This window comes from Indicator indicator, chromosome 12 (genome assembly GCF_027791375.1).
Source record: "Indicator indicator isolate 239-I01 chromosome 12, UM_Iind_1.1, whole genome shotgun sequence".
Classification (NCBI taxonomy): Eukaryota; Metazoa; Chordata; class Aves; order Piciformes; family Indicatoridae; genus Indicator; species Indicator indicator.
In genome coordinates, this window is record NC_072021.1 from 22,491,293 (window position 1) to 22,563,381 (window position 72,089).

Here is a 72,089-nt window from a genome sequence, read left to right on the forward strand (position 1 = left end):
CAGCTATTGGTGACTGCACCCCAATGTGGGGCACAAGATTTAGCAGTGACCTAGATCTCCATGGGAACAAGTCTGAGCTAGAGCCTTTCTGCAGCCCAGCCTTTGGCAGGAACTCTCTTCAGCAGTGTTCTCAATTTTAGAAGCAGCCACTGACTGTGCAAGCATGCCCTGAACTTCAGAATGTGCTGGCACTGAACAGAGACTGAGCTGAGAAGTCAGATCCCTGAAGAGAATCAGTTCTGGTCTAGCTCAAACCAAGGCATTTAGCTCAGTCTTTTCCAATCCTGGCTAATCTCAGCAGATACAAATACATGCCTTTGACAGCATGCAAACTCAACTCTTCTGCTGGATGCTGAGGTGTCTGTAACAGCTCATAGAAAGTAACATCCTTTGACCATCTTGTTTTTTACTACTTAATGTTTTCCAGACAATTTTCAGGAAGCCAGGTATATAAAAGATCCCATAAACAAGCAGTGTTACATTCAGAAAACATAAGAATGGTCTTAGTCTTGAAGTTTTTCTTATCTAGAGCAGCTGGACAGACTATGGGGAGCTAGCTCAATCAAGAAGATCAAGGTAGCAGTGACTTGGCAATGAGAATGATTGAAGTAGTTAAGTGGTGCTCATATATAATGAAGCTAAAGTTAAGCAAAAATTAAAATTGTGATTTCCAAGCCATCTGCATTAGATGTCATAGTCTCCCTTTTTTTCTTCTCCAAGATGTGGTGTTGTCCCCTAGAGTGAACATCATCTTCTGCTTCCTCCTTCCCTAGCTTCTCCCACTTTCCCCTTCTCAAATTCTGACTTGCTGTTTCTGAGAGTGTTTTCTGTGCTGGTTTGTTTGTTTTCATAACAATGAAATAAAAGCCTCTGAAATCCCATTTTTTTTCTCCAGTTGTCATAACTGCCTTCATTAATGATACTTCCCTTTGTTAGGAGAAGCTGATTTATTTTATTGTATTTGCCAGAAAAGTATCTGGAAATAAAATAAACTGTGAGAAATTGATATTATCATGCCATGCATGCCTGACTTTCAAACTGATTTTACTGGAAGCTACATTATGGGGACAAAGCTGGTGCATGGGCTGCTCTCTGAACTTCAAAGACACAGTGGATTCTGACAATCCTCCAGGAGAAACTCTTGAGCTAGCAGTATGTCCATTGACATTCAAGGAAATGCCTTCTCCTCCTTTTCTGGCTTCAAACTATTGACTTCATAGAAACATTAGGCCAGTCTTTTGCTTTGAAACCATCTCATGAAGGTGAGAGTCACCTTGGGTGCTCAAACTCAGGCATTCAACTTTGTCATATAGCTACAGGATATTGGTGTTTCAGCTAAAAGAGTGGAACAGACCAAAGGTATGAACAATGGGCTCATCAGCTGTCCATTTCTACTCATCAGAAACTGCAAATCCTAATGGAAAACATCTCTCTGTGCTTCAACTTTAAAATAAAATAAAATAAAATAAAATAAAATAAAATAAAATAAAATAAAATAAAATAAAATAAAATGAAATATAGTGATGTAAAGCAGCTCTGAAAAATCCCAGCCAGGGCTGGCCCAATATAAGACTGAAAGCTTTCCCTTCAAGGACACAGTACATCAGGATGGGATCTAAGGAGAGTGGAATAGAGGGGCAGAATTACCTTTCTCAGCCTGCTGGTCATACTTCTCTTGATGCAGCCTAAGATGCAACATTCAAAATCCCCAAAAGGAGAGAGTTGAGTCTGAAGTTGTGATTTGAACTTTTTTTAGGAATAATTTTCTGTAATTCAATTAAGGTTTCTTAATTATTTCCCACAAACTTCCTGTTATTGAAATCAACACTAATTAACACTGCTTTACCATGTTCTTAGCATTACCATGACTTTCAGCCATGACTTTTATCACTGTCTTTATTAACTCTGATATATTTTAAAGTTATCATTCTAAACCAGTAAATATCAAAATTAGTCAGTGAGAAGCTGTACCAGAGCCAGGAAAAAGTGATTCACCTGTTCCATATTGACTCATAGACGAATAATTTGGAATTTTTTTCATGGATAAATCATTTCCAATAGCATTGCTACACTCTAGACTAATTGTAGTTGTTCTGGTGGGTTGGTGATGAAGCAGTGATCAGCTTCAGGTAGTATTTAACCCCAGTTGCAGATTAGGGATTCAATATTTGCTCCATTTTCTTTCCAACCCACCATCGTGCAGTCATCATATGGGCTTTAAGTTTCTTGCTGAATGAGGTCTACAGCCAGTATAAGAACTAAAGAAGGTCTGCATCAGTACTGGTGAGTTAAATATCCCCATGACCACACTAAGGACCTCCCTGTCAGTGAGCTGCTGAGCAGACTTGTCAGTTCCATTGTCTTCTAATTTACTTATTTATTTTACTTGAAATTAACCTGGAACTTTGATCAAGATTCGTAAAGCTTTTCACTAAAACCTGGAACTCCTTAGGCTGGAGGAGAGCAGACTGAGAAGGGATCTTATCAATGCCGATCAATATCGAAAGGGTGGGGGTCAAGAGGATGGGGTCAGTCTCTTTTCAGTGATGCCCAGAGACAGGACAAGGAGCAATGGCCAAATCGGAACACAAGAAGTTCCATCTAAACACAAGGAAATATTTCCATTCAGTATGCCAGAGCACTCGAACATGCTCCCTGAAGAGGTTATGGAATTTCCTTCTCTGTAGGGATTCAAAATCCACCTGGACAGTCCTGTGTAATTTGCTCTGATAACCTTTCTTTAGCAGGGTGGTTGGATTAGGTGACTTCCAGAGGAACCTTCCAACCCCTACGATTCTGTGATTCTTTGATCAAAATTGCTATGGGTTTTGTGTAGGGAGCATCAAGAATAAGCAAAAAGTCAATCAGTGAGTTAAAAAACGCTAAAAATAAAATAAATTAAAAGACAAATTGGCTAGCCCCCATGTAGAGTGTCGGCAGTGTCCTGCACACCAACATCTCTGTCTAGGTTTGAACCTCCAGAGATATTAATATTGTGCTAATAATAGCCAGCTCTGAATCTCCACAGCTCAGTGTACATGTGCATGAGATATTCATTACTAATTTATCTGCAGGAAGGTCTGAAATCCTCTCTGAAGATTTAAATGTCTTACAGGTTTTATTTTTATGTCGGAGTTGCCGAAGGTGAGCCCAGTTTCACCACCCACACATGTGCTGAGAAAAAAAAAAAAGCTTCTAATTTGCTAGGAGAAGGTCCTCAAATTCCCACCCACAGGAAGATGATATTTTAAATTTTCCCAGAAGAGTTGAATATGGCAAGACCCTTAAATTACCACCTACAGCCACACACCCATGTGGTTGCTGTAAATTGGAGCCCTAGAAATTTGACTTTTGAAGAGATCTGGATGTAGATTTCTGTGTGTTTGTTGACAGAGCAGAGGTGAGAACAAGAAATCTGTTTGCAAGCTCCACACTGCAGCTATAGAATTTTCACCCCTAGAAAGCTAAGTCTAGGCTAGAGCTCATCTTCAGACTTGCAGGCATGTAACTGTTTCTTTCTTTGGATTCAGCCTGGAATTCAAGTTGATTTTCTATGCTGCTGGCTGCCTTAGATCATGATGATGTTTCAGTCTGAGTAGATATCCTTTAACAACAACAACAAAAACCAGGAAAAAAAAATATCAACCACATAGTCCTCACATCAGCTGGAATGGTGTAGCTGCAAATATGCACACCAGAGATTTCAAGGTAGCAGATCCAGCATGGTGTGAGAACTGTTAGGGCTGAGAATAATATTGAGCTGGTTGTAGACCTGTTCATTAGGGGGAATATGAGCAGCTGAAGGCCCTTCTGGAACTCAAAAATAAACAGAGGGATAGAACACGTCTCCCATGAGGACAGGCTGAAAGAGTTAGGGTTCTTCAGCCTGGAGAAGAGGGGGATCCAGGGACACCCTCCTCGGGACTTTCAGTACTTACAGGGGTCCTATAAGAAAGATGGGGAGAGAATTTTCAGCAGGACCTGTGGGGACAGGATAAAGGGTGACAGTTTTAAACTAAAAGAGAGGAGATTTAGACTAGATAGAAGGAAGAATTTTTTACACTCAGGATGGTGAGACAGTAGCCCAGGTTGCCCAGAGAGGTGGTAGATACGTTTTCCCTGGAAACATTCCAGGTCAGGTTGGACAGGGCTCTGAGCAGCCTGCTCTAATTGGACATATCCCTGCTTAGTGCAGGAGGATTGGACTGGATGACCTTTAAAGGTCCCTTCCAACCCAAAGCATTCAATGATTCCCTGATTCTGTGAACTGGTGCCATCCCTCTTAGCCAGGCAAGAGGAGCAGAGGCACAAGGGGGCTGAATGCCCTGGCTGATTAATGCTCACTAGCTCTTGCCATGACAGATTTAGGAGGAGGTGCTAAATCTCCTGATTAGCAGCTTCCTGTCTGAAGTGCTCAACAGTACTTCTGCATGTTTTATCCTCTCCTGTCTCTCTGGGACACTCATGCCACTCTTTACTGAGCTCTGATCTGCTCCCAGAATATAATCCTGCAATGTTTCTGCACTGTTTCTCAGCCAAGGAGGTCTAGAGGTTGTGGTTTTGTTTTGGCCCTGGGTCACCTCTCAGGCTTCTTGCTGTTACCATATGACTTTCTGTTCCTAAGCAATACAAGCTATTTCCCTAGACTTCTCTATATCCCTGCATAGTGTCAGGGATCCTGGCTAAAAAGTCCTTTTGTTGTAAAAGCCAACGAGGTCTTTAAGGTCCCAGTTCAGATTTTTGATATCCAAAGAAGCCAAGGTGTTGACTGATGTTCAGCATCCTCGTAACTGCAGTGTTTTGTGTGTTGGCATTTCAAACCTCATGCCTGGATAGCATACTCATAGCATGCTCAGAAAATGTGGGTGCAGTTGAGCAAAAGAGAATTTGGCATTACCAGGACTTGCTGCTTTATTATATGAACACACAGAGATATGTCCATGAGCCAGCAACGTGCCCTCATGGCCAGCACACCATTGGTATCCTGGCATGTGTCCACCAAGCTGAGAGAGGTTCTCCTTCCCCACTCTAGTCTGCCTGAATGAGGCCACATATGAAGTATTGTGTCTAGTTCTGGGCTCCCCAATTTAAGAGACAGGGAGCTACTGGAGAGAGCTCAGTGGAGAGGTACAGAGATGATGAGGAGGCTGGAGAGACAGCTCCGGAGCTGGACACAGGTAAAGTCTAACCAGAATGGAGTAGAGGGGCAGAATCCCCTCCCTCAACTTGCTGGTCAAAGGGCCAAGTACTACCTGTATATCTACCCTTTCATCAGCATGAAAGCCTGACCCACATTATAAAGTAAGAAGTTCCACTTGGGGTGTGATACCTTTTTGGGTGAGGACCCAAGATGTTTGATGACTCAGAACATTATGCATGAATCCTCTGAGCCTGAGCTAACACCAAGTAACAGCCAGGAAGGAAATGAAAATCCAATAACTGCATAGACAATGATCTGATCTAAATTAGCACTGACCTCTCAGGAAAGATCATGGAATCATTTTGGGACAATGCTTTCATATACCTTGTCAGTTCTCAGCACAAGCAGAAATGGGAATAAAATCCCAGAATTTACTGGGAAATGGATAAAAAATAGAGCTTCACTTTAAAAGTGTGTGTGGAAATCCCTAATGCACCTAAATCTGGGACACTCTGTGTACTTCCATTCATGAGACATAAAAAAAGGATGTAGTAAACTTAGAAAAGGTAAAAAGAAGGATGGTCAGATGTGGAATAGTTTTAATATGAGGAGTGGTTAAGGAGGTATTCTCATTGCTGCAGAGAGCCATTCTGTGTAAGAATAGACATCTACAACATGATGATGAGTATGACAGGGGTGAGTAAGCAATAGTTATCCATTATTTCTCATTGCATGGGATCCCAGAGGCAGTAATGAAATTATCAGATAGCAGGTTTAAAACAAACATAAAGAACTTCCTTTACACAAAGCATGGAACTTGTTACATGGTAGTTAAAAATATCACTTTTCTTTTTTTTTTTTTTTTTTTTTTTTTTTTTTTCAGAAAGAGTTTAGACAAATCAATATAGAAGAGGCTCAGGGCTAGCAACTAAATATCCAATCCAGGATAATCTAGCAAGACAAGCAACAAGAAAAAGGTGAACACCCTCAAGTTGTGCTAGGGGAGGGTTAGGTTGGATATTAGAAAAATTTTCTTCTACAAAAGGATTATCAGGTTCTTGATGGAGTCATCATCCCTGGATGGATTTACAAACCACCTAGATGTGGCCCTGAGGGACATGGTTTAGTGGTGGACTTGGCATTGCTGAGTCAATGGTTTGACTTGGTGATCTTAAAGGTCTCTGCCAATGAAAAAGATTCTATGAAAACCAATGAGCACCAGAGCACAGGAGAGCAACAGAGATGAAATTCACTTCATTTTCTCTTTCTTAAACCTTCCCCTAAGGCCTCATTGTCAGTCAGTCTGAGACTGAGGAAGGTGCACTCAGGTCTTGGCCATGATGACAATACATAGCAAAGCATTAAATGTTCCTACTCACCTTATAGCCTGATTTCCTTCCAGCATGGCCATACCCAGAGTACCTTAAAGAAGTTTAACTTCAGTGACTTACTAATTAATATCACTAATACATACCCAGGGCCGGTAACAACTGATCAGACATCAGTTATCAGGAAAAAAAAAAAAAAAAAAAGGAAGGATGAATGCTGCACCACACTCTGTAACCTGTCAGTGCTGCTCTCCTCACCCCTGGGAAAGCCTCAGTCACAGGAGAGGATGCAAAATGGGGCACTGAATTTCCTGAAGGATTTGTCCTGCTTCAGGAGTATATAATGGGAGCCACAAGAGCAGCCAACAGGGAAAAACTACCTGTGAGAAAACAATGGAATCTCCTTCAGAGGGAAGATGACCAAGCAGGGTATGGTAGTGCTACTGAAATCCATAACAAACTGTTTTGTCAGAGGAGAATTATGTTCCTCATGTTCAATGTGGGTAGGAAAGCAGTGGGTTTAAACATCTATGGGCATGATGTCACAGTGGTGACAAATGGTGTACCTTAACAGCCAGTGCTGGGACCATTGCTGTTCAGTGTCTTCATGAGTGACATAGCCAATGGGATTGAAAAAGATCTTTGAAATTGTTGTGCCCACCACTAACCCAGCACTGCCAAGTCCTAAACCATGTCCCTCAGCAATACATCTACATGTGTTTTAAATCCCTCCAGAGATGCCCATCACCTCTCTGGGCAGCCTGTTCCAGGCTCAAGAATGCTTTTGGTAAAGAAATTTTTTCTAATGTCCAGCTTAAACCTTCCCTGGTACAACTTGAGGCCATTTCCTCTTGTCCTGTCACTAGTTACTTGGGAAGAAGGACCAACCCCCACCTCACTACAACCTCCTTTCAGGTAGTTGTAGAAAGCAGACACCTTTTCTTCAGGTTTAACAATCCCAGTTCCCTCAGCCACTCCTCATAAGACTTGTTCTCTAGACCCTTTACCACATTCATTGTTCTTCTTTGGATGTAATTCAGTGCTTTTGGATGTACTTCAGCATCTCTCCTTCCTGGAGTGAGGGGCCCAAAACTAAACCAAATATTCGATGTGGGGCCTCACCAGTGCTGTATACATAGGGGCAATCACTTCCACAGCTGGCAGGAGAACACTGTATGGTTTCCCTGACCTGGCCTCTGGGTTTTTTCAGTTTGACTTGTCTAAACTGACCCTGAGTGGGGAAAGATTTCACTGTTATCCACAAGGAAATGTTGTGGATGATTTGAGAGAAAGCTTTGCCACACAGGTGGTGGCAAAGGTTGCTCAGGGCAACACAGCATGGGAAGCAGCAGGAATGGATGTGTGGATGAATTTAGCCTTTGAAGAGCAGAGCTGGGCACTTCCATGCTTTGCAGCAGAGCAGAGTGAGTTCAGCCCTGTGCTGCACCAGCAGAGCCAAAAAGCAAAAGCTGCTCTTACTTTACTCTGCACCATTCCAAATGTCTTTGGATTCCTCTTTGCTGTGGATGACCTGGAGGCAAAAAATATTTGTGGTGCAGGGCTCAGGTGAGCTGCTCTCTGTCATGTACTTGTGACTTGTGGAAACCATACACAGAGGCCACCGTGGAGCTTTTGGCTCACAGTGTTGTCTGTTCAGCTTGCAGGTACTAGAAGGGGGGTCTGTGTCCAAGTGGAGGCCAGTGACAAGTGGAGTCCCTCAGGGATCAGTACTGGGACCAGTCTTGTTTAACATCTTTGTTGGGGACATGGACAGTGGCATTGAGTGCACCCTCAACAAGTTTGCTGATGACACCAAGCTGCGTGGTGCAGCAGACACACTGGAGGGAAGGGATGCCATCCAGAGGGACCTGGACAGGCTGGAGAGGTGGGCACAAGCCAGCCTCAGGAGGTTCAACAAGACCAAGTGCAAGGTCCTGCATCTGGGTCGGGGCAATCCCAAGTACCAATATAGGCTGGGCAGGGACTGGCTGGAGAGCAGCCCTGAAGAAAAGGACTTGGGGGTGCTGGGGGAGGAGAATCAACATGAGCTGTCAGTGTGCACTTGCAGCCTGGAAAGCCAATCACATCCTGGGATGCATTGAGAGAAGCATAGCCAGCAGGTCGAGGGAGATGATTCTCCCCCTCTACTCTACTCTACTCTACTCTACTCTACTCTACTCTACTCTACTCTACTCTACTCTGGTGAGACCCCACCTGGAGTACTGTGTCCAGTTCTGGAGTCCTTATTACAAGAAAGATCTAGAGGTGCTGAAACATGACCAGAGAAGGGCCATGAGGATGATCAGAGGGCTGGAGCTCCTCTCCTGTGGAGACAGACTGAGACAGTTGGGGCTGTTCAGTCTGGAGAAGAGAAGGCTCTGAGGAGACCTTCTTGTGGCCTTCCAGTATCTGAAGGGGGCTACAAGAAAGCTGGGGAGGGACTTTTCAGGATATCAGGTAGTGATAGGACTGGGGGGAATGGAGCAAAATAGAAATGGGTAGATTCCAATTGGATGTTAGGAAGAAATTCTTCCCCATGAGGGTGGTGAGACACTGGAACAGGTTGCCCAGGGAGGTGGTAGGAGGTTTTTAAGGCCAGGCTGGATGTGGCTGTGAGCAATCTGATGTAGTGTGAGGTATCCCTGTCCATGGTAGGGGGGTTGCAAATAGAGGATCCTTGAGGTCCCTTCCAACTCTAACAATTCAATGATTCTAAGAAGGAGGCAGGAGCAACACCTTCACATCTGTCTTATCACAGAAATGAACATCTCCCAGATGTCTGCTCTGGATATGAGATGTAAATGTCAGCCCTGTTCATGACTGAAATCAACATGAAACTCGGAGACTGCTGGCATTGGCTGGGAAATCTGTGTACTTTGCGTAACCAATAGCTCAGGGCTTAGCCACTAAAACAAAGTGAAAAATGTTGGAAAGTAGGCATGGTCTTGTTTATTTATTGGATTATCACAGCCTGCCAGTGAAGTCAGCAAACATTTCCTACAGCTTGCAAGGAGCAGTCAGTGAAAGTTTCTACAGTCTCTGGATTTTTTTCCTTCAGGCAGAAACCTCTGCTTGCAGAAACTTTTTCACCTGCTGTGTGCATGTTATTTGGTGGGGTTGGTTGGGATGTTAACTGAGAATCATTCACCAGATGGGCAGATTGTTTACTCACTGCCTTCAGCTTGTGCTGTCAGACAGGGCTGCTGCAGTACCCGTTCCATGATGCAAGGCAATGGGGAATATGTGGAGAGTTACCTGGGGAGACCTGACCAGAATGAAGTCCAGGATTCAGCTGAGTTTCCTCTCTCTGGACATCACTAGAATCCCTTTATAGAATCATAGACTGGGTTGGAAGGGACCTTAAAGATCATCTAGTTCCAACCCCTGTGCCATGGGCAGGGACACCTTCCACTATACTAGGTTGCTCAAGCCCTTGTCCAGCCTGGCCTGGAACACTTCCAGGGATGGGGCACCCACAGCTTCTCTGGACAACCTGGTCTAGTGTCTCACCACCCACACTGTGAAGAATTTCTTCCTAACATTTCATGTAAATCTTCCCTCATTCAGTTTGAAGCCATTACTCCTTGTCCTATCACTATGCTCCCTGATAAAACATCCATGCTCATCAGTCCTTTAGGCCCCCTTGAAGTACTGAAAAGTCACAACAAGATCTCCCTGGAGTCTTCTCTGAGTTTAGCAAGCCTAACTCTCTTAACCTGTCCCCACAGGGGACATTGCTGGCACATATTCAGTTTTTCATCCACCAGCACCCTCAAGTTACAAGCTACTTGGCTTTCTCCTCCATTTGATAGCTGTCATTTCATAGTTCCTTTCTGTCACTACCCATCCTTTGCTCCCAGACTGAGTGAAAATACTCCAAAACCAGATCAAGGGCCACCCAGACACTGTGTGCAATGCTTGGTGCTGTGACATCTGATCCATCCCAAAGCTTCTTGATGACACCACAGTAGCAGATGGAGCAACTCATGTTTGGAGCACGTTTCTGCTGCATGTGGTTAGGGAAGGAGAAAGGGCAGCCTGCTCTTGTCTCTGGTCTTTAACAGCCTGGGATGGGTTCACATCCAAACCATACTCCATACTCTATTTTTATTGAACTGAACAAACAAACCAATCAAGAAACAAATCACTGAAAGGCTGGGAGACCTGGACTGTTTAGCCTGGAGAAGAGAAGGCTGAGAAGAGGTCTTATTGATGTCTACAAATATCTTAAGGGTAGGTGTCAAGAAGATGAGGCCAGTCTCTTTGCACTGGTGCACAGTGACAGGATAAGGGGCAATGGACACAAAATGGAACACAGGAAGTACTTCAATATGAGGAAAAACTTCTTTCCTGTGAAGGTGCCAGAGCAGTGGACCAGGCCGCCCAGAGAGGCTGTGGAGTCTCCTTCTCTGGAGACTTACAATGACCCTTGAGACATATTCCTGTGTGGCCTGCTCTAGGTGACCCTGCTTTGGCTGGGAGGTTGGACTCAGTGATCTCCAGAGGTCTCTTCCAACACCTACTATTCTGTAACTCTGAGAAGTCCTCCAGCAGTTCTAACTTTACATTGTGGTTAAGCTGGACCATGCAGCACCACAGGAAAGAAAAATGGATATTCACACAGCTTCCTTCATTCTGGAAACGTGCAGTCAAGAACTAGCATGTACTTTCTTACAATAAAAAAAAAAAAAGTTGCTGAAAAGGAAAAACAAAACAAAACTCAACCACAAAGAAAATGGCTTCAGGCCTGTTCCCCTCTTGCCCGTATTTATTCAAGCTGTCTTCCTCTCTCTACAAATTTAGCAGAGTCTGGCATCCCATCTCAGGGGACACCTGTTAAATAAATAGGCTCAGTCTTCTAACTGCTGCATGCATGGCAGAATTTCCTGGTTCCCTGAGGCAGCGAATTTTGGCTGATTATCATACAGTACAGAGGGATTGTTTGTGTTCCTGCAGCCCATCCCAGCACTGCTGCTGGTAGTGGGCATATCCACATGACTCCAGCCTGCTGCCTGTGGAGAGCAAAGGATGGTTGGATTCGATGAGCCAACCCCTGTGCTTAACCTGGAGAAGTACAGACTGAGAGGGGACCTAATCAATGCTCAGCAAGAGCTAAAGGGTGGGGGACAAGAGGATGGAGCCAGGCTAGTTTCAGTGGTGCCTAGTGACAGGACAAGGGGCAATTGGCACAAACTGGAACCTGGGAGGTTCCATCTGAATTTAAGGAAAAACTTCTTTACTGGAAGGGGGACGAAGCCCTGGAGCAGGCTGCCCAAAGAGGTTGTGGAGTCTCCTTGTCTAGACACTTACAAAACCCACCTGAATGTGACCCTGTGCAACCAGCTTTGGGTGACCCTGCTTTAGAATGAGAGTTGGGCTAAATGATCTCTGGAGGTCTCTTGCAACGCCAACCATGCTGGGATTCTGTGATTCACTGCAAATCTTGTTGATCCTGTGGAATCTCTGGCAAGGATTTAACTGAGAGCAGTAGCCCATCTATTCTGTGTGGTTTGGACTCCTGTGTGAAGTCATAGTCTTGAGGGATCCTCTGTGGTGCCTAGAAAGATTCACAGTTTATTTCTGAGCATTGAATAAACTGTATCTATCTATAGATTTGGCTCAAAACTGGAACTCCCTGGGAATTCCACAGAAAAGTCCCCTCCATTTTCTTTTTAGAGCTAATTATTCTGAAATGGAATGAAACTCAAATCTCCTGTGGAATGGGAACTCTCACACTCAGTTTAGATCAAGTTGTGAAGGGATTCCCTTTAAATCTTTTTGAAGCACGTCTGAAGCTCACAGAGGAGCCTGAAACCCAGTCTGCCAGCTTTGGAAAAGATGGAAACCTAAGCAGTCCTGAAAATCCTGAATGAAAGCCAAATACAGTGTTGCAGCAGAATATAGAACATTTTAGGCAAAATTTTATATATTTTTCCCCCATAGGAAAAGAGTTGATATTCCAGACACTCAATTTTCTCTGAGAAAATAATTCTAGTGAAAATCTCCCACTTAGATATATATCTATTTTTTTTTTTTATTTCTAAACCAGTGCATACTGAAGGGAGGTGCTGTTGCTGTCCCAATTATAGAATCACAGAGTCATAGAATTGTTTCAGTAGGAAAAGACCTCTAAGATCATTTAGTCCAACCATTGCCCTTACACCACCAGGACCATTAAACTGTCTCGAAGTGAAATATCCACACATCTCTTTAACATCACCAGGGATGGTGACTCCACCACCACCTCCCTAGGCAACCTATTCCATAAGATGATGGCATCCAGCTTTTCAAAAGAAACTGTAAAGAACTCACAGCCCTGACATCCATGACTGTCCAAAACACACAGAGAAGGAGGCATGAAACATCACTTTTTATATCTGTGCATGTGTTGAACAGAAGACACTCACCTGACTCCTGCCATGCCTCTTCCAAGTCATCTTCAAAACAGAGATGCACATCAACATCCTTGGTAATAGTTCTACTTTAAAATGTTTGACAGTGAGCTCCCTAAAGAGAGCAGTTTCTTTATTTCATCCACAAGGGAAGTGCAGGGTGCTTTGCTTGCAACACATGATCCAATTATCCTTTTCTTTTACTCATCATGATCCCTCCAGCTTTCCACCACTGATGCTGTAGGCAGATATTGGGAAAGTCCCAAACAGGCCTCAGCAGCAGACAAGAACTGGATTCAGGGCTGGAATTTTGGAACTGGATTCAGGAGCACATGGATTGGGATCCAAGGTACAACGGGCAGAGTCCTCCTCAGATGCCAGCTACTGAAGAAGGAAGCTTATCCCTAGTGATCCCTCAGCTTTATACTGAAGATGATGTCTATGGGACAGAATCCCTTGTTGAACAGTTTAGGGTCACCTATTCTGTCCACTCCTCCCCACAGGTGCCACCTCTAACTTCCTGCACCCCAATGTGGGGCACTGATGACCTTGGTCTACACAGGAGAAAGTCTAAGCCAGAGCCTTTCTTCAGCTCAGCCCTTGGCAGAAGCTCTCCCCATCAGTGTTCTCACTGCTAGAAGCAGCCACTGGCTGTTCAAACCTGCCCTGAGCTTCAGAAAGTGCCAACACTGAGCAGGGACTGAGCTGAGAAGTGACATCAGTAACAGAATTAGTTCTGGTCTATCTCAAACCAGGACACCTGGTTAGACATCCAAAACTGTTTCCTATTTTAGCTTACTGCTGTTCCACAGGACTCTGCATGGCTGTCTGAACATGTTTTGCAAGTCTCAGTCCCTTTACCTGTCTAATTTTCATCCTTCATTAAAACCTGCCCTTGCCTTGAGGAAAATTGAAGCACCTTGTACTGGCCTACGTCCAGTTTGCCCAGTTATTCACCAGCTCCACCCTCAGCTGCAGGAAGCTGAATCAATCCTGTTTTCCTTGCATTCATGACTTATCAAGACAGACAACTGCTTAGCACCTCCTGCAAACTGGAGCCTTAGTTTGTCACTAGACCCCAGGTGTCTTGTTTGTTTTGCTTGAGGTCTATCAGTGGATCACTGAAGGTGTATCTGAGTAGCAGCTAAATTCCCTGTAGTGTGAATCCAGCCTCAGCAGAAACTCAGGCACTAGAAATTCTTTGTCCCTTCCTTTCAGAAGTGTCCAATTCCTCACTGTGGTTTTGACTCTTTAATCATCCATTTTAATGGGATTTTTTTTTATTCACATTGATTTTAATACACCTATCAACAAGTTACACATATTTTTAATTCAACACCTAGGAAAAAAAAAATAATAGATCCTAACCTGCTTATTTTGTTGGTGTCATTTATCTTCATTCTAACAGGGACAATATTGCTTACAGGGATTTTGAAATATAATATACTAATTTTATTTACTCTACACCTGGTAAGTCTGAAATATAACAACTTGTTTTTTCTTTTTCTTTTTAATCTTATTAGAAGAATGACACCTCTGGATAACTGTAGCTTATTAAGTCATCTCTGCATTTTAATATCTGCCATTTGCACTGTATGGTATAAGCAGAATAATTTAAATAACAGTAATTACCCAGCAAACATCTTTGTGTTGGAATAGTTTACAGTACAGTTTAGCTGCTTCTCCTGGATGAAGAATATTGATTTTTTTGGGGGGGAAGTAACTACACAGGAACAGAAACTTAGGCCATTTCTGGTAGGGTTGTGCTTTGCTCTGTTTCATCTCCTGTAAATTAGGTTTTGCACGTTGAAAATTACAGAATCACAAAAATCATAGAAGGGTGGGGGTTGAAGGAACCTCTGGAGATCATCTAGTCCAACCCCCCTGTTACAGCAGGGTCATCTGGAACAAGATGCACAGGATCACATCCAGGTGGGTTTTGAAATTCTCCAGAAGAGTCTTCTCAACCTCTCTGGGCAGCCTGGTCCAGGACTATGGCACCCTCAGAGTAATGTTTTTCCTTAAATTCAAGTGAAACCTCCTGTGTTCCAGTTTGTGCCCACTGCCCCTTCTCCTATCACTGGCTACCACTGAAAAGAGCCAAGCCTAATCCTCATGACCTCCACCCTTAAGATACTGATAAATATTCGTAAGATTTATATTCATAAGATATTCTCAGTCTGCTCTTCTCTAGGCTAAACAGCCCCAGATTTCTCAGCTTTTCCTCCTCACAGAGATGCACACATTCCCTTCAGCATCTTTGTAACTCACATTGAACTCTCTCCAGTAGTTCTCTGTCCCTCCTGAGCTGGGGAGCCCTGAACTGGACACAATGCTTCAGGTGTGGCCTCACCAGGGGAGAGTAGAGCTAAACTGTCATAATTTCTTTGCTTGTAGTGAAACTGAGACCAGAAATCAGACTGAGCTGCTCATGAACACTCATGATAGGAGGCAAAGAAAGAAGTGAGACATGAAACATAACTCAGGAGCATTGACTAAGCTCTGGTTCAGATCCAGATTTGGGGTCTATTCCTAACCATGTTCAAACACGTCACCAGACTGCACAGATGAAGAAGTTTCTGGATGCTAGCAATTTAAGGTTATATTTATTTAAAGGTCTGTTTCGACTTTTTCTGGACCCATTCAGGTGAGCAAAGTTACTTAAGAGTTCGCTGACTCAGGCTTTGGTGTTGCTGCAGGGTTTTTTTGAGCACAGGTGAGCAGGAATGGCCTTCTTCAGGACCAGCAGATGTTTGGGAGTCTGTTCACCTCACCTCTCTTCCACATCACTGCAGGGGTGGATGAAGCTCTCCAAATATGTGTTCTGGATCTTTTAGAGGCTATATTGTGGAATATAGAGCATCTTCTGGATACTTTTAGAGGCTGTATCGTGGAAGATAGAGCTCCACACATGAGTTGTTGTTAGACCGACGTCTTTCCACTGCAGCATATGTATCACTCTGTGTTGCTGTATCACTCTGTGAAAGCTGCTTGCTTTCAGATGGGTGATTCAAGAACTTGTAAAATAACCAGATAACTAACCTAACACTCTCTCCCTTCTACACTTTCAGACGACATCTTAATTTTATCTGCTGCTTGCATACCAAAGGATGTGTGTTTTAGCTGCATTAACTGCTCTGTGTCATTGAAACATGTCCCACAAGTGAAGGGGGTCTGGGAAACACTTCCAACTAGATGGGAGAGGTAACACATATTGAGGGAATGGGCATTCTGTTCTGAACATGGAAAAGCTGGTGCTAAGGGGAGGGCAAAGCACAATGAAAAAATTGTTTTTGAGATTGCATGGAGTGAGACATGGAGGAGTGGGATGTTACACAGAATAACAGAATCGTGATTTGGGTTGGAAGGGACCTTAAAGATCAGCTAGTTACAGCTCACTCCCCCCCCCAATGGACTGGGACAGCTTCCACTAAACCAGGTTACTCAAGGCCTTATCCTTCAAATCACTCTTGTTACTGATCTGTCATGAGCATGATGGGGAAACAATTAGAAAAGAAATAGTTTTGGCTCTGTCCATTCTAGTTTCTCCCATAACTAAAACTTGTGAGCAGGGTGGCTACAGAGACAGACTGGAGGCTACCTAGTTTTGATGATCTTCAAGATCTTCCCACATCTCAGGGGTGGTAAACCATTCTTCTCTGGCAGGTCCCCTTCTTCTTATGGTAGACACTGCCTACAGATTACTGCAATCTTTCCTTGGCCTGTGCCCCTCCAGCCATCACTTGTAAAACAGCTGGTAATTGTGAGTGCTCAGATTCACTTACCAAGGATGAGGAGGTGAGGAGAATAGTATAGCAACTGAAAAACTCCTAATGTCTCTCTTGAAAACCTGGAGTCTGTTTTAATGATTATTGCACTTCTAGAAGTGAGGAACTAGTACCCAACTTGCTTCTGGAGGGCTGTGGATGCCTTTTAAAAGAAGCTGATTATAGAAATGGGATGCAGCCTTCAATATAATCTCTGTCCTCTTCCTCAGCCCTTTAAAGGGTCTTTTAAACCCAAACTAAACTCTGAAGCAGCAGCCCTGCACTGTATCAGTCCTGATCATCTCATTGTCCACACCGGAAGAAGAAACTGAAGTGGACTGTTCTTCCACATCCAGGTTTGCCTCCAGAGGCAGCCAAAGGTTGTTTGGTAGTTTGGTCCCATGAAGTTACACCTGAGACCCACAATTGCCCATTTCTGGTCTTGTTTAAGTTTTTCTGTTAACTAAAACTGTCAGCAAACTTATGGGGGTGAAGTCTGACACCTGAAGTCCCTCATGCTGCATAATGATCTAGCCTTGGGCAAGAGGTGGACAAGACAAGCTTCCCTCAGCCACTCTTTCCTGTGATCATCCGAAGTAGCAGATCTCATCAGGAGGGTTTCCATGGTTTCAGCATCTTGAACAGACTGTGTGTGGTTCAGTCCCATGCATTACTCATGACAGACACTGATGTTGAGGTGATTCAGGTGGGCTTTGGGAACTGAGAATCATTACCCAAAGTGAATTTTTCTCCTGATCCAATAAATATTTTGAAGTGAAGAGCATGGAAGAACATAAAGCATGAAGAAAACAGAAGTGATTCTCAGGAACAAGACAAAACTGATAGGAAAGCTACAGGGGATGGGGGAGTTGCATTAAGAGAGACCCTTGAGTGCTCACACCTCCTGCCACCTTGCTCAGACTCAACACAGGTAAGTAAAAGTGTATTTCATGGGAAAACTATAATTAGTCAGAAGCAAAAGCCTGAAATGACAACAAGCAGGTTTCCTTGAAGACTATAGCTGAAGAAATTGCTCTCATCTGGGGAGTTTCAGTCTTCTTGAGGGTGAAGTGGGTATTTGTAATCCAGGCTTCCTATTTTAGAGAGAAATTCTGGTTTTGTCTGGGATTTCCTCTATTTTTGTGTGAGCTTTTGCACCTTGTTAATTTTGTGTTAGCAAAGGTCAATTGCTAGAACCTCAGATTTCCATAGAGCACAAAACCCATTTCACACCTGATTTTCCCCACTGTCGTGGGAAGAGCAGGTTGCAGGCTGATGTGAAATACTTGCAGCTTGAAGGCTTTCCATACACAGACAGAAAACGCTGACTCAAACAAATGCCCACAATCCTCATACTTAGCATTTTACTTCAGTGAAAATAAACTGTTTAGCAGGGCCTGTGGAGACAGGACAAGGGGGATTGGTTTTAAACTAAAAGATGGAGATTTTGTCTAGATATAAGGAAGAAATATTTTACAATGAGAATGGAGAGAAATTGGCCCAGGCTACCTAGAGAGGTGGTAGATGCCCCATTCCTGGAAACCTTCCAGGTCAGGTTAGATGGGGCACTGAGCAAAATGATGTAGTTAAACATATGCCTGCTAAGTGCAGAGGGGTTGTACTTGATGACCTTTAAGTGTCCCTTCCATCCCAAACCATTCTGTGATTCTACAATTCATGTTGTGGTATGTACCTCTTGGACAATTCATGCTTTATGGGTGAGAGATAGAGAATAAAAAAAAAATTGCCAGTCTTTAGGCATCTATTAAAATGAATTTAAACTCTCAGGATGCCTCCCTGCCTCAGAAACGATGCATGGCCCTCCTCTGATGACAGAAAAATGAGTAAATGAGGGACTGTGTAGGTGGAAATAGATACAAATTATTTTCTAGCATCTATGGGAAACTAAAATATATTTTTTTCCAAATAAAATGCTCTAAAATATCTCCTGAATATGCATTGCTTCCTCTAAATTAGTAATTCTACAGGTCACCTTCTGTCCTGATTTTTTTTTTTTTTGAGGGGGGGGTGTTGATGTTTGGAATTTTTTCCCTCACAACATCATTAGTGAAAGGACTGTACAAAACCTTGCCTGTGGGTCCCAGACCATGAAATTCTCCCTTCTTTAGATATAAGACAAAATGATACTGGAGGAAACATCTTTGAGAGAACATTTTACTGTTTGCATTGACTTTTCTTCTCAAAAAAAAAAAAAAAAAAAGAGGACCAAAACACCTACAAACAAAAAAAAACCAAAAAAAAACAAAAAACCCACCAAAAAATAACCCCCCCCCCAAAAAAAAAAAAAAAAACCCCAAACCCCAAATATCAACTGAAGGAAAATAGAATCAAATCATTTAGGTTGGAAAACACTTTACAGATCAAGTCCAAGTCTTAACTGAGCTTTGCCAAGCCACCACTAAACCATATCCCTCATCACAGCATCTACCTGGCTTTTCAATAATTCCAGTGATGGTGACTCCTCACTGCCATGGGAGCCTCTTCCAGGGCTTGACTCTTTTGGTGAAGAAATACCCCAAATCTCTCTCCACCACAGCATTTTTTTCAGCAAAGGGACATAATTTTCTGATAAGTTACAACTTCAGATGTCAAAAGAGTACATAATGGTTTCTACTTGGCATGGAGAACTTCCATTGACCTTGGTTAGTTTGAATTTAAAAGTCTCATTTCACCAGGAGACCAGGGGGTCGTTAAGCAACTTGTAAGGACAATGATGGAGAACATTCTGGAGTGCTCAGGGTTTCCACCTTAGCTCTAGCATAGTATAGACACAGAATCATTGAACCATAGAATACATTGTATTGGAAGGGATCTTTAAATTCATCTAGTCCAAGCCCTGTGCATTAAGCAGAGACATCCCCAACTAGACTGGGTTGCTCAGAGTGCTGTCAAGCTGACCTGAATGTCCCCAGGTATGGGGCAAAGGAGACATAAACCAAAGGAGTGTAATAGAAGTTCAAAAACAAAGTCCATCCCTCATAATACTTGGGGTTAAAAAAAAAAAAAGGTGCTAGAGAAAAAGCACAATTCATTGACTTAATTCCTCACTATTTGAAGCCCAGGTATTAAGCATTTCTTCTATGTGGCCTGGAAGCACTCCTCTCGCTCTCCCACTTGGAATACTGCATCCAGTTTTGGTGTCCCCACAATAAGAAGGGCACAGACCTGTTGGAGCAAGTCCAGAGGGATAGGAGCATTCCTCTGTGGATGCCTCCTTCCTGGGGGTGTTCAAGGCCAGGTGGGATGATGCCTTGAACAGCTGAGTCTAGTTGAGAAGTGTCCCTGCCCATAATGGGGAGATTGGAATAGAAGACATCTAAGGTCCATTCCAACCTAAACCACTCTATGATTCCTTCTGGTTAGTAGGGGTAAATATTCTTCTCTGAGGCTGGAGCATTAGGTTCTGGTACCATACATAAAGCCCTGGTGCTGTCATGTGTTTCCTGGCAGGCTGGATGTGGCTGAATGCACAGCTGTATTAAAGAAGCATAGCCAGGAGGAAAGGAGAGCTCATTTTCTGCTGCATCCTCTGAGCTGACTGGAGCCACGTGGTCTTTAATGACCATCTGTTGATTATTTTTCTCTGGAAGGTTGATGGATGTGATTCATGGCCCTTTCAAAACAGTGCTACTCCCTGACAAAAATGTGAAAGCCTTTGTGAGCATGACAAAACAGAGTGACATCTGAAGCAAAGAAGGAAAGAGTGACAGAAATCCAGATTTTTTTTTTTTATTTTTTTTTTTCTTTATAGAGGACCTAAAGGCTGTCTTCTCAAGGCCCCTGGACTTTTACTGAAGTCTTTTTGGGGATTTTCCTCTATTCTCTTAAACTATTCATCTGGCAAACAGTTGCCTACAGTTTTTTCTAGCTGGGGTTGAAAAGAGAAAAAAAAACTGAAGTCAAAAGCTTTACTTTTACAAAAAGAAGAAAACACCATAAATTAATAGCCACTGAACGTAACTTTTTGCAGCTAAGACACATAATGTCTCTTTTTACTCCCAGGATGGGTGGTGGATAAGCAACAGCCAGATAATCTGGAAACGAAAGAAAAAAATCCATAAATTGGAATGATGTATTGCAGTCATTAGTAACAGCATTTGACGACTCAGCTTTCAGCAGATCTCCAAATGTCCATATGAATGCACTCTCTTACAACAAGAATAATTTTCTTACTTGTTCTGGTGGTGGGCCAATGTTGTTCTACTTTCACTAGGGTCAATCTTGTATTATGACTGAAGGGGGGAACAGCATGAAGGTAATATGGTCTTTCATTGGCCTTTAGTCACACCAGGTGAGGTTTAGATTAGATATTAAGAAAGAGTTCTTCACCAGAAGGGTCACTGGGCACTAGAAAAGATGCCTAGGGATGTCAAGGGGTCACCATCCCTTGAGACATTTAAAAGATGTTTGGATGAGGTGCTTAGGAACATGGTCTAATAGTTGTGTACAGGGAAGTGTTACTTTGGGGCTAGGCTTGATGATCTTAAGGTCATCTCCAACCAGGCAATTTGATTTTATGATTCATTTAATATATTAGTAAGACAACTTGTCTGAGTTATGAGTTCAGTGTTTCCACTACCTACACTTCAGACAAAGATTAACTTTTGCTGAGCAATAGTAGTGAAATAGCCAAACCCTTTCTACAAATTTGGTGGGAATTAAAATGGTTCTTAAGACCACAGTTTTTATTTCAAAATAAGGTAGCTTCAAACCCAAAATCCAGCAGATCATCATAGCTACCATATTATGTTTTGATTTCTATGTACAATAAAAAAAAAAAAAACCCTTAAAGATGCTGACCTAGCCTAGTGGAAAGTGCCCCTGCCCATGACAAGGGGATTGGAACTAGATCATAGAGTCATAGAACCACCAGAGGTGGAAGTGACCTCTAAAGGTCATCTAGTTTAGTCCTCCCTGTCTCCCCTACCACCAGCCTTCATCTTCCCGAAGCAGCTCCTGCTCCATCTACACCATCCTGCCCCCTGCCTAAACAGCTCCTGCTCCTCCACCACCATTTTTGCAACCATCCCAGAGCCAGGGGCAAGACCCTCAACAAGCCAAGACACCACACAGAGGAACTCAGCCCCTTTTATGGAGGTCCAGCCAGCACCCATGGATAATATCAGAGTGGCCAAAAACCCTCCTCCCAGCTGACCAGGGGGCCACCAGGCCCCCTGGCCTTTGATCCCCATCACCACTCACCCAGTGTGCATCATGGAGACTCACCAGTGATGAAAGGAGAACTCCTCAGCCCAGATGGGCTCAGCTTGGGGCTGCTGCCTTTCCTGGGGGCCATTAAATAGGGGAGTGGAGAGGGAGGGCAAAGTGGCCACACCTGTGGTGGGAGGGGACTCTAACAGAGCCCAGGTGCCATGGGATTTGAGGGGAAAAAGGGGGAAAAAGGGGTGGGTGGAGTCAAAAAGGGCCAGATATGGTGGGAAAGGGGAGGTAGTAATGAGAGAGGGGGGTTTAAAAATAACTTTATTATCCATAAATTTTCCGTAATGCACAACTGCAGTTATGGTTTGCTTTGCCTCCATGCTTTACAGCATTCAGTGAAGAAAGAAACCTTGTGCAATATGTAAATCTACAACGTACAAACATGGAATTAGAGGTCAGAGATTGTGGCAATGTAGATGATGTTTTAAATTATCTTCAGGTCAAAGGAGTCCTAAACACGATCAGAGTACCCAAATAATTGCTTTGCAGACTGTAAGAATCAGTTTGCGTTAGAGGTGGAAATGGATTTAAGTTCATTTTCTGGAGATTATTAGCACCTTTGGAGCTAGTACTCAGATCCTGGGACTTAAAATTCAGGACATTCTTCACTAACTCATTGCTTATTTAGTCACCATCAGCCCTGCCATTGGGCTTCAGCACAAACAATACAATTCACTAAGCACTGGGGTTAATGTTGCCATCTGAAGGCTACTTTGTCCTTTGGGCTGCACCCAACGGAAAGAGACATTTCCAGAGGATTATTCCTTTTGTCTACCTTACACAAAACAAAACCACCTTCACTTATTTACTAGCTAATGAACTGAAGGAGAATTCTCAAGAGTAATTAGTCTGATCTTCAACATTTATTTTTGTAAGGACTTCATGATGCTATGGACATGCCATTCTCCATTCACTTGAGTGGGATTCTTAACTTTCATAGCCATGGTTGAAGTGTGGATGATTTAGATGACCAAGACAAATTGCATCCTACACATGCAAAGTTTTAAGCCTTAAGCCTGTAATGATGAGCCATAGGCACAACCCTCCAGCATAGATACATTCATAGATTCTGTTGGAAGGGACCTGAAGGACCAAGCTTTCAGGGTAAGAATATGGTTTAAAGGATATGGCCCAGCACATGCTCTATGCCAGCAATGCAGAAGATACTCAAGCACATGCAGGAAGGAACAGCCCTCATCACTGGGTGGACTCATTCTCAAGTCCATGTATTTTGGGTTTGTCTTTTGTTTTAGGTTCCTTCTTCCTACGGTGCCATAGAATTCAGAAGCTTCCATTGTAACCCACATGTTGCTGTGAGCATATGGACCTGTCAAATATAGATTAAGAGGTATTTTTTTGCACAGAGATGGAGTGCTAAGCAGTTGGCTTTGGATCCACATGGACACTTGGATCAATGCTTTAAAAATACGTTTTAATGGAAAAAAATGAGGTACTATGGAGTCCCAGTTCTATAAGGGCAGCAAGAGTATTGCAGCTGACTTTCATAAATCCATCATTTCACCAATTAAATGAAATGGAGTGTGGTCTGTTTTACTGGTAATCATAGGACAGTTAAAATACTAATCAATGCATAAAACCAATCATTAAGTATTGGCTCTTGGTACTTTAAACTCAGTCTCTCTAATTGTTTAGGTTGTGTCAGGCTGGTTGGATTTGCATTCAAGACTCCATTTTGTTTGGAAAGAATTTTTCAGATCCAATATTGCCACTTCCTCTGCTTCCAGCCAACTTATAAACATCCCCTTTTAGCAGGCAGGAGCTTTCCACTTCCCTAACAGGGAGAATTTCTGTTACTGCATTTACATGTGTCTCAGCTCTTGCTAAGCAACAGGGCTGACTTACCTGCCAAAGCCTGGATTGTAATCCCAGAGCAGTAAAAAAAGGATGGATAGAAATACAGATGTGTAATGTACTTGAAAGAACAAGTGAGGAACCTGGGTTTGGAAATAGGTAGAAATGTGGAGGTATAAGAGGAATACAACTGCATTCCAAAAACATGTAAATAAGGGTAACATTATTATGTTAGAGAAGATGTAGAGAGTCAATCAGTTTGTTACATGTTGCTGATTTGCTCTTGAGAATATACTGCTGCTCGATGGGTTTTGCTTTGCCAAATCATACACAAACTGTTGGGTCTACATGCAGTGTGAGATAATGGAGAAAAGTAGTAGGAAGAACATCAGGAAGAAAATTTTAATTGAATGCATACAGTATTTCTAAACAGACCAAGTTTGATTAATTCTATTTTGTGTAGGTTTTGCTCCTTTTTAAAGACAAATGTGTTTACATTTGGATAAGAAATGAGTCAGTCTCAAGTGATTTTCAAAGATGTGATTGACTTTCTATTAGTATTTTTGGTCTCATGCCTTCAGCTTGACAAGATAAGACTCTTCTAAGAAATGGTTTGTATATTAGACATGCTATTGTAGAGCATCACATTAGCATTTAAGCCTAAGTGTACTTGATGAGTGATGTTTTATCAAGGCATAAAGATGTTTTTTAAAACCCTGCAGACCTTACATTGTGCATTTAAGGAGGAGGTGGTAGATGGGGGGAAACAGACTATGAGACTAAATGCCAATAACAAAACTATACCAAAACCCCTTTGAAGTTACAACCCAAATGCCAGCTGACCATTATCAAGGCTTGGGTAGCTACAGACAGATTTCAAGAAGACATTTTGAAGAGGAATGAATACCTGCAGTGAGTGCACACTGCAAGAATACATAACACTGCTCCAAAACTGTGGAAAGTTACAGGCAAAATTGCTTCTTGAAGACCCAATCTACAATTGTGCCTTGATGGAGTGAAAAAAGGGGTTCCCAAAAGGCTAGAAGTTGGAGTGACAGGACAGGTAAGTGAATTTTGCAGCAGTGCAGTAGGAAGATAAATTTCTGTAGGAGAGATAAACATTGTCAACAAGCAAGTTCAAACTCTTTGGACAGAGAGGAGATCAGATTTTCATCATGTACAAGAGAAGCAGAACTTCTTCTCTAAAGTTTGGTTGTATTTTTCCCTGTTTTTCAGGGTGTTTTATAATTCTTTAAGGCATTTCTTCCTCCAGAATAACACTACAAGCCAAGTAACACATTTATCTCTTTTTATTAAAGCCTTTAAGAGGTGTTTCCTACAAAATAGTTACTCTTTCCTGCACTTTCAGACACAGTCTGATGAGAATATAACATCATAAAATGTCATTTTAGACAGGCAGTTTATGCAATAAATTCCTAGTACTTCCTTTAGTTCCCTTGGTTTGCTTGGAAATGATGTGTATACATCTAATCCTTTAACCCTAGAGCTGTGAGAAACAAAACATTCTCATGTGTATTGCTTGTACCTTGGTACACACTGTTTTACTAACAAAACTGTTGAAACGAAGCAGGAAAACTGTTGTGACGTTTGGGGGGAAATATTTAGTCTGTGGAAAACAATGAAACAAAATACTATGCAGAAAAAAAGATACTAACATATTTATGGCTGTGGAAAACAAAAATGGAACAGCTGGATTTGTAACATAATTTTGAAAAGTTTGGACTAGTTTATCTTTCTGTAATTTGAAAAAAAAATAAAATTGGCAAGTGGCATACAAGAAATCACATTGGAGTGTTGTGTCCAGTTTTGGGCTCCCCAGTTCACAAGGAACAGGGAACTACTGGAGAAAGTCTAACAGATGGCGATGAGGATGATGAGGGGACTGGAACATCTCTTACGAGGAGAAGCTGAGAGATATGGGGTTCTTTAGCCTGCAAAAGAGAAGACTGAGAGGGGAGCTTCTCACTGCTGATCAATTAGCTAAAGGGTAGGGGTCATGAAGGTGGGGCTGGGCCCTTTTCACTGGTGGCCAGTGGTAGGACAAGGGGCAGTGAGCACAAACTGGAACACAGGAGGTTTTTTGTGAACTTAAGGAGAAATTTCTTTACTTTGAGAGTGGCAGAGTGTTGGAATGGACTGGCCAGAGATGTTGTGGACTGGCCAGAGATGTTGTGGACTCTCCTTCTCTGGAGACTTTCAAAACCTGCCTGAATGCAATCCCGTGCAACCCGATCCAGACATACCTGCATTAGCAGGGTGGGTTGGACTGGATGATCTGCAGAGGTCCCTTCTAACCCCTATCATTCTGTGATGGTGTGAATGAGAAATGAGCTTCTCCTTGATTTCAAGTTGCAGAAAAGAGATAGACTCCTCCCTTGGATCATCTGGGTATAGGCTCTCATTTAAGCTCTGATTGAACCCCATATGAAACCTGTCACTGTTGTCTATAGAAGACCTTCAGGAAACAAGCAGCCTTCAGATAACCCCAGCCTTTACAACTGCTCCCTTCAATATCCATGCTGGCTCTTGACCTGGATTTTCTGGATTCCTGTGTCTCACAATACTTTATTGTTTTTGTTGATGTGATGGATTGAAACTGTCTCTTTAATTTTTCTTTGCAAAGTTCAAGCAGAGAAAGTAAAAGAGTGTAAATAAATCACTATTGGGTGTAAGAAAGCAAAATAATGATTGTTCTAAACACTTCCATTGGATAGATAGAAATATTTAAGAACTACTACTCAAAACAAAGTGGGGAGTCTGCAGTCTGCAGTCAGGGCAACTTGCTGGGCTGTCTGGCTGCTGTTTTCTTCTCCTCTTCTGGTTGAAGATAACACACTGACCTTGGCGAGCTAACTTAACAACTTTTCTGCTTTAACTAACTCTGCTTTCTGCCAGGGAGGTCTGGGGGGAGGCCCCTGGGAGAGAAGACCCTTGGGAAAGGTCCCTTTTGGGGGAAGCAGAGGGATCTTGGTTGTGCTTTTCTGTTGATTGTATATATTTGTAAATGTTGTGAATTTTGTGTATTTGTACATATTCATTGCATTTCATCATAGATTGTAGATTTTGCTTGTAAATACAGCTTTCATTTGCTTCCAGACTGAGCTAGCCTGGTTATTGTAGGTATGGGGGGAATTTCAGCTCACACTGACACAGTTGACTATAATAGTTAATGCTGTTCTAAAGGGCAATCTATTCCCAGTCTAAGCTGTCTTTTCCTCTGGGGATATATTTAAATCTGTAAGGAGGAGCAATGGTTATCACATTTGAAAATCTCCCTGCTATTCTCAGAGCAGTAATTGTTATCTCATGAAGTATGGCTACATTTTTCTCCTGTGTATTGTGATTCACAACAGAGGATCTTACTACTTCTTGAATAGTAGTGCCTGAAGGCACTGGCCTGAAGTGCTTGGAATAAAGTGATTGTGTCACTGGCACCAGTGGAGAAATGCTAGTGAGGAAAAATAAACCTTTAAATTATTTGATTACTTCTCATGCCAGCACTTCCATTAAAGCTCTCACCTGGACTAATGTGTTTTAACTTTACTGAAAGAATTTGAGCTAATGTATTCAGGGAGAAGTTGAAACGTAAGATAAGACTGAAGACTAAATAGCATCATGGGTCACAAATAGAAGACTTGTAAGTAAAACAAAACCAAAACAACCCAAAATTATATGGAATCATGATGTTTAGGGAGATGGTTTAGACTTGCCAGTTAGGTGTACAGTTGTACTCTAAGATCTTAAGGTTCTTTTCCAACCTAAATGATTCTATGATTCTGTAAAAAAACACATCTGGTTGACAGCAGCCAAGGCAAACATTTTTTTGTTCTTTTCAGTAGCCATGTTGAGAATGGAAGGAACTTTGTTCCTGAGTTAACTAGTCAAGAGAATGAATCCCTTAATGCCACTGCTTTTGGATGAGAACAGAGCCTGTATTGCATTTGCTCTGACGGCAGGAAGTTGTGTTTGCCAACAGTTGTGCCGGCAGCTCTGCCTGCAGTGACTCCAGCTGGGACTCCTTGGGGGACAGGGATTATATTATCACTTCTGAACCAGCAGCTTTTGAATCTGGGACCATAGGGCAGATCCACAGAAAGCAGATAGTCTTCATTCTTGTCTTCTTCAAGCCATCATCCCAAAGTGTCCTTGCAAACTTTTATGATGTGCAGGAGTAAGAAACAGTGCTGAGAAGCTGGAGGTGCTATTTCACTTACAGATAAAACAAGAGCAGTCTGCTGCTAAAGTAATCTACTGGTAAAGCAGGAACAGTCTACTAACAGAGGGATCAGTCACAGTCAAATGGACAGTTCTGGTAATGGAAAGATAGAAGGGGAAAAGAGTCCAAAAGCTGTAATTATTTCAGTCAGTTGTCAAAACAATCTTTAATTCCTCTGGATAATCATCCATCACTAAATTAAAAAGAAATAAATCATTGACTGGTCTTGTAAGGCAATCCTTAAACTCATTAAGGACATGTCTTGTTCTCATTGGCTTAATCTTTAAAAGTCTTTCTCTTGTATATGAAAGTATTTTTCCAGCAAGAATCATAGAATCATTAAAAGACCTTTAAACTCTTTGAGTCCAACTACAAACCTGCCTGGTGTCAGTGGACTATCCCTTCACTATGTTGTGCAACCAAGAACATAGTTATTTTCCCTTCTATTGCTAGTGGAGGGCTTAACATGTGATGTATGTAATCAGTGTGAGCAGCACCTGTTCTGCATGGCAAACCTCATTTTTCACAAGTCAGTCCTGTTTATTACAGTACTTTGCTTGGGTTTGATCTCCTTTTCTCTGTGCCAACATGAGAGAACATCATACTTTATTTGCCTTTGCCAAGAAAAAGGGACCTGGGATGGATGATTCGGTGCTGAGGTCTATGCCTTAAACATCCCTGTGTTGAACTCTGCTTTCAGAGGTGAAAGAAAGATGCTGATAATCTGCATAGAGGAGATGAAGCACTTCCCAAGCAAGAGCTGCCAATTCCTTGTTTGTGAGGTCTGATTTGGAAAATGTAGCATGAATAGTCTGCACAGAAAGGAAGTGCTGTTGAGCAGGGTTTGTGCAAATGACTTGTTCACAAGGTCATAATACCTGCACAAAGACACCAACATGCACTGCAGCCTTATTAGATAACACTGGAACAGGCTGCCCAGGGAGGTTGTGGAGTCTCCCTCTCTGGAGGTATTCAAAACCTGCCTGGATGCATTTCTGTGTGATCTGGTATAGGTAGTCCTGCTCTGGCAGGGGGTTTAGACTAGATGATCTTTTGAGGTCCCTTCCAGCCCTTAACATTCTGTGATTCTGTAACACTGTTCTGTCTTTATCAGTCAAAAGCTACACAAGAAACCAAGTGAAGCTCTCATGTCCAGAGAAGGGCAACAAATCTGGTGAAGTTTCTAGAGAACAAATCTTACAAGGAGTGACTGAGGGAACTGGGATTGCTCAGTCTGGAGAAGAGGAGGCTGAGGGGAGACCTCATTGCTCTCTACAACCCCTGAAAGGACATTGGAGTGAGGGTCAGTTTCACTTATGAATTCACTTATTGGCTTGATGGAGCTCTGAGCTACCTGATGTAGCTGAAGAATTCACTTATGGGCTGCACCATTTGGGGCACCAATTCCATTTCAACAGCAGAATCCTGATCTCCTCAGGGGTGTTGGAAGAACCATGTTATAAATAACAACCATAATCCATTTTCTGCAGCATTACTAAAAACTTTTTTCTCCTTCTACCCATCTTCATACACATCTGTATGAATATTAACCCTGCCCAAAGAAAAGGTGGGGGGGAAATGAAGGGGAGGGAAGTGGGAAGGAAGGCAGAGAGAGGGGTAATAAAAATTCTGTACATCAGACTGTCTTTTCTTGATTTACAATAGGTAATTATCATTCTTCATGCATGGCTGGTCTCCTGTTGTGAGAAAGCAGAGCAGGTGGAGCAGTGCTTTTCTGATATCCTTCCTCTCAACAATCACATCCACCTGCAAATTCCCCATGTGCCTGTATGACAGGCATTGTCAAGACCAGACAAGGATGGGTGAGAAAGATAGATGGAAGTAGCTCCATTTGGAATGGCCTCAAGTTGCACCAGGGAAGGTTTATATCAGATATTAGGAAAAATTTCTTCACTGATAGAGTGGTCAGGCATTGGAACAGGCTACCCAGGGAGGTGGTGGAGTCATCGCCTCTGGAGGCGTTCAAGAGATGTGTGGACAGAACACTTCAGGACATGGTTTAAAGGCCATGCTGGCATTAGGTCAATGGTTGAACTCAGTGATCTTAGTGGTCTTTTCCAACCAAAAGAATTCTAGGATTCTATGAAGAGAGCCACCTGGAAAAGCTGGGTTTCTTCACACTTGGGTCTCCCCGAGCTTCCTTAGCATCCATTTTCTCATTCAGCTTACCATGGCAATGGCTCTATCTTTCAACTATGGGGATTAAAAAAAAACAGTAAAATTAAAGGTCATAAAAGAAGTGTGGAATGATAATTGAAATTATTCAGGTAATGGATTAAAACCATTACAGGTACCATGATCTAAATCTGAAAGGGGCAGGGAAGGGCAGGGACAGGGGGAGCAGGGAGGAATAGGAAGAGGGGAGTAAACTAATAGAACTTGGAATTGATTTTCAAAGAATACGAGAAATTATTGCCAGTAAAATTTACAAGCACTGTAGATCATGCTCACTGCTGCCTTACTTGTAACAGAAATATCCAAGTCCAAAATGAATTAGTCTGTGCTAAAACTAATTCTTGCTGATGGTGGCAAGTTGTTAATTAAATGACACTTTTGTGCTGTTCATTTTGAAAGCCTCTGGAAAGATAACCTGAAGTTCTCAGCTTCTGAAAGGAGTGGAAAGAGGCACGCAAGCACAGAGTTTTAAAGACTCCAGGAGAAGATGAAACCAAATTCCATTCAGGGTTATGTTTACCAGGCCAGAATTTTGTCACACAGCCTCACAAGACAGGATTTTATCATACAACCTTACTATGATAAGATTTTATCACATAGCTAACGTCAAGCAGGGGTTAGATGCCTGGAAAAATGGAGGTATTAGGGACTGTGTTCAAAATGCAGAGCTGCATGGTCTTCTTGCAGAGAAAGCTATGTCAGCAGATCTTCCAGACCCAGTGATTGGAAACAATCTTCTTCTGTCCTTTGGAAAGGACTTCTTCTGGCCAGAAAAAGCTGAACTCCTATAAGACTCACCTGTAGAGATGGCTATAACCTTTGTTTCCACACCTGTAGCTCTGTGATTCAAAGGATTCCATCATATTTAGGTAAAATTCAGAGCAGGAGCTGCAAAAATTACTTTTGCCATAAAATACCTTCCCTCCAAGGTCAACAAAGCCATGAGGAGATACTATCCCACACAACATTTTGGCTCTCTGTCAGGAGCTGAAATCCAGCACCAAGCATGCAGGAACAGGAAGCTATTGCCTTTAGGTTATCCCTCCTCCCAATCAACTCACCACACTGGGACACAGTAACTGGCCTTACCAGGTGTTCCTTCACATTCCACCCACCAAAACAGATCCAGCCTGAGGTTGTTTATTTCTTGTTTTGTCTGGTTATTTTGTTTTGTTTTTGTTTGTTTGGGTTTTCTTTTGTTTCATTTGTTTGTTTTGCAGTTTGTTTTGCAGTTTGTTTTGCTTTGTTTTGTTTATGCAGGTCTGCTCCTTGGGTCTCCCTGGCTGTCAAACTTTTTATTTACACGCTGATCTTGATGTCCTGCCCCAGCTCTGTTCTCTGCAGCGTTCAAATGGAAGAGTGAAATATAGCTGGGTGGTTCAGCTTACTCATGGAGCAGCTCATTCCTCACTCCTAGGTAATATATATTTCATGGTGGGGATCTCATCTCTTTCATTTTACTGCATTTATTTACTTATTTCATACAATGGTGTCTTTTTTTTTTTTTTACTTTTTGTTTGTTTTGTGGCATAGGGGGACAGTGCTAGTGATGGCAGCAAGGACAGCAGGAACTGCTAGGAGTAAAAGGGAATCATAGAATTGTTTATGTTGCAAAAGACATTTCAGATCATTGAGTCCAATCCGTAACCCATCACTTCTAAGTCACCACTAAACCATGTCCCTCAGCACCACATTTCAAGGCCTTCCTCTGGACTGGATCCATCAGGTCCATGTCCTTCCTGTATTGAGGGCTCCAGACCTGGCACAGTACTCCAGGTGAGGTCTCAGCAGAGCAAAGTGGCAAAATCACCTCATGTGATCTGCTGGCAGCTAAGAGAGGAACAATTCTTCTGCACTTCTCCAGTTTCAAGAAGTATCCAAACAGCTCAAGTTTGGCTCAGGCCAGGTAGCTGTAGATGTCTACAGAATCGAGGCTGAGTATATCAAAGCAAGCTATCTTTATAATTAATGCAGAGATACAGACATTTTTAAGGAGTGAGTCACCTGACCTTCCTAATAAATCTGCTTCAAGATCAGATGAATCATGGCCTGAAGTCCACTGGCTGTGTTGACTGGCTCTCCATTTAATGACTCAATTTATTCCCCATTTGTTTTAACCAAAATATTTATTTAATCAGATGTCCTCCAACCCAGGAAATGTAAGATATTATCTCTTTATACCTCTGATTTGATGCTCTTACCCTAAGTGTTCATGAGCACCAGCTGTCACAGAAAAGGTTGTTGGGCTGATGGACAGACTGATCTACTGGAGCTGGGCTTCCAGGCTTCAGCAAACAATGTTCTTTCACCAAGTTCTCTGCATGCAGAAGATAGAAATCTGACACTAAGCCAATGGAGTTTGACTAGAGGAGACACAAGCTCAGCTTTGTGCAGAAGCAGAGACAAGTATCCCTGTTTCCACAATTTCCTTCTATCAATGCAAATAAAAACAAGAACTGGGCTCTAAACAGCTGATCAAAGATATTTCCAGGTGTACATTTCCCGTGTGGTGATCACACAGACTCAGCTCTCTGCTTGCTTCTCCCAATGCCATAGAATCCTAGAATGCCTTGGATTGAAAGGGACATTTAAAGGTCATCTATCCCAACCCCTTTTTGTCTGTGTGATTGATGAAGATATTAAACAGCACTGAAAGCATAGCAAGGCCACATACCCTGCAAGGTTTCACTTGTAATTAAGATAAATCCTCTGGAAGCTTGCCACTCTCTAGAGAATATGAAACTAAAGATCCCAGCTCTTGGCAGAAGGGACATGAGATCTTCCACCACATGGAAGAATCTCATGTGTGAATCCCTATTTGAGATCATCCTAGAGGTCTACTTTGATCTCCAAAGTCGGACTGGAAAGACCTTGGTGTATTTTCTAATGGTCACAACTACTCACTCTGTGGGTATCTTCCTCCTTCCCATGACATATACTCACTGGCTGAACCATCAAAGAACAAGAGGAGTCCAGGAGCTGGACCTAGCTCAGATGAAGACTCCTCAGGATGTGGGACTGGAAAGGACAAAGTAGGAATGTTCACTCATCAATAGGCCACATTATGATTATTCAGTGACCAGGACCATTCCAGCCTTTCCAATGACAACTTCAGACACTTCAGAAGTGTAGGGTGGGAGAAAATCACCATAAACCCCACCATTAAGATATTAGGAAGGAATTCTTCACTGTGATGGTGGTGAGACACTGGAACAGGTCACCCAGAGAAGTTGGAGATGCACCATTCTTGGAAGAGTTTAAGGTCAGATTGGATGGGGTTTTGAGCAAACTGGTCTAGTGAAAGGTGTCCTTGACCAATGCAAGGAGGTTGGAATTAGCTGATCTTTAAGGTCCTTTCCAATCCAAACCATTCTGTGGTTATGATTCTATGAATCTAATATCTGAATTCTAATGGCACTGTGAACTGGACTCTGGTACAGAAATCAATAAGGACATTGCACACCAGATGGGTTTAACTTCTCATGGACTCAGATCCTGTCAGGCAGCCTGATAGTAAGGAAGACGTGAGGAAAAATACCCAACAAAACAAAGAAACAACCAAACAAACATTTCCTGGTGCTCTGCACAAGTGTTACAGTTGAGGTGCTGAGCTCATGTGCTAAAACAGACCTGTGGTGACAGGTCCAGCTTGAGGATTTCTGCAGAACATCACCAGAATCTCCCTTTGGACGAGACAGAGACAGAAGTCCAAGAAAGATTACAGAGCTAGGAGTCAGGATTAATCCTAAAAGCAGGACAAGTTAGGTAGCAGTCTACTTGTTTTCCTCCAGTGACACAGGATTGCAAAATTCAGTGCTACTGCTCTAGATGTTTGGTAAAACACAACACACCTCACACTGTGAGCAACCTGAAAATGCTGATTAGAAACCCAAATGGAGTGTAATAACTTGTGATGACAAAGGAAAGTGATAAGAAGTGAGCTGAATAATGATATCTGAAGTGTTGAGAAGCCATATGAGGGGAAAACAAAGTGAAGACATCGATTAAAAGGCCATGCACTTCAAGAGAGAAATCAAACCCCAGCAATGATATGGGACCTAGACCTAGGTGGAGACAGCTGGCTTATAATGACTAAGAAAAAGTGTACAGTGACTATTTCTTTTTTATCTCTTTGCAATAACAATAAGGGGGGGAAATTAATACCACCTTTGGGTGGCCAAGCCTTTTGCAGTTGTTCAGGAACCAAGAGGGTTGGGATGCATATCTACTGATGGACATACAGTGAATCATGGAACAGATTCATAGAATGCACTGGGTTGGAAGGGACTTGTAAAGGTCATCTAGTCCAACTCCCCTACATCTTCAACTACATCAGGTGGCTCAGAGCTCCATCAAGCCTGACCTTGAATGTCTCCAGGGGTGGGGCCTCCACCACCTTCCTAGGCAATCTGTTACAGCATTTGATGTTTAGGCAGAGTGAAGTCACAGGGCAAATGATTGCATTACCTTCTGGGGTCAGCTTTTGAGAAATCTTCAAATGTGAGAGAAGATACAGACTGCATGGGAGTGTAGAGGTCATATGTCTGCTCAACTGGAATTAAACTTACCTGGTACCACAAAGCTGCCTTCTGCATTCTTCTGACTTAAATACAAAGCAGCAAACCTCCCCCAAGAATTCAGCAATGATGACAAAATTACAAGGTGGAGATATTGATAAAGCACATGGTAAAGAGATGAAATAGTTAAATTATTAACATCTAATCGTGTGCCCTCTTGGTGAAGGCCAATGATCTCTTGGGGTCCATGAAAAAGAGGTGAAGGAAGGTTGAGGAAGGTTCTCCTCCCCTCTATTCTGCCCTAGTGAGGTCACAACTGGAGTATTGTATGTCCAGTTCTGTGCTCCTCAGTTCAAGACAGACAAGAAAGTACTGGAGAGAGTCTAGTAGAGGCCACAAAGATGCTGAGGGAACTGGAGCCTTTCTTTTACAAGCTGAGAGACCTGGGGCTGTTCAGCCAGAGAGGGGATCTGATCAGTGTTCACTGGTATGTAAAGGGTGGATGCCAGGGTAATGAGGCCAGTCTCTTTTCAGTGGTCAGGACAAAGGGCACAAACTAGAACACAGGAACAGGAGGATAAAATTCTTTCCTCTGAGGGCAATGGAGCACTGGAGCAGGCTGCCCAGAATACTTGTGGGGTCTCCTTCTCTGGAGACTTTCAATATCTGCCTGCATGCAGTGCTGAGTAACCTTTTTTAGGTGACCCTGCTTTAGTAGGGGGTTTGAAGTGGATGACCTCCAGAGGTCCCGTATGACCCCCACCATTCTGTGATCCTATGACCAGTGGGGAAAAGTGATATTTCCAGTGGGATGAGTCAATGACCATGAGCACCTAATGCAATGCTGTGGTTTAATTCCCTTCTTGATTTTACAGAGTGTCGAATGTGACTAAAACTTGTATTGATGTCCCCTGTTCCTCTCTTTTTTTTTTTTTTTTTTTTTTTTTTTTTTTTGCTTTGTTTTGATGTCAGGCAAAGAGCAAAGAGGAATGCAGAAAAGCAGAAAGGGAAAAGATAAAAAAAATGCAAACTGAATGCTGATGAATTTTTCTAAAGGCTTGTCCAGATATCACTAAATCCTGGAAAATCTGAAAATTACAAACAATAGGGGGGGGTGTGTTTGTTTGAGTGAAAAAAAAAAGCATCTTTTTCTAACAGAAAACTTTAAAAGAAAATATTACAAATAGCTCTACTTATGACTCTGGAAGCAAGACTGAAATTAATGCCAAGGAAGGTTCTGCAGAAACTAAATGAGGCACCAAAAGACTTTCTAATTGCCCCATTAGCCTTCTTTCATCTTTTACATCTCTGACACAATCAACAGGGGCACCCTGAGAGTCTCAGAGAAAGGGTTTTCAGTCACTTGCAGGATGATGCTATCAACCATCTACAGGAGAAGCTACCCAATTTATATTGAACTCTCCCAACCAGTTAATTTTTTGCTGCAATGGGACAGACAGAAGCCTCAAAGGAATTTATAATTTCTTTCCTTCCACCCAGAAAAATACAGGAACAAAGGGCATAGAGCCCCTGCCAAGGAGTTGTATGGTTGTCATTTAAGCTGTAATTCACCCAGAGCCGATGGAGGAACCTCAGCCTTGTTGGGTCTGCAGTTGCAGGATTAATGGGGCAGAAGTAGAGGAGAAGATTTTACATGCAATTCAGGAAATGTCTAGACTTCATGAGGAATCTCTTAAATTAGAGGTGCAGGATGTTGGCAAGGAGAGGGGCTGGCAGAGGGAAGGGGAAGCAGAAGGATTGGATGCTGGGAGGTGTCTGGGGCTTGCTGTTTGGAGAGTAATGGAGCAATTGGAAAGGTGAAGCATTATCTTACTCAGGACTTTTGTCTCTAAATAAAGGTGGGGCATGGCTAGAAGGGAAGTCATTTCAGAGCATCTCATATGAAATTGTAGCCCTATGGCAAAACTGTTGTTGTTCCCAGCAAGACCTGAGGAGGAAGGAAGAAGGACCAGCAAAGTTGATGGCATCCATCCTGCTTTATAGAATTACAGAGCAGTGTGGTGTGGAAGGGATCTCTAAAGGTCATGAAGTCCAACCTCTCTGCAGTGAGCAAGGACATCTTCAACTAGATGTTCAGGCTCCCATCCAACCTGACTTTGAATGTTTCCAGGTATCTCGATTTCCCTTCAAGCTTTCCATAGGTGAGATTTTCTAATGAGCAAAAGAAAAGCAAGCCACTAAAAGCCAGCTAGACCAAGGTGCTAGCAAGCACAATTGCTCCATGTGATCTGGTGATGATCTCTGTAACTCTAAGCAACCTTCCAACTTGCCAAGAATTTCCACTATTTTAACCTGTGCTTGTTACTTGAAATCTTTTGCTGTTTCTTCGTGTCTGCTTCGTTCCCAGATTTGAGTTATTATCTTGGTTCCTGAGTTAGCTCCAAATATTTGGTTTATCAGAATTAATTATATCAGACAATTAGATTTTTAGCTTTTTTCCCAAGACAGGGTAATGGGTCTTGTGAGCAGGAGAGAAGCAGCAGATGTTACATGGTAGCATCAGAAAGGCTCTGGCCAGTGTTTCACATGACATTTTCCTAAGCAAGATAAGGAATCACAGTGCAGATGAATGTGGAAAAGTGGGCTCTGGCAGAGTGGTGATGGGTGTCAAAATGAATGAATGCATCTAAAAGAAACCTACAGGAACCTGCTCAGATACACAAGGCGGACCAGACAAGACATCTTTGCCCAAGGCTACCTCTCCATTCTTTTGAGCTCTAGCAAAGTCACTCAACCCAATCATGATTCTGTGTGGTCTACTTTGAAAAATGTAAAGTATTGTCAAAAGCTTGTTAGGGGAGACCAGGGAGGAGAATTAAGTGCCAGAAATCTGTCTTCAAGGTGTCTTGGCCATCTAATGATTTGCCTTCTATCAGCATTACTTTGGATTGAAAATAGCAGTCCTCCCATACCCTCCATCAAGAACTTTGCCTTGCCTTTAAGAAGGAAGGTCTTGCATCAAAAAAAAAAAAAAAAAATTAATCCACACACATTTTTAAGCCATTTGAAGGTGATTCTCCATTTCAGAGTCATAGGACATGGTAATTTAATGGTTGGACTTGATGGTCTTAAAGATCTTTTCCAACCAAAACTATTCCATGATTCTGTGATTCTATGCTTCTATGACTTTATTATTCTATGAAATCACTCAGGAAGCCCCTAAAGAAAAATACTCAGAACCAAAGATGTGAAGGAGATTCTGAGGAAACGTTCTTTGAAACCCTGGTTTTCATGTTTGGCCATGCACAGAAAACCAAACCAAACCAAACAACCCCTACCACCGCCACCCCTGGAAAAAAAAAAAAAAGAGAGAGAGAGATTATATTTTAAAATAAATAAATAAATAAATAAATACATACATACATACATACATACAATGTTTTAGCCCTATTTTAATCAGCATTCATTGTTCCCCAGGCCAACAGAGCCAATACTGCGACCCAATACTGCAACCCAAAAAGCCATAATTCTGGATAGAAAGCAGGACATAGAAACTTCCCAGAAAAAAAAGCTACATTCCTCTGTCACAGGGCAAATGTTCTGGGGATGAACCAGGAATGACACAGCAGTTGCCTTACCTCTTCCCTCTGGTGGAGTGGAAAATGAAGTGAGAAGAAGAATATGAGAGTGGGGTTTCTGTGGAGCTTAAAAAAAGAGTGCAAGATGATGTTACACTTCCATTGGGCACTGCACCATCTAGGTGGGAATGGGAATCCAAGAAACACAGTGATTTAAGTTGGCAATCATAAAAGGGAAAGTCTGAGGGCCTGACAGATTTGCAAGCCTGATCTACCAAAGTAAATCGGTCATTTCCTAAATCTTTTATAGCAGACACAAGGGAATGGGCCTCTTTCTTCACCACCTGCTCCCATTCTGTCACTGCTCTTTTAATTTTCTTTATCTATAATATTAATAATCCTAAAGGTATTTTTAGTGGGTTCCCTAGGAGATATATCTCTTCCAGTCTATGTGTTTCCTTGCATACCAATAGTTGGATATCCTGATATCATGATTATCTGCTAAAAATGATTTAACTTTTTTTTTAATATAGCTTCCTACTAAAAATATCTAATAAAATTTATTTTCTGAATTACCCTCATCCTGTGAAAGTGCCTGTGACACAAAATAGTTTTTAAAATGTCATTTGTTGCTGCTAAATTTTCAAATTAACTGCAAGTTTAATGGGAATTATTGCTCCAGACATTCCCATATGAGATCTTCCAAAGTTGTATCTGTTGATATTTGTCAGCTACCGTCACCTTTCATAAATCAAAATGCAGAACTGTTCAGTGGTTTTAAGTGTGAAAGATCATTTGCTTGCTGGTTTACCCCACAAAAATTGTAAAGAAAAGCCTCTTTTTACTAAATAGGCATTTCCTCAGGAAAGCTTTCAAAGTTCTCCTGTTCTTCCCAGTTTACTCATCATAACTGACTAGATCAACTGTACATTATGTGCATATTTTGTCACATTACTGCTACCTATTTTTCTCTAGGCTACATACAGCCATGCTCTTGAAAGCTACTCCCTCTGAACAGAGTGCTCACAACTGAGCACATCTGTCTGATTTTGGTCTCTTCAGTGTCTTAGAGCCTGTAACAGCATTGCAGCCCTTCGTAGAATCATTTTGGTTGGAAGAAACCTCTAAGATCATCGAGTCCCACCATTAACCCAGCACTGTTAGGTCACAACCAAACCGTGGCCCTCAGCATAACATCTACTTGTCTTTTAAATACCTTCAGGGATGCGGACTCCAACACTTCACTGTGCAGCCTGTTACAGGGTTTGACAACCCTTTTGGGAAATAAATTGTTCCTAATGTCCAGCCTCCCATGGCACAACTTGAGGCTCTTTCCTTTTGTTCTATTGTTTGCTATTTAGGAGAAGACTCCGACCCCTGACCTTGCTTCCAACCTCCTTCTAGGGAGTTGTAGAGAGCCAGAGGATCACACCTCCTCTCAGCCTCCTCTTCCAGAGTGAACAACCCCACTTCCCTCAGCTGTTTCTCAAAAGATGTGAGCTCTAGATCCTTTAACCAGCTTCCTCACCCTTCTTTGGACATGCTCCAGCACCTCTCAATATTCTTCCCATAGTTAGGAGCCCCAAACTAAATGTGGCCTCATCAGTGCCAAGTACACTGGGACAATCCCTTCCCTGGTTCTGTGCCATGAGTAGAGTTAAATGTGCTGCTGATATTCAATACCATGCTGCTGTCATGCCAGCCTCAAAAAGAAAGTGCTGGCTGGAGGGGCTGGCTTCAGAATGTAACATGAGTGGCTTCCTGTTCTGGTTGCCGCTTTTGGTTTGTGGGTTTGGGGTGTTGGTCTTCTCTGGGCTGGCTGAGGGTCAGGAGGTGGGGGGTAGGTCTCTGTCTTCTGCTGCTGCTTCACCTCTTTGCTGCACTTTCCTGCAAATAGACTAAGGTAATTTTGCATCTTTATCATCTGGCTAAATTCCTTATCTCCATTTCTCATCTCAACCTAGAGTTTTCTTTGTGTTACTCTCTGTCCTGTCTGTGTGGGGAGAAGAGAAGGTGTTGTGAGAGCCAGCTGTGTTAAACCAGGACATCCTGCTGGCCACACTATTGCTGATGCTTCACCCACAACCATGTAATTTCTTAACAGCCTCCTGCATGTCACTATCTTAGAGCCTTTTTGGTAATGCAGATAAATTCACAGGACTTCACAGCCCTTTGCAATGGATTCTTGTTGATTACTGAGATATGATTTTCCCCTCTGGAGGACACTTCATACTGTTTATTCTCTCTATTCCTTCTATGGAAATCATCTCTTCCTGGGTAGCCTGTCCAAGGCAGATTTGATGCCTTTATAAAGGTATCAAATACCTTGGTTCTGAAGGTGCATATTTCTATGCCAGAACAACTAAAATTAGTAATTTATAAAGGTATCAAATACCTTGGTTCTGAAGGTGCATATTTCTATGCCAGAACAACTATAATTAGTAATTCCAGGAGTAAACTAGAATCTAGAAATATTTTTCCAGTACACTTAGCATGAAAAATGAAGTTGCATCACATTGCTGCTATATTAATTCATTGCATTCATAGCATCCAGACACTATCTCAACCTATTGCTAAAGGACAAACCCTTCCCCAAAGAGCTTAACACTGTGTGAGTTTTGTCATGCTGCTGAACATAGTTATGCTCCAGCTGCTCTCCCCACAAAGGTAATAACCAGGTTCTTTCTAGTCAGGGTCTCAGGCAACTTTCTCATATTTAAAATAAAAAGGCTTGTGGACTCTCCCCAGTAGTTCCCTGCCTCTTTTGAACTGCAGAGCCCAGAACTGGACACAATACTCCAGGTGTGGCCTCACCAGGGTAGAGCAGGGCAGAATAATCTCTTTCAGCCTGCTGGCTACAGTCCTCTTAAGGCACCCCAGAATACCATTGGCCTTTTTGACCATGAGGGCACATTGCTGGTTCGGGGTGAGCTTGTTGTTCAACAGTATTCCCAGGTCCTTCTCTGCAGAGCTGCTTTCCATCAGGTCAACCCATAACTTGTACTGGTGCAGGGGGTTATTCCTCCCCCCCAGGTGCAGGACTCTACACTTGCCATCATTGAACTTCATTTGATCTTGCTCCAACCCCTTTCAGGAAAGTTTTCCTCACATGATATTTCCTCAGCAGGCAAAGACATTTAGGACTAGAAAGAGGGAACAGGTAGAACAGATAAAACAGTAGTGATATAAAATGAAGGGTGCCCCCAGCCCTGCATAATCAATGTCCTAAATCAGCAAAAATATTCTGTCTGGATTCAGAAAAAAACAGCACTTTCAGGCAGTGCATTGTTTGCCAAGTGCTTGGCCAGAGAGAAACTTGACAGTTCAGGGCAGTAGCTCAAACTAACAAGAGTTTGTGTCCTCACACTGCAGGAGAGGCAGCAAGCAGGCAGTGAATTGATGTGCAAGAGGAAATCACCCTATTATTTCCAGCAGTAAATTAAACTCTGCAGAGGAAGCACTTGCATACCTTGGCTCACAGGCATCAACACACACTCAGATATAAGAGCACACACACATCCACGTGGAAATCTTTGCATATGAACACATATAAGCTCCAAGAAATGTGTTCACAAGTTCATGTAGAAGTAAGGATAAATCTCTTGATAAAGATGCAAATCAGGAATGCAAAACTGGCTGCATGAAGAAGAGTGTGGTCAGCAGGTGGAGGGAAGTTCTGCTTCTTCTCTACCCTACTCTAATGAAGCCACCTATGGAGTATTGGGTCCAGTTCTGGGCTCCTCAGTTCAAGAGAGACAGGGAACTACTGGAGAAGGTCCAGTGGAGGGCCCCAAAGATGCTGAGGGACAGGAATATCTCTCTTACAAGGAATGGCTGAGAGACCTGGGGATATTTACCCTGGAGAAGTGCAAACCGAGAGGGGATCTTATCAATGCTGACCAACAACAGAGGGGCAAGAGGATGGGGGCCAGACTCTTGTCAGTGGTGTCCAGTGACAGGACAAGGGTTAACAGGTATAAACTAGAACAGAGGAGGTTTCATTCACACTTAAAGAAAAACTTTTTCCCTGTGACAGAGACAGAAGCTAGAAGCTGCAAGCCAAGTGCAAGACTCGACACTAGAGTTACAGGAGATGCTGAAACTTGAGATGCTGTAATGTGGCTCAGTAAAGGAGATTCCTAAGGTACAGGGTTATCTTCCCCAGCACTCAATTCATTCATCATGCCAAAGCAGCTAAAATGAGTTGGTAGCTGCAGAAAGACATTTTAGAATCAATATGCTGCCTTTAACTGCATGTACTTTTGGGTTTGATTTTGTTGTTGTTATTGTTGGTTTTGTTTTGTTTTGCTTTGTTTTGTTTTCACCAAAATAACTTGCTACATATGGTAGAGATCATCCCAATGATTTATCTGCCTCATTGACTTCCCAGTTCTACAGCTGATGGAGATGTGGGGAAGAAGCTCCTGTAAGCATCAGAAAGAGGCAAATTGGGATTTCATGGCCCCATGCTACGTTATCCAATTATGCCTTCCCATGTGAGGACATCCCACTGGGGTATCACCCTTGGATTCACTCTTCTTAATGACATTCAATCATTTTGTGCTGAAGACAGTCATTTTCGTAGCTGGTTGCATAATAAATTCAGAGTTACATGCTCACTGGTTCTCTAATTACACCCCATTCCTCCAAAACAACATGATTAAACCAAGTCTCAACTGGAAAAAAAAAAAAAAAACAAACCCAAAAAAACCCCAAAAACCTTGAGTCAGCAGTTTTAGTTTACTGACAAAGTTTGAAAATATTTGGGTTTTCTTTTACAAACTGGAAGTTCACTGTATTGAAAGGTTAAGTTACTGGACCAGTGGATAATAGCCTGTTGAGTTTGTGGGATATTCTGTAAACGATTTCATGATCTTGGGAAAGTTAATCTACATTGAGCCTGAAGTTTGTGATGCAGAGGTAGCAGGACCCATTTGAAGGGTGTCAGACCTGAAAACAACATGAACTTTTCACCTATATTCAGGTTAGTCCAATCACATACCTCAACCTAATCTAAACTTAGTAAATACTCATTTTTGTGAGCTTACTAGAGAAGTAAATCTGAGAAGCTCCAGAGGAGGTGGTGAAAACCATCAGACCTATGATGACAGCAATGAGGCTTCCTAATATTTTAGATAACTTGTGCTAAGTATTGCAAGTGATTGTTGGCTCAGAGGTTTTCTGAGCATCGTTGGTGGTCACTCTTGATAGAAATTGCCCTTACTTCATTGGTTCTGCAGTGGGTGGTACAGGTTGAGGATGTCATCCTGGGTGTGAAGGCACTAGATTCAGTTACTCCAGTGCTGTTTGTATGAGTTAATTGAAAGACACAAGAGAAACATAGTTTAAAGCCTAAATCCAATTCAACATGGAAAAAAAATAATCCAAGGGATAGGCACAAAAAGTAGAGTTTCATTAGGAAGTGTCTGCTACCCTTCCCAATACATGCCCCTATGTCATACCACCTTCCTATAAATAGCCTGAAATCCCTCCAACTCTGCTGGCTGCAGGAGCTTCAAGATCTAGGACAAGCTGATCATATCCAGAATGAATGCAGCAGGAAGGGAAAACATATTCCTATGGCCATGCTGGGGTCACTCAGCCAGCCCCTACCACTGCCAATATGCCATGCAAGGGAACCTTTTCACTTAATTATCTGTGTACACAAGCAAGAAGTCAGGAACAAGGAAGATGAATGTTTAAGTTACAGGTCTTGCCTGGAAAAAAAAAAAAAAAAAAAAACCAACCATGAAAATTTTGATTAAAAACACATGTGCAATCAAACTTAAAGGATTTTCTAGACAGAAGCTACACATGCTGATAGGATTTCTACTGCAGCTCAGGAAGCCATTTCTGAAATATCCTTAGTTTAAGCCAGGAGTGTGTCTGTGGTAGGGAGCTCAGTGTGGCTTTAATCACCAAAGATCAGCTAAGTTTTCCCAGCAAGTGTCACTGCATCTGTTGCAGTTTCTGTACCTGAGCAGGCTATCTTGGTACACTGTCTGCAGGGGCAGCAGAGCAGTTCTTGTCCTTAGGTGAGACTCATATCACCTGACACATGGGATAGGATTGTCTGATCAAATAAAGATGGGGATGAGATGACTAATGTCCTAAGAACCCCTGCCTCTACTGACTCATTCTTCCTTGACCATAAAACAAGCCAGCAGTGATGACCTCGATGTTGGCACTTCCAGTAATGACACCCATGCTTAGTCATGCAAATCCTGCCCTGAGCAATGCCAACTCACTTAACCTGCCTTCTTCTCACACCCACACAGGATATATCTGCCCTTATGCACTCATTTTGCTTCTCTCTGCCCTGGTAAAGAGAAGCTTTCACTTGGTTATTATGGTAGACAGTAACTGGGGAAAAATTCCATCTCCTGCTCTCAGAGTATTTCACAACTTAGTAGGGTACTCAGGAGTTGAGGTTGTGCTCTTTGACCCAGTCATGATGCAGCTTAGATCATATAGTGTCGGGGACGGCTTAGTTTGTACAGTCTGGGTTTGTACACCCATCTTGTATGGACTTCATAAATATAGACTAAGAGTAATAAACCTGATTTAACCCAGCTAGACAGGTAAAGCAGTAGGAGTAGAGTAATAGTAGGAATAGTAGTAGTAAAGTGTAAATAATGGTACTTTGGGACAATGTCTAATGGCCATGGTGGTGTTAGCTAGAGAGCTGGGCTGAATGATATTAAAGCTCTTTTCCAGCTAAAATGCTACTATGACAGTGGATACATCTGCAGTGGGTACATCACCTTGGGCTGAAGTTGCTGGTGGTTGCAATGGCAAAATGGTTTTCATATCCCCTCCATGTGTCACTGCAGATCTCCTCCTTAAATGTCATACTTCCAGCTCCTTCATTTTTATGGCCCTACAGGAAAGCTCCTTAGTCCTTGTGTGCATGTCAGTGAGCAAAGTTAATGTATGAATGAACAAAGTTAATTGTGATCATTACTGTATGGATGGAGGATCTACACCATCACTGTTTGTTTCCTACTGCTGGCTTCTGTCACCACCCATCCCTCATCTTTGTCGCCTTTTGACGTTGTACATTCTTCACAGCACACAACTTGCTCCCTAATTTGCCTGTTAAATGTCTAAGTCTACAAATTAGTCCCAGCCATGCTCATTAACAATCACTTGTACTTATTCCTTCATAAACTGATGGATGAAAAGCTCTAAAAAAAGTGAAAAAAAAAAATTATCTCCCCCAAGAGGAGGTTTTGCAATGTCATTGCTCAAAGCATGCCAGCAGACTTTCCCATCTAACTGAAATCCACCACAGTGCAACTCTGTTGCCAGAAGCATATCTTGTTTTCCTCCCCCCCCCCTTTTTTTTTTTCAATTTTACTTTATCTTCTGAATGTTTCACTTATGAAATTAAAGGAGATTATGATTTTAACTCTTTGGGTTTAGAACCACAAGCAACAAAAGCTACTTTCACTGCCATCTGCAAATTGCAAGAGACATAAAACCATGTAAAAGAAAGGAAAAATAAGTGTTTTCCACTTAGCAGTATATTTTGGCAGAAGATTAATTTGCTATCTGACATTTGATGTTTATTGCTAGCAAGCTCCAGATCTGCAAATGCATATCAAGCTGAAAAGCATCATTGAATCAAAGAGAGGATCATAGAATCACAGAATCAGGGCACTTTGGGTTGGAAGGGATCTCCAAAGGTCTTCTAGTCCACCCACCCCTGCAATTAGCAGGGATATGTTTAACTAGATCATGTTGCTGAGAGCCCCATCCAACCTGACCTTGAATGTTTCCAGGGATGAGGCATCCACCATGTCACTGATCCAGAGTCCTGCCACCCTCACGGTAACAAAACTCAGTCCTTGAGTACAACTCTTCCAACTCATATTCTAGAAAGCAGCATATGGATGGAAACAGAAAAATCATAGATTCATAGAAATACTGAGGCTGGAAGACACCTCTAAGATCATCAAGTCCAATCATGAGCCCAACACCACCATAGCCACTAAACCATTTCCCAAAGTGCCATGTCTACATGTTTTTTTGAACACTTCTAGGGATGATGACTCCACCACCTCCCTGGGCAGCCTGTTCCAATGCATGACCTTTCTTTCAGGAAAGATTTTTTTCCTAATATCCAGCCTAAACCTTCCCTGCCTCAACTTGAGGAGATTTTCTATTGTGCTGTCAGTAGTTACTTGTGAGAATAGACTGACCCCCAATTTGCTACATCCCCCTTTCAGGGATTTGTAGAGATCTAGAAGGTCTCCCTTCAGCCTCCTTTTCTTCAGATTAAACTATCCCAGTTCCCTCAGCTTCTCCTCACAAGACCTGTTCTCCAGACCCTTCACCAACTTCATTGCCCCTCACTGGACCCACTCCAGCACTTCAATGTCCTTCTTGTCCCTCAAAACTGAACACAGTACTCGAAGTGTGACCTCACCATTGTTGAGTACAGAGGGCCAGTCAATTTTCCTGGTGGCCACACTATTCCTAATACAGACCACCTTGGCTGCCTGGCTCAGAGAAAATCTAGAAGGGTGCACTAGTGATAAGGACCTACTTTGGGTCAGAACATGCTTGATTGTTAAGATGTGATGGCTCAGTTGTCTGAGGTCCAGGCAACTTCTCTTTCTCACTGTCCCATACATGTACGAAGTTATTAGAAGGGTGAGCCAGTAGTAGAGCCTGGAGTAGACTGCAGACAAAGAGTACCTTTTCTTTGTATTTTAAATCCAGCTTTGTTTGAACTCTATTAAATCTTTGCTTCACTGGTTCTAAGCCTGTCCAAGCCAACCTGAATGATTACTGTTGTCACTAACAGAGCACAAAGTGAGAAAAGAGGGGATTTTATTTAAATAGGTTCTTTTTTCCTGGATCTGGCTGTGCTGCAGAGGGCTGGCAATGTTTCACACTACAGGCATTACCAATTCCTTAGAGCTTTGCATAGAAGAAGCTTACTTTGACATTCTCATCAATTCTTCTCCACCCTATTTATTGTCCAAAGATTGGATGATGTCCACCTGTAGCAATAACTGCATTTTTAGAAGCTGTCTCTGCATGTCTGCTATGTATGCTGGAGCAGGTCCAGGGAAGAGCAACAAAGCTGGTGAAGGGGCTGGAGAACAAATCTTACGAGGAGTGGCTGAAGAGAACTGGGGTTGTTAAGTCTGGAGAAGAGCAGGCTGAGGGGAGACCTGCAGATTTGTATCTCCTTGTTCCTTATGTCCAACCTAAACCTCCCCTGGCACACCTTGAAGTCGTTTCCTCTTGTCATATCACTTGTTACTTGGGAAAAAGAGACCAACATCAACCTCACTACATCTTCCTTTCAAGTAGTTGTAGAGAGTGAGAACGGCTCACTTCAGCCTCCTTTTCTCCACATTAAACAACTCCAATTGCCTCAGCCACCCCTCAGAAGACTTTTTCTGTAGACCCTTTGCCAGCTTCATCACCCTTTTTGGTACACACTCCAGCACTTCAAAACTGAATGTGCACATCTATTTAGTGCTTTTCTGTTCTACTGCAGCTGTTCCTTACCATTCTTCATCTTCTGGCACGGGGTGGGGTGGAGGGAAGGGATGACTAAATGATCTCCTAAGGCCCTTTCCAACTCCTACCATTCTGTGATTCTCTGAGCCTTTTCCAGGGCCACCACAGCCTTTTGAGAGGGAAGGATAAGAACTGCACACGATATTCCAGATGCAGGTCCAAAATGTGTCTTTTCAATGGCATTATGATGATTTCTGTTTGGCTTTCTAGTCTCCTTAATAATCCTTAACATTCAATTTCCTTTTTTGATTACTGCAGAGCAATGAGCTTGTAATTTCATTCAACTGTCTATTAGAAGCCTCAAATGTCATTCCTCAGTGGCAATAACCAGCTCAGAGCCCATCACTGAGCATCCAGAGTTACAAATATTGTTTTCTGTCTGTACAATGCTTGTATTTAATGCCACCGAATTTCACCTGTTGCTTTATTGCCCAGATAATGCCAAAACTCTTCACAGATGGTCTCAAGAAGCTGGATGATCCACAAGGGAAGCTGAGCTGAAACATAAGGGCAACAGCAAAGCAGGGAGAAACCTCACCAGCAGACTGTAGTAATTTCCTACATGTAGTAATTTCCCTACAATATGAGATTTTCTGGGTAAAATTCTCAGACCCCTTCAGAGGGAAAGCTGAAGTTTGATCCTTTCTGGTCCAAGCACATTGCTCTCTTCCTTTTTTTTTTTTTTTTTCTTTCTTTCTTTTTTAATTGGTAATGCAGGGTTGGAACTAGATAATCTTTAGGGTCCCTTCCAACCCAAACCATTCTGTGATTTTAAGATAGATATTTGAATTTGCAGTCAGATTAAGGTGTTTACAGCCTGGTCAGCTGACAGCAATGACTCAGTATCATGATTTTGCAGCCCATTTCAATGGGAAGTGTCACCAGATCACCTGGTGTGCTATTATTAAAATCTCTTCTCCTGATTAACAAGTGATAGGAGGAGAGGAAACAGCCTCAAGTTGCACCAGAGAAGGTTAAGGTTGGATATTAGGGAAAAAATTATTCACTGAAAGGGCTGTCAGTCCCTGGAATGAAAACTCCAGGGAAGGCATGGATCACCATCTCTGGAGGGATTCAAAAGACTTGAAGGTGTGGTGTAGGGGGATGTGGAAATGGCAATGTTCTGTTAACATTTAGACTTGATAATCTTAAAAGCTCTTTTTCAGTCTAAACAATTCTATGATTCCATGATTCTAAAATATCTTAATAAATCCACTCTCTGTGCCACACAGTGTTGCAGAGAAAATCAGAACACTCCCAAATCTTTGTCCCAATAGAGAAGATCTGAATGCTCCCCAAACTTTGTCCCAGACAACTATAAAATCCCTTCACATAGCCAGATTAAGTTACCTACAGATCTAATTCCTACAAATGTGTCCCTATACACAGGTGATCTTAGGGCTTTTTCAAGCTAGACCCTAGGAATTCTTGAAGGAATATCTGTGCATTGTATCTGCTGCATGATGATGTCAGCAGAGGTTTAAATAAATTCTTCACATGGTGGTCATCTTGTCGGCAAAACAAGTAAGTGAGATAAATGTGGATGGCAAAAGTAAAGTACTGATGCACTTTCCCTGGGAGGAAAACCCCCAGATCCCCACCCAGAACCTCATCCACAATGATCTCTGTGGTTCAGGAAGTGTAAGGATTCTGGCACCAGTCTGTACATTGATAGGAGCACAGCTCCTCAAATGGCACACTGAGAGGCCACACAGGCTGCATGACAACGGAGAGACAGCTGAGCCTGTGCAACTGCTGCCACTCATTTTAATGAATGGGAGCCTCTCTGCAGATGACAGCTAGCACATGCTGACAAGGCAGCATGGGATGAGCTGAAGAAGCTTTGGTTCTCCTGACATGACAAATGCTTCTTTTCAGATGTCCTCGGCTGATGTCAAAAATGCAGAACAGAACTATGCAATAAGAGGTAGCCAAAGGGTGCCTTATTTACTACACTTGCCCAGTGTGAAGGCAAATTACTAGAGATACACATCAATCCACCCTTCCAGTCATTATGTTAATTGTTTTACTAGATAGAGGTCTCAGGTCCTCTTTTCTCCTACTCTTGAAACACCTGGACACGTTCCTGTGCACCCTGATCTAGGCATACCTGCATTGGCAGGTGGGTTGGACTAGATAATCTCTACAAATCCATTCCAGCCCCTACCATTCTATGATTCTATGAGGGATTATAGAATAACTCTCAACACAGGAGGTCAAAGAAAACTTTGGTTAAAGGTACACACATTGAAAGAACAATGGTCAAAGCAAAACCCATCGAGCAGCAGTATATGCTCAAGAGCAAATCAGCAACATGTAACAAACTGATTGACTCTCTACATCTTCTCTAACATAATAATGTTACCCTTATTTACATGTTTCTGGAATGCAGTTGTATTCCTCTTATACCTCCACATTTCTACCTATTTCCAAACCCAGGTTCCTCACTTGTTCTTTCAAGTACATTACACATCTGTATTTCTATCCATCCTTTTTTTACTGCTCTGGGATTACAATCCAGGCTTTGGCAGGTAAATCAGCCCTGTTGCTTAGCAAGAGCTGAGACACATGTAAATGCAGTAACAGAAATTCTCCCTGTTAGGGAAGTGGAAAGCTCCTGCCTGCTAAAAGGGAATGTTTCTAAATTGGCTGGAAGCAGAGGAAGTGGCAATATTGGATCTGAAAAATTCTTTCCAAACAAAATGGAGTCTTGAATGCAAATCCAACCAGCCTGACACAACCTAAACAATTAGAGAGACTGAGTTTAAAGTACCAAGAGCCAATACTTAATGATTGGTTTTATGTATTGATTAGTATTTTAACTGTCCTATGATTACCAGTAAAACAGACCACACTCCATTTCATTTAATTGGTGAAATGATGGATTTATGAAAGTCAGCTGCAATACTCTTGCTGCCCTTATAGAACTGGGACTTCATAGTACTTCATTTTTTTCCATTAAAACGTATTTTTAAAGCATTGATCCAAGTGTCCATGTGGATCCAAAGCCAACTGCTTAGCACTCCATCTCTGTGCAAAAAAATACCTCTTAGTCTATATTTGACAGGTCCATATGCTCACAGCAACATGTGGGTTACAATGGAAGCTTCTGAATTCTATGGCACCGTAGGAAGAAGGAACCTAAAACAAAAGACAAACCCAAAATACATGAACTTGAGAATGAGTCCACCCAGTGATGAGGGCTGTTCCTTCCTGCATGTGCTTGAGTATCTTCTGCATTGCTGGCATAGAGCATGTGCTGGGCCATATCCTTTAAACCATATTCTTACCCTGAAAGCTTGGTCCTTCAGGTCCCTTCCAACAGAATCTATGAATGTATCTATGCTGGAGGGTTGTGCCTATGGCTCATCATTACAGGCTTAAGGCTTAAAACTTTGCATGTGTAGGATGCAATTTGTCTTGGTCATCTAAATCATCCACACTTCAACCATGGCTATGAAAGTTAAGAATCCCACTCAAGTGAATGGAGAATGGCATGTCCATAGCATCATGAAGTCCTTACAAAAATAAATGTTGAAGATCAGACTAATTACTCTTGAGAATTCTCCTTCAGTTCATTAGCTAGTAAATAAGTGAAGGTGGTTTTGTTTTGTGTAAGGTAGACAAAAGGAATAATCCTCTGGAAATGTCTCTTTCCGTTGGGTGCAGCCCAAAGGACAAAGTAGCCTTCAGATGACAACATTAACCCCAGTGCTTAGTGAATTGTATTGTTTGTGCTGAAGCCCAATGGCAGGGCTGATGGTGACTAAATAAGCAATGAGTTAGTGAAGAATGTCCTGAATTTTAAGTCCCAGGATCTGAGTACTAGCTCCAAAGGTGCTAATAATCTCCAGAAAATGAACTTAAATCCATTTCCACCTCTAACGCAAACTGATTCTTACAGTCTGCAAAGCAATTATTTGGGTACTCTGATCGTGTTTAGGACTCCTTTGACCTGAAGATAATTTAAAACATCATCTACATTGCCACAATCTCTGACCTCTAATTCCATGTTTGTACATTGCAGATGTACATATTGCACAAAGTTTCTTTCTTCACTGAATGCTGTAAAGCAGAAAAGTAACAATTTTCCTATTCTGAATATTTGACAAAAGGTTTTATTTATTCCAACTGAACACTATTTATTTGTGTTTTTTTTAATCCCTTCTAAATGTGATAGTTTGTTAGCTTGTGTCACTCATTCTCTATTCATTTCCATCAGCTGTGTCTCTGGCACCAACCAGAGCACTACAGTTTTGTTGCAAGGCCCAGAAAAAGGATAATCAACAAATATCTATAGGTCAAATCTATTGTCACCATGTTCATGAGAAATACTGCTGCAAGTAAACACTGATTCACCACTCCAACTGCCAGCATGACAAATATAAAATAGCTTAGTTTATATAGATTTTTTAAAATTATCCTCTTTAAGAACCTTGTGAAAGATATGCTTTGTTTTGTGAAGTATTGGTGGGTTTGTTCTTTTTGCATGGAGGCAAAGCAAACCATGACCTGCAGGTGTGCATTATGGAAGATTTATGGAAAATAAAGTGATTTTTACATCCTCTTCTCTCATTACCACCTCCCCTTTCCCACCATATCTGCCCCTTTTCAACCCCACCCACCCCATTTTCCCCTTTTTCTCCTCAAATCCCATGGCACCTGGGCTCTGTTAGAGTCTCCTCCCACCCCAGGTGTGGCCACTTTGTCCTCCCTGCCCACTCCCCTATTTAATGGCCCCCAGGAAGAGCAGCTGTCCCAAGCTGAGCCCTCTCGTCACTGGTGAGTCCCTCTGGTGCACACTGGGTGATTGGTGATGGTGGACAAAAGGCTGGGGGGCCTGGTGGCTCCCCGGCTTGGTAGGGCTAGGATTCATGACTGCTTCAATATCATCTACAAGTGCTGGCTGGGCCTCCTTACTGGGGCTGGGCATTTCTGTGTGGTATCTTGGCTGGTTGAGGGTCTTGCCCCTGGCTCTGAGATGGTTGCAAAAATGGTGGTGGGGGAGCAGGAGATGTTCAGGCAGGATGGAGGTTGGTGTAGAGGGAGCAGGAGCTGCTCTGGGAAGATGAAGACTGGTGGTGGGGGAAGCAGGGGGGCTAAACTAGATTGCCTTTAGAGGTTGCTTCCCCCTCTGGTGATTCTATGATCTAGTTCTAACCCCCTTACCAGGGGCAGAGACACCTTTCACTAGACCAAGTTGCCATCTTTAAGGACACTATTTTTTTTTTTACTGTAGATAGAAATAAAAACATAATATGGTAGCTATGATGAACTGATGGATTTTGAATTTGAAGCTGCCTTGTTTTGAAATAAAAATTATTGGCATAAGAACCATTGAAAATCCCACTGAGTTTGTAGAAAGGGTTTGGCTATTTCACTACTACTGCTCAGCGAAGGTTAGTCTTTGGCTGAAGTTTAAGTAGTGGAAATACTTAAGTAAATTCATAACTCAAAGACAAGTTGTCTTACTAATATATTAAATTATTTCATTGTAAAAAGAAAATTCCATAATCCATGCCTAATTTTGCAGCCTGACTTGATAAATTTTGACTCAGAAAAAGGTAAGAAGGATACTCTAGGAGACTTGGACTGGATGATCTTCAGAGGTCCTTTCCAACCCCTACGACTCCCTGGTTTGTAACAGGCATTTGTTAATAGCTTTGCTTCCAAACACACTCAAGTATATGGCAATAAATACTCTTGTGTCTAATGCTGTATTTTTGTTTTCCACAGCTATGTTAATTTCAAGGTGATTCTTTCAGCAACTAACCTCAACATTTTCTGAGTCTTGTATTTAAACAGATTTCCTTTACAAGCCTTCCTAGTACCTCAAAAATCAAGTTTGGCTTCTGATCTAGACAAATGGTAACTGCCTTAGTAATGAACAACTTGTTGGAGTTCTGCAGTGCCCCTGGAAGCAACGAAGGTTTGTGTTCCAGCACCTCTTTGAAGTGACAGCTGAGGTTTTCAGTCACAAGTCTCCTTGTAGAGCCCAAGCTGCTCTCTTTATTTCAAACATTTTATCCATGCTTCCTGCACAGCTTGGAGACTTGAGACAGAATAGTTTGAGTTATGGCTAGGAACTACAGCACAGGAAACTCCATCTCAACATGAGGAGGAAAGGATCACAGAGCACTGGAACAGGCTCCCCAGAGAGGTTGTGGAGTCTCCTTCTCTGGAGACTTTCAAGACTCCTCTGGATGCACTAGATTCTATGGTCCTGCTTGGGCAGGGGGGGTTGGACAAGATGATCTCAGGAGGTCCCTTCCAACCCCTAACATCCTGTGACCCTGTGGTAATCAGTTCACTGAAAAAACAATGTTGAGAATGTTGATTTTTCTGTTGGCATGAGGGATGGATGGACAGAAACCTATCAAAGCAACCAGGTTTGTGTTGCACAGAGTATAATTCCCTCATGGTGAAGTGTTTGACCCAAAAATGTATCCAAATGAATATTTAGTGTCACAAAGCACTTCAAAGGAGAGAAAGCCAGGCCTTAGGAGATAGCAATCTGCAGCTCTATTCTTGGTCCATGAGGCTTTCCTGTCCCACAGGTTCCTCCATGCCTTGTTCCATTTTCAGAAGTGAAGGAAGTAGAGAAAATACTTTCATTGCCTCTCCTGTGTTTGAAAAGGGTCAGGTCCTGGCTATTTCCAATATCCCAAAGAAGCCTGTCAAGGGTGGGCCAGCCAGTAGATGAATGACAGGTTCTCTCTATGAAATCCTCTCCCTTCCCAAAGGGAAAGGGAATAAAGAGCAAGAAACTGAGTTGGGAAAGAAACTAAGCCAGCTTTAATGAAAGCAGTAATAATGAAATGAAATAGATAGAAACATACAAAACTGGTGTTGAACCCAGATAGCAATGGCATCCCCATCCCCACTGGTGCTGCACAGGCCCTGGGGAAGTCCCAGGCTGGATTCAGTGACTGATGGGAACTGGTTTCAGGAGTGGGGTTCTGGAACTGCATTGAAGGCTGAATGGACAGAGTTATCCTCAGATGCCAATCATTGGAGAAGAGGCTTGACTCTGGTGATCCCTCAGCTTCACCCTGAAGATGACATTCATGGGCTGGAATCCCTTGTTGGTTAGTGTAGGGTTGCTTGTCCTGTCTGCTTCTTTCCACAGGTGCCACCTCTGACCATCTGCACCCCAATGTGGGGCACAAGATGTGGCAGTGCCCTTGGTCAGCACAGGAGCAAGTCTAAGCCAGAGCCTTTCTGCAGCCCAGCCCTTGGCAGGAGCTCTCCCTGTCAGGGTTCTCGGTGCTAGAAACAGCCACTGGCTGTGCAAACCTGCCCTGAACTTCAGAAAGTGCCAGCACTGTGCAGAGACTGAGCTGGGAAGCCAAATCACTGATGAGAATTAGTTCTGTTGTAGCTCAAACCGGAACAATGAGACTGACATCTGTTGACTGACCTTCACAGAAAGTGATCCACAGCACTCACCTGCTGGTTAGTCAAGTTCTTCCATTCAGCTGAGCTTTGGAAAAACTGAGATCTTCATGTTGTGCAGTTTGTGTGTGACACAGAACTGGAAGCCAGGTTTCCTCAGGCTTTTATTTCCCTGATCTACCATTAAAAGACTGGTATGATGGAAAATGTGACTTTAGGGTCAAGTAGCTAGAGTTGGACTTGTGAAAGGTGAGAATATCTGCTTCTCAGATGGATGAAATACAAATATGTATGTAAGCCCCATACAACCCTTTAATCCAACTCGTGCCTTACTCAGAGGTCCTAAGTCTCCTCCAATAACAGCTCAGGCCTCTTCATGGTGATTATTTTTCCCCTTGAAAAACTAATCCTGAAGCAATCTGTTGTCAATGCCTGGACCAGACTGCCCAGGGCTGTGGTGGAATCACCATACCTGGAGGTATTTAAAAGCCATATAGATGTGGCACTGATAAATGATTTAGTGGTGACCTGGCAGTGAGGAGTTAATGGCTGGACTTGATGATCTTAAAGGTCTTCAAGCTGAAATGATTCTGTGATTGTGTTAGTTAAAATTGCCCAAGCTCACTGCAGGGGTATTGGACTAAATGACCTTTAAAGGTTCCTTCTATCCCAAAATATTCTCTAGTGCCATGTTTTTCAATATATTCCATGGAGAAGCTGGTTTGCTTTGTTTTCAGGAACAGTTCACATCTCTGGGGCCAAATTCTGCAAAATGCTGAGCATTTCAAGTCTGCAGAAAGTTGTGAATACTCTCCACTGACAACTTTGTCTTCTCCTGCTAGGGAAAGACAAATAGCCATGTAGAAAAGTCAATGGGTCTTTGTTTTTTGGAAAAGCTTCATCCTTCCTTGAATTATTTTCCTCCACAGGTGTTTTGCTGGGTCAATGATCCATGTGGAAGAAGGAAAATGAGGTGCTCTTCACTTCAGCTATAAGTTTGGGAATTTTCCTTGTTCTGAAAACAGCAAAACTCTGGAGCTGGTTTGAAAGCTGCTGAGTTTCTTCTCTTATTGGCTTGCTTCCAACCACAGCAACCACCTTCACTCCTGCTCTATTTATCTGCTTATGGTTCCACCTTGAGCATCATCCAAGGGAAGGGCTTTCAGGTCTGATTTAATCCTGCTTTGCAGCCAGGAGCTTCATCTCACCTGGCAGGTGCTGGGAATCCAGCCAGGCCAGGAGGTACTGGGTTGAACCAATGCTCTCCCAGAAGTGTGTTTCTCCAGTCGAAAGAGCTGTGTGAGGCCCTGAGCATCATGTGCTACTATTACCATACCATCCTGGCTGTTTGACACTTTCCTTGTGATTACATCCTTAAAGAAGAAAGAGAAAAAGAAAATTTAACTCTGGAAAAAAAAAATAAATATTGATTTAAGTCCTGTCCCACCACCCATCCCCAACGCTTTCCATCTCTGGTGACTGGAATCCTTGTCAGCTCCTCTCCCTTGCATCAATGCACAATTTCATCATAGGACTGGAATTTATACAATTTCTCCTGCTCTCTTTGCTTAATTGTCTCATTTGTAATATTCCATCCTCTTCCCTTTTCAATTCATTCAGAGTACCCATGCTGGTTAAAATAAATATGTATTTTTAATTTTGAGCATCCTAATTTCATTTTGTAAATGCAAGATAAGTATTAATCAGGGCAGAGTCTGAGTCCGAGGCACATCAAGTCTCAGACAGCACAACAGGACGTGTTCCTTAGTTTCACACTCCTCCTGTCACTTTCTTTTTACATGCCAATTTCTGAAAAACCTCTGCCTGAGGTTCAGGTGATTACTGGGGGAGAGTTTGGGAAATCCTCTGACTAAAAATTGAGATGTGGAGGCAGAGTGGAAGATGGGGGGCTCTGACAGGCATTTTTGAGTTCTCAAGGTCAAGAAACAACTTTGGTGTAGGTGCTACTTAGTAAAAGTTGTAGCAGTGTCACTTAGTGGAATATTTAAAATCATAGAATGTTTTGGGCTGGAAAGGACCTTTAAAGGTCATCTACTCCAACCCTGCTGCACTGAGCAGGGACATCTTTAACTGGATCAGATTGCCCAGAGCCACATCCAACCTGATGTGGAATATTTCCAGGCATGGGGCATCTACCATCTCTCTGAGCAACCTGGGTCAGTGTTTCACCACCTACATTGTAAAAAATTTCTTTCCTCTAGCCTAAATCCTACCCCCATCCTAAAAACTCCCTTTATAAATGATGGCGTTTGCAAACAGATGGAGTGAGGACCAGAAAAAACTCCGTTGATGGATCATGCACTCGATGCCCTTTGTGGAGGTCTGGGTGGGAAAGTCAGACTAAGATTGCAAGGAAACCTAAGGAGTCTGAAGTCCTTCCCCATCACTTCCATTTCTCCATTCAACAACCCTGAGGATTAATTTATCCTTTCCCTTATTTCTGCTGATGTGAGAAGCTGGGAAGATGCGAAAGCTGGGGCATAAGCTCAGGTCTCCAAATGGTGACCATTTGATGGTTGTTCCTTCTTTACTAGGACATACTCTACTCTTACCTCTCCCCACTCTATGATTTGCCTTTCTTATAGTCAATCCCAGAGCTGAGTTTCCAGATGTACAATGCTAAAAATACACACCTGAGATACTTCCAGCTGGTATCTCAAGGTTTCCACTTTGTGGTGGCAGTGCACCCTGTTGTCTCTGAGAACACAAGGTCTCAAATGGACTTGACAGCAAGATCTGGAAGGATGCTCATGCAACTCACCTGCATCCAACATCTGACCCCTTTAGCAAGTTTGAGTGGGCATTTCAGCACTCAGGAAGGGGTTTGCTTTCAAAGACCTTTCCTGGACACTTGTGTGTGTGCAACCCAGGAACCAGCATATTGCTGCTGAACTGTGATAACTTCCCTGTGCTTACTCAGCTTTACACTAAACCTGTAAAATTTTATGTCAGTGCATGATCTGATATGACAGGAAGGGATTTAGTCCAGAAGCTAAAAGGTTTCTCTGTGCCAGAAAGTGCCAGAAAGCTCCAGTGCCTCTCTGTGCCACTAATGAATGCTTTAGGAGGGTGATGGCACCGAGCCAAAGTTCGGAAGTGTTTAAGCTTTGAGAAGTTGCCTTCAGAGGGACACAAGATGCATGAGGGGTCTGTAGTGTTTATTGAAAGGGTTATTGAGGGTTACACCTGTGCAATCCCAGAACAACATCCTCTAAAGTGATTAACCCTGGTGCTGATCTTAGGGCTGCTTCTTCTCTACCCTGGGAGAGAACAGCATCAGAACCATAGAATCATTTCAGTTGGAAAAGGCCTCTGAGATCATTGAGTCCAACTGTCAGCCTAAGACCACCACAGTCATTAAACAGTGTCACAAAGTGCCAACTCCACCACTAAACTGTGTTCCTTAGCACCACATTTGCACATCTGTAAATCCCTCCAGGGATGGTGACTCCACCACCTCCATGGGCAGACTGTTCCCTCCAGGGGAAGAAATTATTCCTAACATCCAACCTAACCCTCCTGGTACAACTTGTGGTCATTTCCTGTTGTCCTGTTGCTTGTTATTTGGGAGGAGATGCTGACTCCCATGTTATGACAAACTCCTTCCAGGGAGTTAGAATCATAGAATCAGTCAGGGTTGGAAGGGACCACAAGGATCATCCAGTTCCATCCCCCCTGCCATGGGCAGGGACACCTCACACTAGATCAGGCTGGCCAGAGCCTCATCCAGCCTGGCTGCAAACACCTCCAGGGATGGGGCCTCAACCACCTCCCTGGACAACCCATTCCAGGCTCTCACCACTCTCATGGGGAAGAACTTCTTCCTCACATCCAGTCTGAATCTCGCCACTTCCAGCTTCATTCCATTCCCCCTAGTCCTATCACTACCTGATACCCTAAAATGTCCCTCCCCAGCTTTCTTGTAGCCCCCTTCAGATACTGAAAAGCCACAATAAGGTCACCTCAGAACCTTCTCTTCTCCAGACTGAGAGTTGTAGAGAGCAAGAAGCTCTCCCCTCAGCCTCTTTTTCCCCAGGCTAAACAACCCCAGTTCCCTCAGCTGCTGTGTCTCTACCCCACTGTGAGCGTGGTGGCCACTTCATCTCCTGCAGATGCTCCTAAAGGGGTTTGTGTTAGCTGGATCCTCAGATTTGTGGGCATGGCACAGAGACACACAGAAGGATCATATCTAGATAAGGGTCTGTAATATCCCACAAAACTCTTTAAATCAGTTCAGGCTGTTTTTCAGTTGCACTGGTCAGTGTGATGGCTGGGGACAAGGGATGGAGGGTCTAGACTGGCATGAGTGACATGAAGCAGCATTCAGATTAAAAGAAAAACCACAGTAAAAAGACCTTTTATCCCTCTTCTGAGCATTTTCTGTAGGGCAGTATGACCTCAGTGTTCTATTTTACAGTCTGTAATAATGGATGCATTTTACTGAGTGCATGGGCAACCAGCCAGCATTCTGGTCTGGAGGTCTGAAGTCAAAGGGCAGCAAGGGCAAGTATGCCTGATTTTGTTTACTTCCAGAGACAGATCTCAGTGCTACAGGGACACTAATTATTTTCTTCATGTTCAGGGGGAGCTGAACTAGAACTTGGCTCTTTTCATGGCCTTCTCTAAATAAGCTTTCCAAAACCCTAGCCCAGAAAATGCTGTTTAGACCAGACTCCTACTAATCCCATACAGCTCTAAGAAGAGAAAAACTATTTTAAAACATTCGTTAAGAGAGCTGTGACTAATCTGAGCTGACCTGATTAACCCAAAATTTCCTGTGTGGAAATCATTGTGGACATTGAATAAAAAAATCCAGGGTGAATGCACGTAAACTTTGTGTCTGCACTTCCATTCCCAAGGATGCAGTCAAGTTCTTCAAGCATTATTTCTGGATTGGTATTCAGAGCTTTACACCTTGCCAATGGCTTTTTCCTGCAAGGAAGTTAAGTGATTTCACCTCATTGTGGAGAGAAAAAAAGAAAGAAAAAGAAAAAGAGAGAGTTGTGTGCTTGACAGCAAGAGATTCTTTTTACACTTGGTAATACAAGCAGGTTTCATCTACGTGTGATGTCTTCACAGGGAAATGTTGCCCTCAGCTCCACTATAATTTGGGGAGGTACTGTCAGTACAGTCAGTGGAGCGTTGTAGAGCTGGGTACAATTCCTCTTGTTATGAAGAATAGACATCTCAAAATAAAGTGGGTCAGTTGGACCCTGGAGTGTCTAATTTTTCTTTCCCCTCTGACTACACAATGCACCTCTAAACAAAGAGCTGTGGTATAGATTGCTATATAGTAGGCTTCACAAGGTGGGTGAGATGAATCCTGCCCTACATACCAGGATTTAGGAACTCCTGGGCTCTCATTCTGAGGCTTACATCAGGGAGGCTTACTTCAGGCTGGAAGTGAGGAAGAAGTTCTTCACCATGAGAGTGGTGAGAGCCTGGAATGGGTTGTCCAGGGAGGTGGTTGAGGCTCCATCCCTGGAGGTGTTTAAGGCCAGGCTGGATGAGGATCTGGCCAGCCTGATCTAGTGTGAGGTGTCCCTGCCCATGGCAGGGGGGTTGGAACTGGCTGATCCTTGTGGTCCCTTCCAACCCTGACTGATTCTATGATTCTATGAGAGGCATAGGGCTACTGGGTAGGGAGGAATTTTGTCCATGAGGAACCTAGGTTACACCTTGCCAAGGGAGTGATAGCAAGAGAAAAGGAAGCTGAGGGGAGACCTTCTTGCTCTCTATAACTACTTGAAAGGTGGTTGGAGCAAGGTGGGGGTCAGTCTCTTCCTCCTAATAACAAGTGATAGGACAACAGGAAATGGCTACAAGTTTCACTAGGGGAGATTTTAGTTGGATAATAGAATAAACTCCTCCACTAAAAGGTTTCTCAAATACTGGAACAGGCTCTCCAGGGAGGTGATTGAATCCCCGTCCCTGGAGATGTTTCAAAGAGGCAGAGATATGGTGCTGAGCGACATGGTTTAGCACCAGACTTGGTAGTTAGATGATGGTCTGACTCAATAATAAAAAAAAAAAAAAAATTAAAATTTCAAACTGAAACAGTTCTACAATTCTATGATCAGGGAGGTGAGGAGCAGGATGTTGTTTAACATGCTGCACAGTACATTTTATATACAGAGAAGAACTGGTGGAGTCAATAGAGATGTGTGAAAATAGCCTGAGAAAGAGACTTTCACAATATTCTATGTGATTGAAGCAGAGATAAATGCCCTGGGGAAGATGTGAGAGACCTTTGCCCACTGGTTTAGCAGCAGGGGTCAAAGAGGTGAAATTGTACAGTTATTATTCAAGGCAAATCTGCAAAACCAAGGCACACCTTGGATGGGAGGATCAGAGATAGCTCCAGTCTGAAGCTGATAGACATTCAGGGTGTTTATCACAGTCAGAAAAATGGTGTATGTCACAGATGTTAAGGAAGGAGACAACAGAAAATAGTGTGTTGGTTTGCTGGTGTTTGGAGTTTTCAGCTGAAGTGTGCAGGAGAAGGAGGAATTCCTGGGATAAAAATTAAAAATTAACTTAATTCAAATAGCTAATGGGATATTTATGGCTCAATGTCAAAGGATGAAATATCCATTTGGAATATAGCTGACAAATAGGAGTATTATTATGATGCCCTTGCATAAAGATGGTTGTTGAAAGTGTGTCTGAAGATGAATTTTTATGGTGTGAGGTGGTGAGAAGGGGGTCTTAGGACTCACCACAACAACAACAAAAAATCCTCAAGATCAGAATCCAGAAAACAAGGCAAAACACAATCTTAAAACCAGGAAAGATCTTAACCCTCTAATAGTAAATAGTGCAGAAAGAAGATAGATGAGAAAAAGGCCAACGAATAGGCAGCCCCCAGATCTATCCATTCCCTAAAGATAAAGTTTGGAGTGTGAACATGAACTTGGAACAGGGTTTCTTTTCTAGGGAGAAATTATTGACCAGGTTAAATTGATACAACTGCCATTTGGGCTCTCTGGCAGAAAATGCAGGCTGAAATTACTTTCTTTGAGAAATAATATCCCTGTTATTGGAATCACCAACTAGAGGCATTTGCAGGGCTGAATTGTCCCTCCCTAGTGTGGGACAATGTGATGAATGATGCTTGTTTGGGCTGGAACCAGTGGAGGAGACACTGTCTGCCAGTATCAATGCATCACTGGTGTAGCCCTGCAGTTATGTTTCCTGAATGTTCTGGGACAGATAATCTTGAATTATAAAGTCATCTTTCTCCTCCAGGGTGTTACCTTTGCAGGGACATCACCTGCACACAAGAGGACTTCGTTCTGCAGCTAAACCACCCTGTTTTAAAGATGAGGCTTCATCTCAGTCTGTGGATAGTGCTTACACATGAGCTGAATGTGTCTGAGTCAGGATCCCTTGAGATAATGTTCTCCTCCAGGGACAAAATTACAAAGGATTCCTGAAAAGAAATCCAATTCCTCGTTATGAGGAGATAGGGGTTAGAAAGAGAATTCTGGGTAAACACTCCTAACCTGAATTTGGGCGAGATTCTTTTTATTATTTACCTTCCTCCCTCTCCCACAAGATGACTAGATGAAAGCACCTGTCAAAGAAAGCAGCAGGATGAGATTTTGGGTAAAAAAACATCACACAATGCCCAGTACAACAATAAGAGGTGTCATGTGTGAGGCTGGGTGAGTTCAGAGATACAGCTGGGTACAATGTCAGGGTGAGAAATAAAGCAGCTCTTTTCTAAAAGATGCCAACCAACCAGTCCTTCCCCTGTTCTGGTGTGGAAAGAGGATTTGGCTGGGCTGGAGGGTTGGCAAGAAGATCAGTCCTGTGTCACAAATCTAACAAAGCAGGGGACAGACAGGCTTCCTCTTTCTCATATCCTTATCCCTTTTGTTTGACAATAGCCTGTGTAAACTCTGCTTCAGAAACAGCTGGCCACACCTCCAATACTGGTCTCAGTTTTGGGCCACTCACTGTAAGAAGGACAGAGAGGTGCTTGAGCTTGTCCAGAGGAGGGCAACAAAGCTGGCAAAGGGTCTGGAGAACAGGCCTGGTGAGGAGTGACTCAGGGAACTGGAGTTATTTAATCTGGTGAAAAGGAGGTCTTCTGGCTCTCTGCAACTACCTGCAAGAAAGCTGGAGTGAGGTGGGGTGTATGACTCTTGTCCCAAGTGACAAGTGATAGCACAAGAGGAAACAGCCTCAAGTTGCACTAGAGGAGGTTTAGTTTAGATAACAGGAAAAAGGATTGCCCAGGGAAGTGGTGGGGTCTCCATCCTGGGAGGAATTTAAAAGGCACGCAGATGTGGTGCTGAGGGACCTGCTTTAGTGGTGAGCTGGCAGTGCTGGGTTAACAGTTGAATTTGATGAATTTAAAGGTCTCCTCCAACCAAACTGATTATATGATTCTTTGATTCTGTAATGCTTAATTTAATAATACAAATATGATTAATTCACAGCAATAGTAGTAATTATAAGGAATAATAATAACAGGCTTCTTCAGCCTTCACGAGAAATTATGTGCTCTTAAGCCACACTTTCCACTTAGAAGCAAATAATTTTTTTCATTTTCTTTTTTAATATATTTTTTTCATATTCCCACACTGTTGGAAATTAGTATCTTCCTATTCTGAGAAGGTGCAGTGGTTCTGGTTGTCTCACAGTTGTCCAGTGCTCACCTCCCTTTCTGGGTGCAAACTGCTATAATTGCAAAGGGACTGTAATGTATCTGGCCCCAAGGCCAGAGGGGAGGTTTAGATTGAATATTAGAAAAAATTTGCTACTGAAAGAGTGGTCAGGAATGGAAACAGGCTGCCCAGGGAGGTGGTGGAGTCACCATCCCTGGGGGTATTAAAAAAAAAAAGGTTCAGTCTTGGCACTTCAGGACATGGTTTAGTGGGCATGATGGCGTTGGGTTGATGGTTGGACTTGATGATTTTAGATATCTTTTCCAACCTTAATGGTGCTATGATGCAGTCATTCTATGATGGCATTTGCTTGGATTGATGGGCTTCTATATTGAAAATGTATTTGCTTTCTTTAAAAGGATAAATAAACGCAGAGAAATGGGACTGCACATATCCTGTGTTTCAGCTGTGTTCCTTGTCTGCCAGGGACTTCAGCCTGTCAAAAAGCCTAAACACATCCAGGCATGGGCAGTTAAATAATGTAGCTGCAACTCCTAAAAACACTGTAAGAAAGCCTATAAATGCCTCTTTCTGGGATCCTTGTTTGCAGCAACCTCTCATCACATAGTTTTTGCCAGGTGACCTGAGGTGAGGTGGCTGAAAAATGTGAGTATGTGGGCTGAAAAATGTAAGTATGTGGTTTTGTAAAGGGAGGGCAAACTGGCAAGGATTCTATGCAATGAGATTATTTTTCCCCTCTACCCATCAACTTTTATCCTTCCCTCCTTCCCTCCTTCCCTCCTTCCCTCCTTCCCTCCTTCCCTCCTTCCCTCCTTCCCTCCTTCCCTCCTTCCCTCCTTCCCTCCTTCCCTCCTTCCCTCCTTCCCTCCTTCCCTCCTTCTCTTCTCTCCTTCTCTCCTTCTCTTCTATGATTGGTGTGGGTAAACGTTGTCTGCTCACCAAGGGCATTTATCCACTGGCTGGGGTCCAAAGGTCAGATTTAGACTGGCACAAGTTGCCTAGGGACATTGTGGATGCCCCCTCCTGTCCAAGGCCAAGTTGGACAAGGACTCAAGCACCTAGTGGAAGGTGTCAGACCCATGCTGAGGGATGTTTGAACTAGAGTCCCTTCAATCCAAACCATTCTATGAATCTATGATTCTGTGATCAAAAACTTACACTGCAAGCTCTTTGGGGCAGGAACTGTTTATTCAGTGTATCCTATAGAGTGTGTCACATAGTGAGTCCCTGACCTGGTTGAGACTGTCATGAGTAATAAATAAATCAGTATTAATCATCGTGAGCAGCAGCCACCTTGGGATGAGAAAATGATTCATTACTCCAATCTGCTGAATTATTCACTCTTCTGGTGCAAAAATGGCATGAAATATGAGCTCTGAGGAAGTGGAGGGTTTTAGTATGATAAGGATTTTATTCTGGTATTAGAGGTAAACTGCAGCTGGCATTAAAAATCCTCTGTCTGAAATTTGTGATGAAAAATGTGGGAGTATTTTTCTTGAACAACATATTTCATTAAAAATATCCCTTCTTTTGTCTGCACTTTCTATTTTTTTAATCACATTCTAACACAGAAATTGATTGTTTAAGCTTTCCCTGTTCAAAATTGTATTCAGCACCATGCAACACAAAAAGAATTTGAAAAGATGAAAATGTTGAACTCTCAAATTTCATTACTTTTTTTTTCTTTCAAAAAAGGAAGTAAATATTTACTGAAAATGTTTTCCTTGTAAAATCAGGAGTTCTCCAACTGCCTATAGAATAAGCTTCTAAGAGTAAGGGTTATTTTAAAGGTATTGAGAAATATATGAGTAGGAAAATTTACAATACTTTCAATAGGACAGGTATCAGGGAGCACACAGGTGAAAGCCCAGATCTCCTGCACCAGTCTCCCAAGGAAATTTCTGCAGAAGATTCTCATTTGACCACAAAAATGAGTTGCACTCAATGTTATGATCCTGTCTGCCTTCACCTAAGAGGCCAATGAGAACGTGAAGCACAGAAATGTATTTTGAGGTATTTATTTATATAGGTTTTAATTTAAATTTCCTTTTCAGTTTGCCATTGTGAATCGTGTAGAGCACCATGGCTCATGGTAACACCTTAATGATTCGTTGTCCTCGTGGTGTTATTTCTTTTGATAATATCATAGAAAAGAATCAGTTTCAGTTGGAAAAGACTTTTAAGATCATTGAGTCCAACCATTATCTAATTACTAAGTCTGGTGCTAAACCAGACTCTTAGAACTCTATCAATGCTTTTTAAAAACACGTCCAAGGATGAGGATTCAACCTTGGGGAACCTGCTCCAGTGTTTGACAGCCCTTTCCATGAAGAAGTTTCTTCTAATATCCAACCTAAAGTTCCCCTGGTGCAACTTGAGATCACTTCCTCTGGCCCTACCACTTGTTATTAGGAAGAAGAGACCAACACCCACCTCACTCCAATGTCCTTTCAGGTAATTGTAGAGAGTGAGAAGGTCTCCTCTCAGCCTCCTTTTTTTCTATACTAAACAGTCCCAGTTCCCTCAACTGCTTCTCACAAGACTTGTGCCCTAGATCCTTCACCAGCTCATTGTCCTTCTCTGGACATGCTCCATCACCTCAATGTCCTTTTTTTTTTTTTTTGTAGTAAGGGGCCCAAAACTGAACACAGTACTCAAGGTGTGACCTCACCAGTGTTGAGTAGAGGGGACAATCACTTCCTTGGTCCTGCTTGTCACACTGCTCCTGATACAGACCAGGATGCTGCTGACTTTCTTGACCACTTTGGGCACACTGCTGGCTCCTGTTCAGCTGGCTGTCAATCATAGACTATATGATGTCAACCATATGATGGTTCATCCCTTCATGTTTCCTGTGAAGCAAAAAAGAGAAGGTTTCATACAGGGAAATGTGTAATTTAATGCAAATAAAAATAAGGATCTTGTCCACAGAGATCAAAACAAGCAGTATGAGTATTGTCTTTCTGCCAGTCCCCTTTTCAATAGCTGGGACATTGACTGGGGTGACAGCTACCAGTGCTATCAGCACTGCTTACCTCTTACAGATAGGTTACTTGTGCTCTGGTAGAAGATAGATTTATTTTGAGTGAATTATTGCATTTCTATCATCTGATTCTTGCATAATAATAATAACAATAATAGCAACAACAACAATATAATAATAATAAATTATTATTATTATTATTATTATTATTATTATTATTATTATTATTATTATTATTATTATTATTTTGATATCTATTTCTAACTCTAATATTATCTCTCTTTAGGGCTCTTTTGACTAAACAATATTGGCACTTTTGACTAAACAATATTGGGTTTACTGCCAGTGCAGGAAATCAAACCACAGCGCACAAAGAGCAATGTAAATTAAATAAACCCAACCAATAAAGTGCCTCAAAACCTTTACTTTATTGGAAGTATTTAGAGATGTGAATGAATTAGGATATTGGTTTTCCTGTACACCCTAGTCTTTCCAAAGACTGCCAGCAGGGGATACACCTTCAAGAATGTAAATGAAGGCCAACCTAATGAGAGCCCATTAATATTATTAAATTACCCAGAAAACACTATTCATCACTGTAAACTCATTTAGCAAAGAAGAAATTCAACCAAATTACTGTAGGGTCCTTGGCAGTTACCCAATAACCCATGATGAATCAGGCTAGTTTCTGACAGCTCCTTGACACTGATGCTCCTCTCAGAAGCTCCCTAGCACCCCATCTTCAAACTGGCCTTCAGGAGGATTGTTGTGCCTTGAGGCAGAGTTGCATGGAGAGAGGAGATCCACTTTGAAGATGATGGAGAGAAATGGGCATCCCTTTGTCCTTGCTGTTCTGTCAAGTAATCCCTCCTCACTTTTGCCCAGCAGGTGAAGCCCTACTCACCACCCTCTTCCTTCAGATTGCTGGAGGCAGTGGGGTACAGAGCGAGGAGCACAGCTATCCAGCTTCATCCATCCACTGAAGCCCAGATGATGAATTGACACAGATGCAGCAGACTGACTAACATAACTCATAAAATTCAGTGAACTCACAGGACAGGGCAGGGAGAGGAACCCACAAGGGAGAAAGAGAAACCTTAAATTAAAATCAGGCTATGTAAGCATGAAGACAAAGTTCCCCTTCCAGCCTGGGTGAACACCCCAGCATCAATCAACCTGCTTTGCCAGCAGAAATGTGGCACGAGAGAGTGAATACTGAGGGGTTTATATCCTTATGTTCTATACAGTTGACTTTCAAGGGATTGGGTTCCTCAGTGCTCCCCTCATGGAACTGCCAAGGCAGTATTCCATACACCTGGTGCTGTTGGTAACACAGTCCTCTCAGAGAACACTGCATCTGCACCCAAATCATGACCAGAAGCATTTGTTGTTGAGGTGGTGACTGCAATGGGGAGGGACCTTCTTGGCAACATGTTACTCCTGATTTTGGGAGTCTTAACAGATCAGCATAGCTTTCTGGGCTAGTGGGTGGACAGATACATCTTTTCCAGTTTTCATTTCAAAGTTCCCAATGGCCTCTGTGCCTTTTGTGAAAATTTTTCTCATTGAAAATTTTTCTCATTGATTTTTTTTTCTCATTTCTCTGTACAGATCTAGTACACAAGCTTTTACTTGAACTTATACCCTTCTAAGGCATAACCTACATCTTCTCTGAAGACCACCTGGGAAACTGCCCAGCAGAAAAGGACCTGGGAGTGTTGGTCAGCAGCTGAAGATGGGTCAGCAATGTACCCATGTGACCCAAAAAGCCACCAGCATTCTGGATTGTATTAGAAATAGTGTGACCAGCAGGAGCAGAGAAGTGATTGTCCCCTTGTACAGAGCACTGGTGGTATCTGGGCGTAATCTGATTTTAGCTTGGGAAGGGTTTAAAAGCCAATTAAATGAAAATATGTCTCTGTGACAATTGTGGCTGAACTTAAGTTAATTTTCTTCATCACAGATGGCATGGGGCTGTGACTGGGATTTGTGCTGGGAACAGTTAGTTACTGCTGAGCAGTACTCACACAAAGTCAAGACCTGCTTGTCACCCCACCAATGGGTCAGTTGGGGGTGGTCAAGAAGTTGGGAGAGACACAGGCGGGACAGCTGACACCCAACTCACCAAAGGGATGAAGCCTTTCAATGCCTGGCTAGTATTTAGGTGGAAGAAGTGCTTAGGAATTCTGGATGCCCTACTAAGAAGCCAAGGAATTTGAGGTAAAGAGCAGAAACCAAATGAGAAAGCTAGCACCTATGTCTTATTGATGAATGGGAATGGAATAAATCAGAGTCCAGTTGCTCTTAATTAATGATCCAACCCTCAGAATCGTTGTTCTTGACAGCCTTAGCATTATATGTTGTTACAAGGCAATGATCTGAGTGGAGATTAGCTAGTTAAGGGAAACAGAAGACTTAAAATGCTAATTTTGCCATTATTTACTGATGTCATGACAGTAACAATAATACTCTAATGTTGGGGTTTATATAATTTTCTCTGAGGTCTTGTTAACATAAACTAACTCATGTACAGCTACCATATGATAGATTTAACATTTGTGCTGCTATCAAAAATAATCAATATATATGACTCTCTTCACCTCATCATCTGAACACATCCCCTACCTTTGGGTGACTGTGTGGGATGTCTTCAAGTTGATGTTTGCAAGCAGTGTTAGGCACCCAGACTGAAAAATAAACCAGTTGTTGTGTTCAGCTTCTGCAAGAAACAGCAAGCTGGAGAGATTTGACTTACAGTCGAGGGAATATAAATTTTTTACAGGGTTTGCAAGCAAAATGACAGATGTGAAACCATACACAGCAAAGATGTCCAGGTCAAGACAAACTCCCTGAGACAAAAGGAGAATAACAATTAATGGGGCATAGAAAAAGGATATTTCCCCCCCCCCGCCTTGATTTCTCAGCTAATACTCAGTTTTTGGTCTGGAAGACTTTCGTGCTTGTTTGGAAGTGTCTTATGGAAATGTATCTTGATTCAGAGTGTGCTCATTATCTCTGTAATGACTGCATATAGCTAATTAGATAGGGATTCATAGACTGACACAAGCCTTAGAAGAAAAGATAAGAGAATAAGGATCATCAGGTCACTCTTTTTGAACACTTTCTCAAATTGTTCTGGTTCCCCCTGCTTCAAAACCAATAGCACATGTTTACTGGCAGCATCCTGTCTGAGAAAGCATATACATTTGCTCTGAAAACATCAGGAGATGAGATTCTGCCTCTTCCCTAGTTTGTTTCAGTGATTAATCACCATTAATAATGTGTATCCTTCCTCTAGTTTGGATTTCTCTGTCCTGGGCTTTCAGCTTTTGGTATTTGCTTTGGCTTTCTCTGCTAGATTGAAGAAACTTGTGCACCCCCAATTTCCTCTGATGCAGGTACGTTTATGCCTCAAACTGGGCACTGCATTTGTTGTTTTTTTTTTTTTTTTTTGATAAACAGCATGACCTCTTTATGTCTCATTTAATAAAGAATATTTCTCTACATCTTAACTTCTAGTGCAGTATTTTCCAGAACCTCCACTGACCTTTTGAAGAGGATGGGCACCAAAGTGACACAAATTCAGCAGTACCAGCTTGACCCACTCTGTCTGTAAACACAACGCTACTTTTCTCTCCCACTCACTTCTCTCTTGGTCATCCAGCCAAAGGCTTCTTTCACAGATTCACAGAATCACTAAATGGTGAGGTTTGGAAGGGACCTCTGGTGATCATCTAGTCCACCCCCACTGCTAAAGCAGGTTTGTCTAGATCAGGTTGCATAGGAATATATCCAGGGAGTTTTGAAAATTTCCATAGAAGGAGAGCCTGATCTAATGCTCTGCCACCCTCAAAGTAAAGAAGTCTATCCTCATGTTTAAGTGAAGCCTCCTGTGTTCTAGTTTGTACCTGCTGCCCCTTTTCCTGTCCCTGGGAAACACTGAAAAGAGGCTAGCCCCTTTCTCATGACCTCCAATCTTTAGCTCTTTTTGAGCACTGAGAAGATCCTCTCTCAGTCTGCTCTTTTCAGACTAAACAGTCCCAGGTTTCTCAGCCTCTACTCTTAAGGGAGATGCTCCAGTTTCTTAATCATCTTTGTAGAGGAGGAGGAGAATCTCCCATGACTTGCTGGTCACATTCTGCTTAATGCACCCCAGGACACCACTGGCTCTCTTGTCCATGAGTGCACATTTCTGTCTCATGGTGAACTTGTTGTCCACCTTCACTCCCAAGTCCTTTTCTGCAGAGCTGCCTTCCAGGGTCACCCCCTCACCTGTACTGGTGCATGGGATTATTCATCCTCAAGTGCAGGACTCTGCACGTTGAACTTCCTGAGGTTGGTGAACACCACTGAGCTCTCAAACCCCTGCTCACAGCCTCCTTGAGCTAGAAAAGCACACCCTGTTCTGTAAGCACAGCAGATGTTCCTTGTTCTTGCTTTTTGGTTGGATGTAGCTGTATTTTACTGGAATGGGCACAGCTGAGGGGTGGGTCCAGGCTGCCCAATACAACTTCCTCAGACCCATCATTCGTCACTGTTTCTCAGCTTACTGTTGTCTGCAAAATTAGTTAGTTTTGTGTTTATTTTCAGACTGCTGATGAAAACAAAGGATCAGTGCAAGACTAAGGCAAATCCCTGAAGAATCTTGTTAGAAGCAGATCTATCAAACAATCATTTCCCACTGTCTGTCAGTCAACTGTCTTCCAATCCATTTACCATGGTAATGATACTGTTTGGGTCTGGGATTTAATGTCAATCACTTGAATCTTCATCCATGGAGACATTAAAAACTTGATGGGACATGGCCCAGGGCAACCTGCCATAGCTTACCCTGCTTGAGTGGGCTCTTGGACTAGATGATCTCAAGAAGTCCTTTCCAATTTCAGTGGCTCAATTCTGTGATCACTAAGCCAAATTCCTTAAGGGTGTCTGTAGTTCCTTCCAAATCACTTCTAGCAAAATCCCTGAAAATCAGCCTGAGTTTTTTTGCATGGCTTCTTTCTCACAAAATCTTGTTGACTGACACTAGCTTCTGTTCTTCACCTACTATCAGCCATATTTCAGTGTTGTGTTTGGGTTTGATGTCATGTTAAGCAGTCTATAATTTCAGGTCTGCCCTTTTAGGATGTGAAAGGAGCTGTAAGTCTTACAGAGCCTTCTGAAATAGCTCTGGGATTCCAAGGTGTATGAAAACAACATTACTAAGCCTGAAAATCTCAACTAGTGTAGAGATTTCCTGCTACAGAATAGAGATGCTTATTCAAGGTTTATTTTATAGGTAAAAAAAGTCAAGTACAAGGTCCTGTACCTGATTTGGGGCAATCCTCAGTATCAGTACAGGCTGG